Raw genomic sequence first — 52,500 nt, 5'->3', positions numbered from 1 at the left:
AGGACTTCCCTGCCGTAATTCTTTCTCCCGCTACCCATCGAAAAAAAAAATTGCCCGCCTACTGAAAAATTCTCTGATTGTACCATCCTGTTAGTCTAGAATTCTAAACGTAAATTACTGTACCAGTTTAGAATTCTAGACTATGTACAGTCCTGTGTACATGTAGAATGGAACAATAATCTTAAAAGCAACTTAAGTTACAATCTCTTGCGAATTTCGGAATATGCTGAGGCTAATGAAAGATAAATTCTGATAAGAAATACCACCCATGTGCTTGGTTTCCCATACGGTAGAAGAAATAGGCTGGAGTGGGAAAAGTCACGTCGTAAACCATTCCAACCGCTTTAAATTAATACGGCAACAGAGAAGACGCCCCGATATTTAGTGGTCAAATGTTATTATGACGCATAATGTGAGACTTCAATTATTTCAATCAATCATTCTTCATTAGAAATATTGCATTCCCCTGTCTGAAAGTTCTAACATGAAAGTGCCAAATTCGAAATGGGGCTAGTTATAACCAATTCCATGGATCATGCATTGAGTTGTTACCAATTGTCCGCTAAACTTATCTATTTTGAACATCTTGTAGAGTTTTTTGTGAGATTATTGTTGTTTCTAAGTTACAGATCATTAATCATTTGCCTCTATAAATAGATGTTTCGAGCTGTTATTATAGCAACCTAATTGTTTCACAAAGTATATCCTATAATTTTTTTCCATGGACTGCTTATAATACATGATCGCAAATTGGGTCATCAAAATTACCATAATCGTTTACAATGTGTAATTTATGATTCTGTGTTTTCATAGACATGCTGAACGTTTTACTAGTACATGTAATGTGTTGTTTTTGTGTAGTATAAAGAAGTGCTTGCAAGTATAACCGCCTCGGGCAGGGTCGAGGAAATTAAACTCGGGATGTATACGCGACGGGATTTCGATACGCCTTAGGGAAAGCGTATTGAACCTCTTTGCGTATGTACATCAAGAGTGAGGGGGAAATTGTACAAAATCACACATATTCAAAAAGCTCGTTTTAACTGTGGACTAGCTTACAAACTAAAACTGATATTTGTAGTACTTCCATGCTGTGTCTATGTTATGGTTTACAGGTCATTTTACATTGTAAGACTATGATTGTATTGCATGCATTGTCTGTGGCATGGACTCTAATGTGAGATGAAGACATAATGATTGTCCAAGAGGTATTATAATGAACATGTCATACTTCCTCTGTTCCTAGTACACGTATTCTATTTGATGTATACATGGATATGTTATGGTGTGACTATTACTATTCGAACATAATATGGGATGTCAACTGACCTTTAATAGGAAATGACGTGAAATGAATGATGCGTATAATTAAATCCAAACAATAACACTGTTAGTAGCTGTAGCTTACCAGATTCATGGCTACCCGGATTGTCCGTCATCTCCAAAACCCATAACTTTCTCCCCTCCACGCTCTTCCCGATATCGTAGAGTCTGGTGATGTTTGGACATTCTGAAGTCACGTTTTGTAGCACATTCACCAAATCCTGATATCGATGGTGTACAAAGTCAATCGATGAAATTTGGTGACAGAGTAAAAGTAAAGTTAAGACTAAGAAACGGAGTTGATACTTCGACTTCATAGTATGTTGGACGAACAAAAGCTCAGCCCTGTACGCTGTGCGACGGTTAACTTGACACTGCTATCGCCGTCGCACTCTGCGGAAACACAGGCTCGAAGAATCAGATTACAATCTTACGTTGGTGTGTGTATACAGACTGTTACCTTGAAATGAAACCACAGGAAATCCAGTTACATGTAAAGGATGAGCATAAAGGTATTGATGATGATGATGTGTGTGGGACGTCTGCTTCCTATGCTATGAAAGTCCGTCTACAAAATACTCAGCTGGTATGCAAAATACCAAAGTTCTACAGCTATATTCTCGCTACACTGTTACAGCTTTGTGATGACTCGGCTCATATAATTAGCCGATAACTTTATCTTAGAATTTCAAATACTTGTAAACTGCGATTACAACGTGTTCTCCAATGGAAGAGCGTTTTGCCAAATAAACTTTTCAAAACTTACAATACTAGTTCGAAAACTGTTATTGTCAAATGTTACTAGTAATACTCATCGAATTAAATACGAAATATCGCTCTCTTTAAAGTGACCTAATGGATGATTGACCTTATGGATGATGAAACAACGTCACTTTGTTTTTCTTCCTAAGGTTTTAATAACCAATAGGAAACGACCTACACCAAGTCATAATTACAACAACAACAAAAATAAGATTTGTGACAAAAGGTCTGTTTTGAAATCACTTCCTGTACGTATAACAACAAACTTGTTTTCAATATGGCCACTTTAAAATTATAAATCAATAGTGTTAGAGCCTGCTGTCCATGGTAGCTCTGTATACGCGCGCACGCACGCACGTAGATGGATGGGGGAGGATTACATAAAAGTTGTACTGGTTGATCGAGAAAAGTTGTATACGTACGTACATTTTAGTGAACTTGATGAAAAACAGACTATAAACAAAGATAGGTATTGTTCATTACGAATTGCTTTCCGTGTAGACAACCACTTAACTTGAAAGTGCCTCTGACACATTTAACCACTTCCACATGTCATCAGTTTTGCCTCTAAGCAGCTAGTTCTTATCCGACTACGAATTACTGTCGGCCTTGAAAAGCCTGGCAGATTTTAATCAAGCAGTTCATATCAATCGTACAACTCGCAATACCCAAAAGCGCTTTCCCTTCTTACCACAATATTTATCGTATAAAGAATAACTTTTGCAACATTTTACAAAACTGTTATACAGTGTATTCTGTTTTTTCATTAAATTATGTAATTGTCATTTTTGGCCTGTGGCCTAATGACGAATGAACATAAACGTCTGGTATAAAGAATCAACCGTGCTGGATTGCAGGCAATAAAATAACTACTGACCTAAATCTGCGTGCTCACTAAAAGACCATTTTTTCAGCTGGCAAATGCCAAATTTGAGATGCAGTTCACTGACGTGAAACATGTGAGAAATTCTGCCCGTGAAACAAATGTGTTATCCGTGTGCGAGAGAGGTTTGTCGTAACCAAACCGTGGAAGGATGTCTGTTTTTGTTTCGAGCATTGCTTATTTCCACGGACTGAATACATGTTTAATGAAGGAACTTATTAAGGCATACCAAGTTAAATGGACCACAGTTAAAGTCCGATATGGCGAGATAACACATGAGTTATGTTTGTGCCTGTTTTAAGTTTCTTCAAGTTCGAGGACATACGTCAGATTTTTGACATTTTTGTCGCATACAGGCTCAGTACGAGGCCGAGCAAAAAGTTCATTATATCTCACATAATTGGTAACTCAACGGAGGTCAAACATATAGAACAAGATAGTAAATTCATGTAACTTCACTCCCGGGACGTCACCGTGACCGCGTAAATGATATGACCCTGGGAGAATGATATAGAACTATCAAAACTAACGCTATATAGTCGATAATCAAATATGCGCAACTTACTTGTTACATCGGTAGTTTTAGAACATACATGTATGTGAGTAACGTGTTGACAGTCACGAAGTCTGGATATTGTGCAATAAAATATCCATGTTACACAACATATTGAGGATTATTAATTATCGAGCCGCGGTCAAAATTTAATTAAATTAATTAAGATAATTGGTTGTCGCTTAGAACATTTAATAATATTCTAATTACTATTCATTATATTAGATTTATAAATTATGATGCGCTTCAACAATATCTGGTATGGAGTCTGGATACAGTTAACAGGTCTAAACTAGGTCGCCTTTTTGCACATACTGTATTACAAGTTATACTAGTATGCACTGGGTATTGTCAGTGTGCATACAGAGTTCGTATTTCAGACAAATTCATTTCGAGTTACCACACTGCCTGAACGCTAAACAAGTCTACAGACGTAATCTTTTATTAGAGTTTGTAGCGTAACGTTTTCAGGTGCCTACTCTCTGAACATGGAAAGAACGCAAGACTGCGATTACAACTTAATGATGCGTAACGTTGAGAGCCGATATGTGATAGAACAACCGTACTAGTCCTTTACAACAATAAGCTTATACTCGTATTAAATTCCCACAAGAAAAACTATGCTTCTTAAATCCTAATAAGTGTAAATGAAGAGCATGTCTGGCCATTATTAAACCCTTTTGTGTGTGATGGTGACCCCCTAGTCTTGTTCCTATACAGTTTCGTTATGATTTATACCTTCACTCACAACTGTCCGTGGGTAGAAACCACAGTTGGCATCCAGACTAGTGAACCCCCCCCCCCCCCCCTATCGTCATCATTGTGTCCACAGCCGTTGAATTGATATATTTCATATTTCATGTTGAAATGATTTGATGATGAGACATGGTAAAGCATGGTGAAAATCACAGGAAAAAAAGTTTAGGGAAGGTTCGATTTACGATTTGCAAAACTCGGTGTTGACATCATTGATAAAAGCACTGACGAAAGAGTGTAACATATATGTGTACTTTCAAATTTGATCCCCCACTACAACTGCCATTAGCAAGAAGTACAAATAGTGCAAGAATGGTTACGTGATAAAGTTTATTTGACAACATGGGCGAATAATTTAGATTGAGATGCCTGCTACATATTTGTGTTGTTACGGATACGATCTCTGATATCGTCTGACCAAAGACCGGCCATGACTCGATCTTTTAGATGAGCTATGTCTGGATATTTCCGAGGAAAAATCGGGCATGGCAAATTTTTTAATCTTTGGTCCATTTATTTCAATTTAGATTTCGCCTCGAATTTCCACTGAGTTTTGCACTCTGCAATGCCACGGTGTCTGACCAGGCCAGGATTGTGATTTGTAGCGCACACGCGATCGTCGTGTCGTACACGTTACTAGGTTTGTGATGTCACGTCGACAATACATACATTTTTGTATAACCGTACAGAAAGGGTCTCTCGATCTCATAAACATTTACACCCATAATTTTGCGATCTCAACAAAATTGTTCTATAAAAAAGTATATGTTACAAATTTTGTGTTGAAATTATGAGAGAAAAAATACTGAAAAGAAGGGATTTATAAATAAACCCAGCAGACGCAAGTAACCACTCTGTTAATAAATTTGTGAATGTCAGTTTGATTTTAAGGAGAATGCCACTTTGGGAAATAAAACGGCTATACCTTGTCACCTACCTGGATTTGTCGACGATGGCAGCGTACCTGTGTTTATCCTTCGTAGATAAAATATATCGTAAGATTTTAGTATCATATACTAGTATTGTTGTCAAATCCTATCTTCGAGAACGGCTGGCTGATTTTTGGTCACACTTGAAAACATTTCTCCAAGTTGTATAAATTTTGGTCAAGGACTACATGAACAACGTCATCCGTTGCTAGGGTGAACTGATAGTCCAATTTGACCTTTGACATGGACTGCTATCAGGACGGTCTGTGCATGTGAATGAATCACATCTGTATCATCGTAATTCGATTTTATGACTAGAGAACTATGAGATATTGGTTAAAATTAATGATAGACAACTTTGTTCTCTTTTTCCATATAATTGACGAGTGGCCATTTTTTACGTTAAATCTGTGCATGTCAGTTTGTTTTTACTTATGAAGGGGAACACCACTCTGCGGAATAAAGTTATTTTCATAAACTTTGGTTTCTGGAGAGTCATTTCACGAAGTCACATCACATACACATTTCGCTCGACACACTGTTTCCTCATCATCATGGATGTTAACATACATGAATATGTATTAGATGAGCAAAGAATATTCATGAGACCAAAGTGCTTAAGACGGCCACTGTTCATCTAATACAGATACATGTAAGACATATCAGGCAACAGTGTACTACTACCTGTTAGAACATATATAGAGATGAAACAGTTTCAATTTGGTGTTTCTTGGCAATCGAGTGAAATTATGTGAAATCATGCAATGATTATATACAACGTTTATTTCTGGAGTGGCATTCCCCTTTAAATCATATATCGTACACAAAAATTGGATCTAAGCTGTTTAAATTGTTTACTAATCATTAAAAATGATTACTTGACTGTGTTTACCAAATTTGTTTACAAAATTTACATTTATAAGTGGTCCGTCTGGAACTAGACTAATTACTTCCTGTACTCTGACTCTGTCCTCTACCAATACCGTAGCCTGTGGGGGGGGGGGGGGCAAGGGGGCAGCTCCTCCTCGCTAATATGTATATCTTATATCTCTATTGTACGCTGGCTTAACTTTAAATACAAATGTGTCCAGTTCAAAATTGTAACTTTTTGCAGCAAATTAAAGATTCTTTGTACGGGAAGGTACAAAAGAAATGCGCACATTTACTGTGGATTTCCCTGAAAAACTATTAAACTAGGTACGCAGTTTAAGATCCACTCTTTGAAGATCCACTTTCAATAATTGTGTTCAACGTTGTCTTAAATTATGTCTATGGTTTGGTATTTTATGCCTCTAAATGGCCTCCTACACTGTCTTATTTTCAATTTGTTTTCACCTTTGGAGTTGTCTCCTTCCAATCAGTAGCAATCAAGGTGATAATTTTTTCTCTCTCCCAAAACAAGATGGACGGTGTCTGGCTAAGTACCTCCCTGTACAGGTTAGAGCTAATTATAGAGACATCTCCTTATGCATGTGAAATCCACATCCTCTGTAAAGTACGTACGTGTAATCTCGTTCGGAGTACTATTGTAGTTGGCTATCACCGATATTTTTATGCATCATTGTTGTACCATATGATTTTATATCTCCACTGTAGTATAGGTGACAGAAGGGGTGGCTAAAATAATGCTTGAGTTTCATTTGGCGGGACTTAACATTTTTTTAGAAGAGAGGGTGAGAGGAACTACACTATTTGTTTAACCGTAAATTGTGTACATTTCCTAATTGTAGCTATGAAGACAAATTGCAAGAGATAGTATCAAGATGACTGAATAAGTTCTATCTAAACTCGACCTGAGATATTTTGCTATCATTATACTAGTATATAGTTTGTATTATCCTTGTCAAGCATTGTGAAAAAATGTAATCGACCTACCTACCGGTTAGGTTACCCGTTGACCAGTATTTTTTATTTTTTCTGGCCTTACATATGGTATTTAATTATAGCGTATTTTAAAATAGATATTATGTAAATTGCATGTAAATTTATGTAAATTAGCACATTTCTAAATTTTAAATGCCTGATTGCACCATGACAAAGTTCTGCCCCCCCCCCCCCCCGGCAATTTGGTCAGGCTACGGCCCTGTGTACAGTACATGCAGTGAACAAAAATTTCACACAGTCAGTGAGTTATCTTTGCCTAGCTAGCTGGTGCACATCGCTGACGTGTCTATGGTAGCTCGTGCTTTCACTCAAGGGATGCACGTGCGTGATCTATCGTAAATCCCGTTCGGCGATGGAAGCCGGGGATGCAAAAATGTTCAAAAATAAAAATAAAATGGAACTACAAGCTACCCCCCCCCCCCCCGCCTGTAAAACAATCTTCTAGAGTCTTAGCATTTTGCCGGCATGGACTAGAAGTAGAAGCTTGTAGACATTCATGCGTTTCGCTTGACCAGTGTCGCTTTGTAAATATTTATATTACATATATTATGAAAGAAGAGGAAAAGAAACTAGCATGACTAGAGTAACATATAACATTCCCTTCTGATCAGAACATCACACGTAAAATATCAAACGTTTTGGTAAATCTACTTTTTTTGAAAGGGAAAACACAACTGAAAATACTGTAGTGAGTATTTACCAGTTTCTTCTATGATCGATATCAGTCTAGCATTTTAACAGTCTAGGATTTTTGATACGTAAGTGTTTACATTTAGTCTTTCTGATGTATACAGCAATAACAAATACCTTTTCATTTACACTTTTCAAGTGAAATTTGGACAGTTTAATCTTTGCTAATGATATGTGGAAGGGATTACTGTGTCACATGCTAAAACAGGTTCCATCTATATGAATTGGGTAATTTTCCAAGAAAGCAGGCTAACATTTGCCTTGTCACGTAATTTAAGTACGCATGCTCATTATTGTGTAGAACAAAATAAAATTACGTCATGTATTCTACGCTAATGTACGCATGCTCGTTAATTTTCTAGCCAGAAGAAATCGTTGAACGAACGGCTGGGCGTTGTGGCGTGCGCCTGTAATCTAGTTACTCGGAGGCCTGGATGTTGGACTGTTTGAGATTGGGAGTTCTGCCAGACGTTGTTCTATGGAGATCGGACGTCCGTGCTAAGCTCGGCATCGATATGGTCGCCTTGGCGGAGGCCGGGACGACCAGGTCGTATAATGAGAGACGCACTGGCCCAGGGCGGAAACGCAGCAGGCAAAAGTCTCCGTGTGGAGCAGTAGTGGGATCGCGTCCGTGAATAGGCGACGGCTGGTAGCCCAATCAACATAGTGGGACTTCATCTTTTTTTCTTTTCTTTTTATAAAATTTCAATTTTCCTCTTGGACTGGAATTTTTAAAGTGTTTTTTTTTTAGTGTCATATATTTTTTATAAAATGTAAACAAAGTTTTAATTTAATTAATTTTGCAGTCAATTTAGTAGATCTAAATTCTGGGGTTCCTACTATGTGAGTGGACTAATTTTTCTCTTTTTAATTTTCTCTGTTTTGGTAATTTATGCTCATCAAGATATTTGTCTAACTCTTTCACATTCAGTTTTTCAAGAGTTCCACTCAAGAACAACTTCAACAGTCATAGTCATTATATTTCTTGTTTTCTCTTTTTTTTCTGTTGTTCTTCCTGATGTTTGGATCTAATGATTTTTACTCTCTCCAAATTTTTCAGATATTCATTGTAGTTGTTGACAACACTTATACTGACAATATATTTCTCTGCAAAACGGGATATAGAAATTTCATCATGTAATTGTTTGATGCATACAGCCTTTTATGTTGGCATGGGGTTGGAAGTCATCTACAGTTTGGTTTGTGTTTGCGAAATCACCTTATACTGGAAATAGAAGTTAAACTTATATATCAGTCAAAGCATACCGAACAAAAATGTTGATAGTTAAATTATTTCTGGAACGTTTTTGACTATTCCTTCCAACAATAAAAATGTTCACATTTATACTTGCACTGTTGACAAGCTGAGCAACACAAACCAGCATTGGAACTAAATTATTTACCCTGTAAAAGTTTATACACAGAAACTTATTATTTATGAGTATTTATGAGTATTTCTTTAGTACAAAGGCTATACGCATGGCGCTGAAGCTGTGTGTGTGCGTGTTAATGTAATTGTATGCATGTATACATACATACATACATACATACATACATACATACATACATACATACATACATACATACATACATACATGCGAAAGCAATTAAATACTCCAAAATCAAATGCCAAACATACATGCTGTAAAATCATTCAGTGACTAACAAGAAACGAAAGTTTAGAAAAATGCCTTTATTTCAAGCACTTCAACAGAGAAATGTGAAATATATTGTTCTATCATTTGACTCAATGTCACATGATCGTCAGGTGATACAGCCTGTTTAAGCTGAGATCACTTGTTGATGAAAACATCTCTTTCCAGACCATATATGAACATGACAAAAGAAAAGGAAATCTACAGAAATGTACCAATAAGATATTAGAACTGATATCGTTGGGCATGGTTCAATCATTCAAAGTACCATAATCTATCCTATCCTATCCTATTGTATTGTATTGTCAATGTCATATCGTACTATATCATATCATATCATATCATATATAACATATATCATCTCACTGTGCCATGTTGAATTGAATTACATAATAAATTATCATACTCTATGTTATCACACTTTTGTATTGTAGAGTTCACAAGTTCTCAATTTTTATTACATGGTAATCATCATTTCTCAAGATATTGACATCGTAATTATCCCCATCATCATTATCACACTGTCATCATCACCATCATAATTTTCGTCAATGTCATCATCACCACCATCACCATCATTGTCGTTATCATAATCACCACCACCACCATCACCACCACCAACAACAACAACAATAACAACAACAGATCATCATCATCATCATCATCATCATCATCATCATTACCACCACCACCACCACCACCACCAACAACAACAACAACAACAACAACAACAACAACAACAACAGATCATCATCATCATCATTATCATCACCCCAAACACAATTACACATACATATTTATCGATGGTACAGTACAAAGAGATAAAAAACAACAACAGAAACATAAACTAAGAGCATAGTCAGCATACAATATAGAAATATATACTCTGAATTATACATTAAATGGAAAATAAACTTGATTGGAAGCTTCTGTCAGCTAACATGGTCTTGTGTTTCATGTTCAGTTCGTGCTTCTTCTTCAAGATTACTGAAGATGGAAGTCAGGCCTGTGACAACAAAAATTATGGCTGCTGCAATCATAGCTGTGGACCAGTAGCCTGTGTATCTCTGAAGTGAAAATCCAATATAGCTACAGGCAGAAAAGTAATAATAAGATATTATATAGTGTCAAACAAACATCTGTGCAAATATTCAATGCTTCCTGCCCCCTGTGGTTTCATCCAATGTTTTGGCTACGCAAATGAAGGCATTGCAGTCTGGCTGTCATGAGATGTATTGTTCTAACAGTGTCATAATTAATTGCATGCTAATGACATTATTTGCATATAAATGACATACATAACAGTATAACAGGATTTGGTGTCATGGGATGCAATCTAGCAAAAAAAGTGTCATTAACATACCAATGACATTCACAGCAGTAATATTTATTGTAATTGTTATTGTTACCTTGCTGGGCAGTGTAGGATGATGTCATTCCATCCATTGTTATCAAAGTCACCAATCACAACAGGGGCTGTTGGTTGGCATGGCAATGAGTGTTCAGCCAAGATACGGCCATCTTTTAATGAAACAAGAACTATTGAATCCAAGCCAGTCAGCACAACAGTATTCTATGATACATGGAGAGAGATATAAATACTATAATTATAAGGAGTAAGATTTTGGACTTTGATATGGCTCCCTGTGGTGTAGTTATTAAATATTATAGCTCAAATCTAGCAGTCATGAGGTCATTGGTCATGGCAGGGGATTTCCATGGCTGACACAGGGTGTTCTCTAGATTTGATGGGTAGGCTGTATCACTCAGCCATGTTTCACTCACAAAAAAGTGCAAACCTAGGGGGTCCTCCTGGAGTCATATGAGCAGTCAGGGATGATACCCATAGGTGCTATGCATTGGCCTGGGTGATTCAAGTATAGACAGTGGAATGACAGAAGAGTGCATAATATATCATGTAACCCACCCACCTAGACCCTAATTGTAAATCTTTAGAAATGTGTATAGTATGTCTGTATGAGATGTCTTTTGGGAGCAATGTACTCATTACCATAAGACAGGTAGTTCAACCATTAGAAAGATATAGAAGGCGTGGCCATATATATTAAAATTGATACTACCACATTCACAGGCTGGAGTGAACACATGCCTGCTGATTCACCACCAAGCCTACCACGGAAGCTATCCTGAAACAGACGTAAAACGATAAACTGAATTTTTACCTCTTTTCCAAAGATTTGTAATGACAAATGCTGCATACTGGGTACAAACGCATCTTTGACTTGCTGTACAAACTCAGAGTGCTGATTCCCACCCCAATAAAGATTATCTACTTGAGACCATTGCGCAGATGTTTCAACCTGTGTAAAGAATATAGCAAAACCAAAATATTATTTGAATCATGAGACATACTAGATAAATTTATCATTGGTTTATAAGTTGTTCAAGATCAAACGTTTCCGTAAATTTTCCAGTCTTTATACCCCCACCCAAAAGGACCGGAATTGGTGTCGATAAATTTAGGTGTGTGGCAGGCAAATGAGTAAACCAATCCATTTGTTCTTTGTGAAATATTCAATAGGTACCTGTAGTATTCAGAACTTATTGCAGAACTGAAATCTGGTATTCAGAATAATACATACACGATTATTGTGAATACTATATTTGAAGACATCATTTAGTGCATGTATACTACAATGTGGAGGAAAAGCTCAGACATGTCATCAACAACATGTTAACACTGGAAGACAATCTTTAAGGTTAATACAGACATAAATCAACATTATTATTCTAGAAAAGTTTTTTGGAGGTTTAAAGAAAGCACTTTTACACACAAAAAAGAAAAGACTTCTAAACTAAGATTGTGCCACTTAAAATTGTTAGTTTGCCGCAATTGCCGTTACCTGCCATTTGGTCTAAAACTGGTTAGTTTATCCTTACCTGCCAATGTGTTTGCCCATTTGGTCCAAAACTGGTTACTTTACCATTACTTAGTAGAAATATACTATCATATCCTTTACTTGATGTGGGTGTATGTGACTCTCCACTTAAATGATTCCATATACCTCTCCGCTCGGCCACACTGTTGTGTTAAAATAAAGTGAAATTTAAAATATAAAACAAGTAAGTTTTAAGTAAAAGAAATACACCTAGTAGGTCTGTTAGTGCTGAGTTGCATTTCCTACTAATACCATGCCTCCCTTTGTGATGATGACGTTCATAATGCAACTACATCCTCATCTCTTATTTTCACATATACACTTGTATTTACATTCAAACCAGGTCATAGCAGTCGGTTGTCAGGGTGATCACATCACATTTACCCCAATCATTTGTCTTGACACTCATCATATATCTAGATTGAGAGATTGGGGTAGATGTGACATCATCACAAGAGGTTTTCCTGTAAACCCATGCAGGAAATCCAAAAAAATGGCTGAACACTTGTCAAGTGAAGAAGAGCTTCATTACAAGATTTCTAAGTTGAGTAATTTACCAAGGTACTTTTTTATCACACATAATCATATGTACATCGACAGCATAACAATACATGTGTACTAAAGGCTGAAATAATTCTGGCTGTATTTTTTCTTTAATACTATCATTTACAATTCATATTTATTCTATTTTTTTTGTAATGTTTGTTAAGACTTCTCTTTCAAAAAAAAGTATCAGCGCCAAAATTGGATCTTTAGTTTATTTCTAATATCACACTTGATGTGATAAGTCACAACACTTAATCAGATTCAAATCTGTACTCAAAAGGAGCATTGACAAAGTGCTGTGCGATTAAATTTGTGTGACTCTTAACCAAATTCAAACTTACATGTGAAATCCCCATAATGGTTCCATGGGTTGGAAAATGTACACAACACAGACAACACTTGTCGTTTTCTCTATTGCTTTCTACTGTGTAGCCAAAGAGTGTGTGTACCTTTTGAAAGGCTTCACATTATAAACCAATTTAACTGACAAGATTATACAGCAATTCTTACAGTATTTGAAAACAAAAGAGGAATGTAAAAAAATCTGACCTTCTGACAACAACTGGTGGTACAGTGTGGGGTCCAGCTTCATAATGTTCATTACTATCATGACCAAGGAGAGAACCTGAAAGTGATGGGAGACAAAAATAACAGTGGTGATAATTATGTGATGGATTGTTCACCTGTTGGGGTGGTGCTTGTTGGGATGGGGAGAACAAAAAATATGGTGCTGGTCCCGGCAGAAATACTTCTCAGGTTTTCTCTTCTATCACAGGCACAGTAGAGGGATTTACTGCACATGAATACACACATTTCAAGAGATGTTGTTGCCATTTTGCTTAAATTTCACACTGATGTGCTGCCACCATAATGTAGTTCTTCATTTTCTTTGAAGAATTTGATGATGACAACGTTTTTTATTTATTAAATCACAGTTGTTTCTTGGAAACAATCGATGATTCTTGACAAAGATGGTTCATCAAAATTAAAACCTAGGCTTTGCGGTGAATAAACTGTAGCAGAGATGAAGTGTATGATGGTAAAGAGTGCCACCAGCGTTTGGAGTGTGTGTTAATGAACTACGGTTGTTTCTGTCTGGCAAAGCAGAGCTAATTGGGAGGAAAACTGTCATAAACGTACTTAATTAACTATTTTCTTCAAAATCATGTTCTTTCTCTTTCTTGAGCTAACAATTCTGACAGGAAATTGTGACAGTTGTTCCAAAACTTATCTATCAATAAACTTACCTGTGAAGGAGAACATTGTATGTAATCCAGGTGGGTCACAGATTGATGTGTTGAAGAGTAATACATGGGGAGGGTGTCCAGATTTCACAACAGCCAAACAGTTGTCTATATTGTTGGGGTTTTCAGTGAAATGGCCTGAAATTTAAAGACATTATAAGGAAAAAATCAAAGATAAATTCTAGTTTTTTCTATAGTAAAGAGTCACAGTCTGTAATGCTTTAAAAGCATCATGTTTGAATTCACATTCTCACACTAGTGCTATCTTATCAGTGGAGCCAAATATTAATCCTAAGCCAATGGAAACCGTTAAAGGCCAATGTTTCAATCCCAGGGTATAATACTATCTTATCAGTGGACCAGAGCGATTAGATAGACTCACTCTTTTGTTCTGTATCACCTATTTTCTTTAGCCCTGGTAGACAACCATTATTAATCTTAATCGAACAGGGGCCTTCAATAGTAAAATTTTACTACATTTCTACCAAAAACAGTATTTTTCTCTCCCAAATGTTAATATTAACATGACATGGGCCTTTAGCTCATTAGTTATTTAGTTCCTTTTTAATAGTCCATTCAAATTGTATTTCCAACCTACCTTTGACATGGTCTATAATAGTATCCTGGTTGATATCAGCATAAACACCTTTATCTTGCTGCAGCTTCAGTCTACACAATGGTTGACCAGTAGAAAGACCCAAGACTTCAATTCCCTGAAAGAATGACAAAAGAGTTAGTGTACTAATATTACTGGTTGCCATCGCAACAACCAATACTGTTACAAGTTTTATTACATATGCACCACTGATTACTAGCATTGATTATGTGTGCAAACTATTTAATATTTGCACTGCACTGCAATACTGAAAGTTTATTTCATACCTGTATGCAAATGAATATGTAAATTAGTCCAGGTGCCTGAAATCATGTGAAGGGCCAATAGTATTTTGTGCATAATTTGCTGTTTTGAATAAACATGTGTAACAATAACATAACCTCATGTCAAATGAATGCAACTTTGGCTGCATATTCGTATTCTCTAATGTACGTGCAATCTCTTTGTTTTTGAAAGTATGACTGCAGCAAACATCACAAGCAATCATGCAAACATCAGAAGTGCATCACATTGGTGGCATGTGTGTCATCGTGTTCTGTTATACTGTGGTTGTATATATTTTGGAGCTGGAATCATTTCAGTTGAATACGCACAAAAGCTTTTCCCATGGAAATATACACCCTGCTAACATACATTGTACTTTATGAGTTGTCATATTCCTATAGTCAACTAATGTATATTAAAGGTATCACCAACAGTTGTGCTACATACAGCAGGCCAACTGGACAAGTTATTTACAAGTAGTGTCTACTTTGCCCTTGCACTGTCCATCAAATTCAAATAAACCTGATATGTCCTACATTGCCATTCTGCCAAATTTTTCATATGCCAAAATAAACAGTAGTACTCTGGTATAGCCTACCTCTTGCATATGTAAAACTACAGCATTTGGATTCTTGATGTGTTCAGATGCACTGTGTGGTCTAAGACCACCAAATGCATAGCCTACTAGATGCTCCTCATCAAGTCCAATGACTGTAAGTATTAGAAAATCAAAATTGTTAGGCGAGTAATATATTATATATTCTGGATACCCATAACGATAAAAGATTGTGTACTTTGGCCACTAGGGGTGCTATTCGACCGCACAGTATTTGGCCAAAACTTTAGGCCAGACTTGTTCAGCACTGAGTGTACTTTGAAAATCAACCTTTTTTTCAATGTTTCATGGTAAAGCTTGATAGCAGTTCTGGTTAATTGAAGTAGTTCTGTTTCTTCAATTTTCAATTCTTATTACATCATGATTCAGAAATTGAAATATAGGTTGGTTTGATTGACAGATTGGTACTTCCTGAACATGTCTATTGTAGAAAGGCATCACTGTGTTTCCTTTACATAAACATACATAAAAGCTACTTACAATCTAAAACACCTTCCTCCCCACTGTCTTCATAATCCTTGGACTTGCTGCCTCGGCTTTTCACAAATCGATTTATTTCCATCCTGGTATCACTGCGTCTCTGCCATGAATGTGGCTACAGACCAAAATGATTAAAAGACAGCATTTAAACATAACAACCACACAGACAGACAGACAGACAGACAGACATACAGACAGACAGACAGACAGACAGACAGACAGACAGACAGACAGACAGACAGGAAGAAAAAACAGACAGACATTCTGCCATGCCTATAGAACTACGAATCTTGAGTTTGGAAGTAGTGCAACTAGACACCAATGTTAAAGTGAAATTTAAAGGCTATGCTAATTTTCTGACAGCTATTAACACCAAATTTAGTTGATGGCTTTCCTTTTGCATTTACTATCTGATGCAGTTCAACAGAACAGTGTTTATGGAGTTTACATAGTTTGGTTAGTTGGATGGTGTGATAAGATGAATGCATAGATGGATCATGGACAGATAGGTGGATGAGTAGGTAGTTGGATAAAATAGATGGAAAAATGGATATATTGAATAATGATTGATTGATTGACTGTGCTTATCTAATGTATGGATGAATGAATTGATTGATGGATAGATTGACTGATTGATTGTTTGATTGATGGATGGATTGACTGATTGATTGATTGATTGATTGATTGATTGATTGACTGATTCATTGATTGATGGATTGATTGATTTATTGGATTGATTGTCCTTACCAGAGATCTCAACATAGGAATATTGTACTGAGACCAATGAGATTCTCCTTTGTGAGTCAGTCCTTTTCTCAAACCTAGTTTGAAATGATGGGCAGCAAATAGAAGCTGAAAAATAACATTATGTACAGTGAGTAATCAGTTTTAAAATCCTAACTCTGAGTTTTGAGACAACACAAATAAAACACATAGATGATATACAATCAATGAGCTACATATGCAGAATGTGCTTCAGGAACCAATTTTAAATTGTTTGAAAATATCTTGAATCATCCCAAATTTGCTGATTCTCTTGAAACCACCTTGCAGAAATTTGGATGTTCATCTTCATGTTTCCTCAGGGAACCACTGCAAATCATCAGACTATTTTTCCCAATAGTGCTCATTGTGAAGTATAGTAAAGATAAATTTTGAAGTCATTTCATTCTCTATACAAATATACACTCTTGGTCCCTATTATGTATAAAGCTTTTCTCAATTTTGTTTAGTTCATGGAGTGAACGCCTCTCCTCATGCTCACTCCCAAAACTAAAAAAAATTGAAAACAAACAACATACATTTAAGGAAATAGAGGTAAATAAAGCAATCAAGTCATATTCCTAGATCAGATTTCAATCAGATTAATCTCAGCACCCTCATCCCCCCTCCCCCACCCATCTAGAAAACAATCTAATAAAGCCAACCTCCTCTGTGTTAACACCTTCATCAAAATCCCCCGGTAGGTGATGCCATCGTAAACTGCCATCTTTACCACTTAGAGCATAAGTTGAGAAATGATTGATTTCAGCATCACCTTCCTGTACATCAGAATATATATATCACACATACATATACATATACATATACATGTACACACAAAAATCATAAATGAATACATGCATTTAATAAAATGATTAATATTTCTTGTATAAAATGGACAGGCGTACTTCAACAAGTTGTTAATCAAGTTGTTAATCTTGTAGAAAAACAAGGATTAAATCTGGCTGCCTATGTCTTGTTGATGCTTTGATGCCCATTCCTGCAATTTTACGTCTTAACAATGACAAAAAACCTACAATACAGGATTGAAAAGGTTTCTTAGTTATTATGTCTACAATCCAAACTAGAAACAAGTGCCATGGGTAAAAACTACAAGACAGAATCATGACCTTCACTCCTATTCACAACTTCTATGTCTACATCTCCCAACATGGGTTGCACAGTGCTGAATGATGGCATGGTTACCTGTTTCATTCTTTCAGAATATTCTTCTTCATCTTCATCATTGTTCACATCACTTGGATTGATATCCTCTACTCTTTTATGATGATCATGTCTGTCAAAGAATAACACAAACTGTTATCGTATCATTATGGAAAATGTGCTATCGGCAAAGTATGATAGCCACACATTATAACTAAACTGTTGTTACTGGTATGTGGTAACATAAGTGAATGATAGGGTAGCCTTAGTTGTAATCAAGATACTAGGCAGCATAATCACTGAATGAGTTTGACTGTGCAAGTAATCTAGAAAAAAACATTTCTATCAGAGACTCCACCCTACTGTGAGTGTAATTACATCAAATGTGCAGTTAGCCGATCACCAGGAACAAAACACATGACACAAAGTGAGGTAAATAAAGACATCCCACTACTCTCACCAAATCTGATTTTAATCAGATTGGTGTTTGGGTAACTGTGACAAACATCTGTCAAAGTTTGTCCTGAAATGTGTCATGATAGTAATGACATTTCTATATTGATCACTTTTGTCCTTTGTCACAACTTTCTTTCTTTGGTACATAATTATACTTACACTAATTTTCTTTCATGGTGGTGTTTATCCGTCATACTAGCACCAACAATCACTGTGCCACCATCTTTTTTTTTTAGATTGTGTGATGTCACCAAAATGGCTGCCTCCCTGCGCAGAATTCAACATGAAAAATTGGTTTTCAATTTGAGTTTTGATTACAAGACAAATTTCACTTTGTTTGATAAAGTCTTCAGTGTTCACAACACGGTCTCAATAGTATAGTCTCAGATCACGATCTTAGTATAGTATAGTCTCAGATCACGACTGGTCTCAGATGGCTATTTTTTGCAAACTGAGACTCAGTTCATGGTCTCAATTTAATGTTTTAGGTACCCTTACATACCTCGATAGTGATATTTCTTCTTGAGTTTAATTGAGAATCAGTTGGAGTTTCTTGAACAAAGCAATATTAGGAAAAAGTTCAAATATTTTATTTCTGAGACTCATTTCACTTTAAGCCTGATTACATTCATTAAACTGTGACAGATACACACTACTTACTTGATGTAATACTTAGGATCAATGTCTTTCATCAGTTGATTTTCCCAGATCAGATTTAATTCGTTATCATAACACATCACTGTCCAATCAGCTGTTAGAACGACTATCACCTGTTGATAAAGTAATCACAGTTTGCTCATATTATCATTTTAACTCCAATAAATTATGTTTTAAATTAGCCAGTTCCCATTTCAAAATAGATCGGGGTGATCAACTCAAAAATGGGTGTGAAAATCCTTGTGTCTTCGTCTCTACCTGTAAAGTAGTGCCAGTTCACTTTAGGGAGAATACAGAACTTACAATCCATACTGACTCGCATACTCAATCACAATGGACTATGGCCAAGGATTATCTGTATTATCATAATACCTAATCTGGAGCTAGCAATGATTGACTATTGTCAGATACAGACATCGATGTCACTCCTATATGCTCCATGCACTTAAAGGGCCTTGTTTCAAACCTGGGTCATGACACTAGTATGTTATCTCAATAAAGATTACATGGAATCATTGTGTTTTTGCAGACTAACTTTTTCTATAGCTCTACAAAACAAATGATTTTTCGCACCAAGATTTTAATCCTAATCTGAAGTGGGCCATTAACTTTAAGACTGTTTCATTCAGTCGGAGTCTACAACAGCACAAGCTGTTTTAATGAGATTATTGGATTAATTGGTATTTTCTCTCTCACTGTCTCAATATCATGTGTTAAGTTAACAGCATTCTCATTAGCCTAAAAGACACCAACCAAATTGTGTTTATTCTTTTTGCCTTGAAATATTGTCTATTATCTACAGTATGTCTTACTACAGTTATTCAAAGATGGTCTCTCCTTTGTTTTCTGTAAATTTATTTGGATTCTAATGAAATCTAGTATAACTAGAATCTCTAACATACCTGTTTCCTTATTTGGAGCATTGACTGATACTCCACCAGAAACCCTGTTGTCATAGCAACAGGGTGTTTGTTTACATTGCCTTTCTCCCCAAGTGGAACTTCATGTAGTACATTGAGATATGCCAGCACTGCTTTGTTGGACTTGACTTCCGGTGCAACGGCTAAGATGAGCTTTGGTTCATTTGTGGTGATGACAATTTCTGAAAGTAAGGAACTTTATTTGTGAGAAAAATTGTTGATTACAGTTGAATTACATCAAGTACGTATGTACGTACGTATGACATGCAGCATTCTGTGACAATCAGACACTGGTTTATGAAAGTCACAGGCAAAGATGAATCTAAACATTTACATGTCTGGATTTAGTAACAAAGTATCAAATGGGTATATATAAATAATGGTTAACAGTTACAAACCTAGCAACTAACAAATGTAATTTACAAATATGTATCTCAATATGTTGCATTAAACTGTTCCAAGGAATAAGAGTTAAATTCATCTTCAAGCATGGATTCCACTTGTATGATTGTGCTAAATATATTGCTGAAGCAATTTCAGCATGTCAGCACGTCAGCACGTTGTGACAAAAAAAGGTCATATCTGCTATAATTGTGTTGTAGATATGACCTTATTGCACTGACATGACATTTATGGTTACTGGATAGTATGTATGTACAGTGTAGGTGCGCATGCATAGGTTATTGTATACAGGTACATTTGTATGTTATTAATTTATCTTGAAGAGTGCTAAACATAGGTGAAGAAATAAAGTACACTGACTTTGTTCTTACCATTTATGCCATCACTTTCTATGTCAGTAATTACTGGTGGAGTACTGTAAAAAAAAAATGAAAAAAAATAACAGTTCATTAAATCCTGATTTCAAGGTAGCTTGACTCATTTGATAATGAAGATGGCGATGATCATGATGATGGTAATGATCACCCCATGTGACAATTGAGTGCAAACAGAATATGATTGTGAAAATTAGAATACATTATCTATGATTCTTATAAATTGTATACATATGCAGATGCCAGAAAAGTCTGTACTTTCCTACATTTTTTAAAATGTATTTATTCAATCACTGCACAATTTACTTACATTTTTTCCCATATCTTTGCATAATGTTTGTTTTCGTAAAGTGAAGTCTCAATATCCCATCTCCATACTGGTTGCAGACTGTAGCTATCACGAACTCTTAGCAAGTACACTGCAATGCCACATACCACAACCAGCCACAAATCGCGTACTGTTAGTGCACTCAATCTTTTTCCAATTTGCTCCATCATATCTCCTTGCATAATGTGTTGCACCATTAACAATTTGCACTTGACTTGTCACTCGCGCCCCACATAAAATAGTCGAATTTATAAATATCACATCGCGTACATTCATTCAGCTCACTTCACCTATCCGCCATGATTGAATAATTGCCGTAAAAAAGTATAAATTGTTCAAGGTCTACTGTCTTAAAAAGCCTATTGAATTGTTTTCCACTTTTTTTTACTTTTACCAAAAATTAGATTAAGATAAGTATTTTTTCTGTCCATTGACAATTTTCTTAACGAATAGATATGAACAACCTTCATTCCCGCTGCTGTCTTTTATGTTACCGTTTTACGTTAAGTGGTCAAAGTTCACAAAGACTAGCAGTCGACAACACGCAGGTGGAATGTCTACGTACGTGTTATGATTGATTACTTTACAGGTGCAAGAGCATTATAGCTAACTGTGTCGAGGGAGGGCAGCCATTTCTTCCACATTGGCCTAATGTAACCATTTTACGGATAGCAAACCTGGAGAAGATCGCTGTTTTCGTGTAAAATGTAGACAACCAGAAATGTGATGCGAAGGCAATATTAATGTAAACAACGTTCTAGTTCTGTGCATGGTAAACAAAGTACAGCCATGACAGTCAGTTACTCGTTGAGAGTTAGTGAGGCGAGGTTTTTTAGTTTTACCCGTTTACTTGCGGTGTGGCGAGGCAGCATTTACAAACTATTGTGGCAAGAGGTTGTCCTGTTCATCGTCTCGTACTACTCACTTAGCTTGTTGTACAGACTTGCTCTTGATGAGGAAGGTAGGAAAACGTTTGAAAATGTAAGTATCCTTCCCTGTCGTACATTATCTTAGTCTGGATGCCAACGTGCATGGTATCGAATCATTCATCAGATGAAATTATACCACGTTGGCATCCAGACTGCTTTTTTTCGATAGTTCTGCCAGACTTATTTTCCACACCTGGATATTATTTCTAATCCGAAGACTTCAAGTGCACCTTTAACACCACCCCCCCCCCCCACATAGTTGTATTGTTTACATTTAAGCAACATTCTTTCGACATAAGTCATGTCTGAATGAATCATTCATAAAATGTGTAACAGTTTCCACTCATCCACAACAACACAATTTGATTTGTAATCCCATTTATATGATCATTATATTAGCATTTACTTGGTTTAATTTGCATAAACAAATAAGAGGCAATATTTCACGAACTGTTTGTTTCAATAAGAGGCAATATTTCACAAACTGTTTGTTTCATCTCTTTCAACAATGAGTGTTATGCAAGGTAATGTTCTGCTAAACACATAACTTTATAGCATTATGTCAACATAAAAACAAAACATGTAATATACCATATACATTTAGTACATGTACAGGTAGATCTAGACTGTCGACAGTCGCTCGCGCCTTTTTCCCTACGTTTTATCTAAACTCCGGTCCGGCGCAACACTAGTAATAGTATAATCGCAAACTGATATCGAGGGCCGTATTGCGAAGGTACACAGGTACACATCCCTATTTTAAAAGATTCACAAAAAAAGTTTTAGATACTTTTAATATTGATAGACCTTTCAGCTAAGTTTGTGCCTTGTATTTTGTCAATTGAAGAAATGATGTTAGTTAAGTAACATTTTCCATGTACAAATCAAACTGTGTGGTGATAATTTTTCTCAGTATTATTTTGTATTGATTACCATGACGATTCATCCATTTCATCACAAACTACATGTATTGACAAACGCTTTGTTATCAAATTCATGCTTTCTACCCCAGATCTGTCTTTATGCCAAGGAAGGTCTCAGTGTCATACCTCTCAGTTTCATCCTTGGTTTTTATGTCTCTCTTGTAATTGGACGATGGTGGACCATGTACACAGCAATACCTTGGATTGATGAATTTGCTCAATTAGTTGCCAGCAATGTACATGGTGAGGATGATAGAGGGCGCCTTGCACGACGCACCCTTGTGCGATGGCTAAATGTTACTTTTGTCATTGTATCAAGGGCAGTGTCCATACCAGTACTGACACGGTTCCCCACATTAAAGCATTTACAAGATGCAGGTGAGGCAATCATTTGGCAATTTTTTTTTAGAGGTATAGCTCTTGGATTTTTTCTTGAAAAGTAGTAGAGTTTTTATATAATTATTTTGAGGCTCTTTTGTGCCACAATTTGAATTTAGCAGTGGTCTTGACCACTGACATGTTTGACTCAATCATTTGCTCATTTCAAATCATATAAAATCATAAACCGTGTGTGGGAGTGTGTGCGCAGTGCAGTAAAATTGTTTTTTATGATGAACAGACATTTTGTGTTCCTGAACACATAGCTTCCATCATTGTAACATTCCATAGCATCTTTGTGGCCCCTGAAGAGTTCTCCAAGAGAAACAAAAATAAAATACCCTTGTCCAGGACTAAGAATGAGTGCAACCTAAATGCAAAATGAAAATAACATTCCAAAGGTATTTGAAAATAAAATTCTCAACATATCCCTGTATCCAAGAACTGTAGAAATCATTCAAAGTTAGGAAATTTATTGTTTTCTTTTCTAGGACTTTTAACAGATGAGGAATATAGTAAATTTGAACAGCTTCCGACCGCACACACTAAGTTTTGGTTACCTTGTCTGTGGGCATGTAACCTAGTGTCTCAATTACGTGAAGAGGGCAGAATTAGGATGGATCTGAGCCATAGATATTTACTGGAGGTATGTAAAATTTATGTTTTTGCCGTTATTGTGTTATTTTCAAGCTAACAAATGTAAACCTTCACTGTTACAAGCCGTCAAGCACAAGAGAAACACCCCGGATATCCACATCACTGACATGCACACATCATGAGGTGTTCATGTTTTCATGGAATGATCACACGCTCGTTTGCATACAGATAATGCAATAACGTTTCTGGCATTGCACTGCAATGCAAGTACTAGCAGTAATGCACATGTACTGATGCAAGTAATTACTCAGTACTTTTTTCTTCTTCTTTCAGCGAATACAAGCTCATAGGCAGTCATGTCAAGACCTCATATCTTTTGATTGGATCAGTATTCCTATTGTTTATACTCAGGTCAGTCTGTTTACATCGGAAAACTCATGAATATATACAAACAGTAAGTTCTTGATATGGCTTGGGAAATCCAGTAACAAACAAGGGCAATTGGGTAAATTATCATAGATTTTCATACCATACATGTATACCATAATGATTACTTTTTTGGAGGGGGGGGGGGACCTTGGTAAAAACCCTGGGGAATGCAGGTACGATGTCAAATACCTCCTTACAGTTACATGTACTAATAACACAGACACTGAAGTCAGCTATAGTACCTTTACTTATTTAACATGTACAGGTTTTCAAACCCTAATAATGGGGGGGGGGGGGGGGTGGGGTGATTCTGGCATAACTTGATTTCCATATATTTTAATGTACCATATTTCAGGTGGGTACCCAAAGACATTTGAGGGGGAGGTCATTTTGGTTATGAATTCTGTGTCTGTCTGTCTATCTGTCTCTCTATCTGCCTGTCTGTCCATCTGTGTCATCATTTTCTCAAAAACAGCCAGCTCATTTGAAAATATTACAATGGTACATACATGTACCTTACAGGAGGCATTCAGATCAAATCTGGTACGTATCATCTCTGTCAACAGGTAGTGACTATTGCATGTTTGTCCTACTTTGTGGCTAGTATATTTGGAAGACAGTTTCTAGACCCATCCAAGGGATATGATGGTTACAAAGTTGATTTATATTTCCCAGTAATTGCAACTTTAGAATTCTTCTTTTACTTTGGATGGCTTAAGGTAAGGATGAACACATATTTCTGATTATTTATAAGTATCATTAAGACCTGTTTTTATATGTTATATATATTTTGGCAAAGTTGAAGTTGCCTTCACCCCCACAAACTGATGACATCACAACTCTCATTAGCAATACACTGAAATGCCATGTATTCTACTTGCATATTATTCATGATATTTTTCTTTGTTCTGCCAAGGAATCTATGATGATGTATGGGCCTTGCAAATTGCCACTACTTGTGTAGCAAGTCATAGTGACAAATCCTTCATGTCACAAGTACTTTCTGGCTGAATGAAAAAATATTGCGAAATACTAAATATTTATACCCTCTTACGCATAATTTATTTAAACAATGGGAAAAATAATGGCGACTTTGGAACATTTTGACTAATTTTTGGAGTATCACAGAACCAGTGACATAGTCTCTTTTTTTTTTTAAATGTTCAAACCTACTTAATTGTAAAACATTGAAATTAATACCAAACTCAGCTTGTTTACATTATAATCCATATAGGTAGCCCAAGCGATACTAAACCCTTATGGTGGCGATGACGATGATTTTGAACTCAACTATATTATAGACAGAAATGTCCAGGTAAGTACCTCAAAAGAAGGTAGCATGAACTTCAGTCAGAAACAGTTTAGAAGTAAATATTTATGTTGAAAAATCAATGATTTGGATATCAAAATAAAGTGATGATTTTTCTGTCATCAGAGGTAAGTTCATCAGAAAATAAGTGCTACAGAATACCAGGCAGAAACAGTTTAGAAGTGAATGTTATTTTGGAAAGCTATAGTGTGAATATCAAAATAAAACTTTCATATAACTAGTTATTTTCATATCATAGTTTCTTAAAGAGGTAAATGCTGAGTTTATACATATTTTGGCATAGTTTTTAATGCACAGATATGCACAATATTGTACATACTAAGCATACTTAAACACCACTTAAATTGACTGAACTCAAACATGGTATTAAGGTATAACCCATGATGATGTGATGATGTAATTTATCATACGTACCAAAAAATGTACAGGAAATCCCTATGCAATCAACTGTTCTAACAATGTCAGAAGACAATTGTAATACTAAACAACACTTATTACTTGCATTAACATTAACATTATACTAGAATGTAGTTTTATTGAAGCATATTCACTTGAGTTAAAAAGAGCATAAACTCAGCTTGTGCAACTTTAAGATTGGCTACTGTTGCACTTCACTAAACTAAAAGTCACTCAATTTCCAATGTTCCTAGACTGTAGACAGTATGTCCTCTTTAGTTTTGCAGTAGTCCTGTTATAATGAATTTGCTCCATAATTTTCTTATTCTAGGTAGGTTTCTCAATTGTAGATGCACTACATAGGCAAATACCAAATCTAGAGAAAGATAAAAACTGGGATCAATTGATTGTGGAACTGCCTTACACCAAGTCATCAATGAAATACAGGAAAAGACGTGCTTGGTATGGATCTACTAACAGAGTCTCAGTGTAAGTATTACACTTGGTAACAGTAATAGAAAATCACAGTTTCATGAAAAATAGAGAAATAGTCCATGGATGTAAACCAGTGTACTCAGTGCCATCAATAGCCTAGTAGATATCCATCCACTTTAGATGTTGTAATTCGCAACTTTCCCATGAAAAAGTGCCGTACACCAAAATGTAGTCAAGTACCTTTGTGACAGTCCCAAGAGGTAAAATAATGTTTTAGTTATTAAAGGGGATCACCACTCCAGGAAATAAACATATTTTCATAATCTTTTGGGTTCTAGAGAGTCATTCCAGGAAATTTTTGGAATTTCTTGCGAGGGTCATATACACTGCAATCTCTTTGTCTTGATAAATACCAACAAATCGTAATTATGATAGTACTAAACAGTACAAGCTTACTAAAGGCAGAAATAGGTCTGACTACATGTAGACTTTTCCTTGGGTGCATGAATATACATGTTTTGGCATAATTTTGCTGTTTTTTTCAAGGTTCCTGTAGTATTCTACTAATTTCTGAAGCCTACATAACCATCTGTTGCTCTTGACAGAACCCAAAACTAGTATACAGACAGGACACCTAAATCATCTGATGACCTCCATGTATATGTGTACGTAACTATTGAGGAAATACTTATGCCATCATCTTTGCTAACAATGCCAGAAGATGACAATTAAATGTCTCCTAAGGCATATGCCTCGATGTAAGACTAGTGTAACTGATGTAATTTCATTCACACAATGATGCTTTTAAACAGATCACATTTCTCTGTTCCATAGGCGGAGGTCAGAAAATTTTGTAACTGAAAAGCAGCTGGAAACAACAGCTGAAGATGGTGTCATCATTGAAGATATCTCTGAATGCATAAATTCAGGAAATAGTGGAAATATACAACAGGAGGATGGAATAGACACTTCATTACTAAGTCATCGAGGAGAACTTCACAATAGAAACACAAACAGGGAAACAAACATAGCAGTCATTGACAGTAGAGAAGAGTCTGAACAGGAAGCGTCTTTACTGGCTGTATCTCCACTTGGAAAAATTACACAGTTTATTGACGAGGGTGGAGACAACTATACAGAGTAAATATGTGTGAGACTTAGACACTTTTCAAAGAGTTAATCCAAACTTCAGCTGTTTTCAACTTTTTTTTTAGACCAAGGACATTTTAACATAACAAGTTTTTAAAGTATCACTGCTGTGTAATATTGTAAATGAGCAGTCTTTTGTACTACTGCAAGTGTACTTGAACTACTAGTATTTGGGAAACAGATTTCTCAAGATGTACTGTGTCTTAAAGTGCTATTTGCACATTAACATTGATGATTCAGCTTGTCTGTGAATAGTACTACTGGTTGCAAGCATCTAGTACACTATCGACTTGATGAAGCTATGTATTAAATACACATCATGTATTTTAATTAATAACATTATACATCTATACAGATAGTAAGGCATACAGATGATGTTCTAATGAATGTATTACATTATACAGTAAATACATGTACATTGATTCCCCCAAATCAGAAAGATATACTTTACTAGAAAATCCACATGGATGAACACGCTGGCTATCATGCTGGTCCATTATAGCAGGCGTACCATTGATAATAGCAATAAAATGACTCATAATAAATCTTTTCCCTGCAGGCAAAGTTGCAGGTGTAGTAGAGGGTGGGAGAGAGGGAGAGACAAAGAGCAAGAGAGGGAGGTACGGAGGGAGAGAGAGAGGAAGGGAGGGAGGGAGGGAGAGAGAGAGATAGAGAGAGAGGTAGGGAGAGAATTATTCTGTGTATTTTCCAGCTGACAGAAGAACAAAACATTGGAGAATAATATAATTGTTCCTGCACAAGAATAATTTAAGAAAAAATGTGGTAAAATAATGATGATTCTGAGTGCTTTGATTCTTTGAGCACCACAGAGCCAATGGCGTAAATGCACTTTCCTGTATCATAGAACAACCAGGGTATAAATTCTGTATTTTCTGTTCAAACATGTACAACCTGGCAAGCGCATGGCAAAGTATTTATGTCTCCTCAATTTTAGCAATGTTAGCATCATATAATTCTCTAAGATGTTCTTTTAGTTGATTAATATTAGTTCCATGTAGAGCTGAAATAGGAAGCACTGGTAATTGTACATGATCTTGAAGTCTTTCCAAATTATCAACAGCCCCGGGCATATCAATTTTATTGCCTAGTACAGCATGTGGTCTTTCTGACAGTCCTGCAGCATATTGTTCAAGTTCAAACTTCAAGTTAGCCAGCTGATGCCAAGGTTCATCAGCTGATAGATCTAGGACGTACAATAAACACTGACAACGTTCTATGTGTTTCAGGAAAGAATGCCCAAGTCCTCGATTTAGATGAGCACCAGCTATAAGCCCTGGGATATCTGCAACTGAAATGATGATAAAGAAAAAAACTAAATATTACAAATTTATTTATTATTGTATCAACATTTGGGTCAACTAGGAACACATGACTTCTCTTTTTCAGTATTTTCAAATCATCAATAAACATCATCAACAAACACTACCCACTGCCCCAAAACTTGTATAAACTCAGCTTGTGATTCTTTAAATTGTTTAAAATGATTACACTCTTTCCAATTTGATGATTCGGATGTATGTTAAGGGTGGGATTAATATATCAATGTAGGATAAAAAAGAGTAAATCCTTTTAATTAGGCCTTGCCCCTTACCTGCTACCTGTTCCAAGTCTTCATATTCTACAATGCCTACATGTGGATTCAATGTTGTAAATGGATATGCTGCCACAGCAGGTTTGGCACGAGATAACGCTCTCAGTAATGATGACTTGCCAGCATTTGGAAATCCTATCTATAATAGTTCATCATGAAAATAAGTAAAATTATCAGATATAAAAAAGTTCTCTATACATAATATTGTATGTCTGTCTGTCTGTCTGTCTGTCTGTCTGTCTGTCTGTCTGTCTGTCTGTCTGTCCGTTTGTTTGTCTGTAACCATTTTTTTCAGTAATGTTCACACAAGACTGTAGACTCCACTCCAAGTCCAAGGTAAATGTATGCATTATCAACATGACTAGAATAGTGATGGTATGTAAATTGAATGGTTTGTGATATTGTTGAATGACAAATGCAATTCTGGAGAAGTTTTGGCAAAAAATTGTAGAAGCTGTGCTTTCTTCAAAATATTCATATTCCAGAAAGATGCATCACAATGCAAAAACACTAAGTACTACCTTTTTGCAGGAAGTGATTTGTCTTTATTTCTAAGAGTGCTTCCCAATCAAAGTATGAACGATAAAGTACTGCAACATATTGATACACTACCAAAATGGGTCCGTGTCTTTGTACAGAATTTAGTATGGTCAGATCATAGATGTGCCGCAATTGTGCTTGTGATTACTGATAACTTCAATCATAACAAATTTCAAATTTGGTGACTATTCTGCTTACAGTTACCAAAGTATGTTGTCTAATATGTCACTCTGTACATCTAGCCATGATGATATCTACCAATAGATGAGGTTGATTTCCAACTATGAATATTGCATGCCCGTTCGGTGGTATTATCAAAGTAAACTGTTATTCACAACTTTGCCACTGAGTAAGCAATATTGTGACTACTATCGCTAAATCTGTCAATACATCAAGACAAGTTCAGTAAAGTATCAACATGTTGGCAGTACTTCATCATTCATACTTTCGATTGAGAACACTGTAATAATATCAAAGCATAGCAGATGTAGTGTGATGTCTGCTTTAGGTATATCGTGATTCTCAGTGGTCATTTATATTTTTAAAATTATTTTGCAACTGGTCTAATGACTCTCCTGTCTTGTTTGGAGCTCCATGTGTATAAGTCAACAACTGACATCAGATATGGAAAGTATTTATAGTCGTCATCCTTGACGTTGTTGTTGTCGTCATCATAGTTGTAGGAAATTATTTTATTCTTGAGATATGAGGTAATCCTTCCCAGCCCATTGGGCTTATATGTCACCTTCAGCAAAAAACTTATACATTAGCAGTACAGAGAGGTTAGAATGAACAACAAAACCAAATATACATTCAGTGAGAAAGAAAATACAATTTATAAATCAACTAACCAAGCCAGCATGTGCAATTATTCGTAGTTCCACTTCTAAAATCCTCTCTTCGCCCGGTGATCCTTTCGTTGCTAACATGGGTGACTTGTTGTCATTGGATACAAAGAATGAGTTACCTTTTCCACCGATGCCTCCACGGGCTGCTATAAACTAGTGAAAATGAAACATAGAATAGCAAAATAACGAGGTCTATCAGAATATTATATATGAATGATACACGATCACACTTTAGGCTTTACTTACAATGTTCAATGAGCATTGTCACTTATGCCTACCATAGTAATCAGGAAGGAGCAGCCAGTTTTTGTACTTCTGAAATTTGTCCTTTGCGGAACAGTTCATTGTCTGCAGTTTCTGTATGATGTCTACATATGTAGTTTGATATCGCAAACCTCAATAGATATGATAATATGATGATGGGTACATTCAAAGTAAACTGGCAAGGGATCATGGGATATGCATTTCTATGTTTTTTTCCCATGATCCCCTACCAGTTCACCTGGAATGCATCCATCATTATATTGTGTTTACTTAGGTTTACTCATAAAATTCTACTTTCATTTCGTGTGCGTCACACACTTGAAAAGTCCTCAATTTTGAACACTGTATGATATTACCTTACAAACTTTAGTAGAAGGGAGGTGGGATGTTGGGGTGAGTACCTAACTTGCATGTATTATGCTAGTATACATTCTTTGCACACAGTGCAATGTTTTTCTTTGTTGTGGAGTTTCACTGCTTCAACAGTAACACAAACACACCAAGAACACACAAAATTACTGCACTGTAACAACAACAAACTTCAGGAAAATGTTACAAGAACATTTTGTTGATAATCTAAATTCTAGGCTGAAATAAATTTAAAGCGTGTAAACAAAGGAAAATATTACACTGCGCAAAGAAAGTATTACTGCCATACCTCGACAAGTACTCTTCAATGACTTACTTGATCTCCTTCTTTCTTTAAATCTACCACTAAAACTTCATTTTCTTTGACAATAGTACCAAGAGGAACCTGTAAATGACATATGACAGATAACACAGATAATGGCAAGTTTAGATGATACTATTCCATCTGATAAAGTAAAGCTGTTGGAGAAGGGCTTTGTATGAAACATCAAGTAGATCAAGATCTTTATATTTTGAGAAAAATAGTCCATTCAATTCTTAAGAAAAATTGAAATTATGTATTAAGTACTTTATGCACTGACAAGAAGTTATAAAACTTATATGAAGAGAAAACCTTGATTTTCTCTCTTACTATATTTCTGGAGTATTTTTGGCAATGTTAAACTGTAACAGTGTAAGATACGTCATGTCGCTCCACCTTCACTGGTCTGCTGTATTCAATGTCAAAGAGGTTGATCAATGTGTGAGGGCGCCCTGTCATGGCGTACCTTACAGACAATGGTACTATCACATTTTGAAGGCTACTCGTCAAACAGCTGGTTTAATGATGAATCAATAACTGTTCATGGTGTGATTTCGTAAGAAGTCATTTCCTTACTTTTGACACATTGAGCTTATTTATAACTGCATATAAAAGTACTTAACATACATGAGAATACTAACAAGAAGTTGACCATTGACACTAGGTGTTTTCCATACATAATATTGTGGTTATATGGAAAACAAAAGATTGCAGAGTTCAAACACTAGGAGTGCTGTTCAAAAGCAGCAATGGTCATACCATTGAGGAGTACTATACTATTTGCATCTCTGAAAATTCTCATTCCTAGTGTCATCATTATTGTAGTCAGTTACATTCTCAGTCATTCTAAATATTTCTATTTTAAAAAATGCTGTAATTTTTAGGAGTTGTGCTAGACAAGAGAGATCATTGTGTTGACTGCATCACGTACTGCTACGTAATTGCTATTCAAGACCAAATATTAACCAACATTCTCCCTTACCTGGGACACCCTTACACACTGCTTGTTTAGGAAAAGGGTTGCTTAGTGCATACCAGTGTATAGTTCACAAACACTCTTATGATTTTCAGTTCTGACTCCTGAAACATAAAGTTTATCTAAGCACTTTACGTCAATGTATGTCAACTAATAACTTTCATTACCTTAACAATAGTATGTTTTGCATTTTTACCATCACAGTTTTGCTTTCCACCTCTAGTTCCTTCTTCTCCTATAAACTGATGACGTAATGATTCTAGGGAAACAAGTATTTTCTGTGCTGTGGAAGAAATTAACAAACTTACAAAAGATACACGGAAAAACTTCAAATTTGAAATTCTAAATTTTTCATTTTATTAAAAGATTTGAATTTTTAATTGAACTGTTTAGCATCTACAAGAGTTTAATATATGACAAGGTTCTTATTATCTTGACAAGTTGGGTGATAAATAAATAGCCATGAAAAAAAGTTACTGTGCATTGTTGGAATGGTTATTTGCCATTCTAATGAGTCTGAACTTCTAAATAAAAAATTTGGATGCAATAAAGATACCCTTGTACACACTAGTGTTTCATCTTACCAAAATACCAGCACATCTGTACATAAATATGTAAGGAAATATGTGTTGTTGTTTTTTTGTTTGTTTTTAAAGGGATTTTTGCACCAATGGTTTGTGCTTAATATAGTATGCTTAATACAGAGCCAGTGCATCCTGATGAAAATAGGTAGTTGATGGGGAATTTGGTTTTATTCTGCCCAATAATCTTCATATTTTGCTAATTACTGTACTGTTATTTGATACACCGTACCATCAGTAATAATAAGTGAACAGTCATCATCATCAGTTTGTCCTGAAGAAGGCAAAAGTCACATTGGTTGTGTATCAAAGAACACTATTATTGAAGTTCCAACCTTAGGAATCTGTTTACCATGCCGCTGAGTTCATATATATTGCTATTTGAACAACCATTCTTCCTTACCTCTGAAAATGACGTGACCACCATTGCCTCCACTACCACCATCAGGAGAACCAAACTCACTACGGTTGGTATGTGACATTGCAATACATCCATCTCCACCTTTACCACCAACCACACGCACACGACGCCAATCTATGAAATGTCTACTCTAGTTGTAGAGAAAGGAAAAATAACTATTAACATCAGAATAGTGCAGTAAATGTTATGTCACACACTTCCATTATTATTGTTGTTGACAGCACTGCTTATATACTTGGATTATGTGAAGAATTTTTCTGACTGATGTCGTTTCCTTACACACAAATGCAAACATACATGTCTATGTTGATGAATTAGATTGGAGGGTTCGATCTAATGAATCGTTGCATTCCATGTTCTATGTAAGGTGATTTAAGTGACAAGATTTAAAAAAAACACCTGGTGGTGTGTTGGCATGACAACTAACAAATATTGGTATAGCACCAAGATTGATTGTATATGTCTAAATTAATACTCAGTTCTTATTTATTTAATTAATTAATTAATTAATTAATAAACTGCTCGTGTAAAATGTCAAAGGCACTAAAATAATTTGTTACACAGGACAAGGTACAAGTTTAAAGGTATGGTTGGCTAAAAATGTGTCTAGTCAAACTTTTAGATTTCAATATTTTCACAAAATGTTATGATCCTGCTATCCAAATCTAGCTATTCAAGTCAATCTCTAATTATTTCAACGATTCTTAAAAGAATTCATGGTTTACACGGTGATATTATGATAATGTTAACTTATCTAGTAGTACTGACTGTATAATTTTTGTCACAACTATAAATAGCTTATTTTTCTAAAATAATATCATTTATAATAAAGTTGTCTTTTACGTCTGCACCGTAATAAATAAATAATAATAATAATAATAATAATATTTGCTATAAATAGTTAAAATCAGACGATTTATACTATAAACGTACCAATTGTTTCTCAGTCAATTTCCTTTTCGTCTTTCTCGCCTTGGTTGAGAACTTGCATACTTGCAAATCGACAGCGCTGTGTGACGGAGATCTGAAATTAATGGTCTCTATGATTTCTGGCGGTCGTAATATGCGAAAGAAATTGCTGAATTTCAAAAATCTCATTTTGGGATTGAAATTTGAGTTTCGACTTCATAAAGCACATGTCGAGGTGTATAGTGCCGACGAGAATATAAACAATTTGCAAGGAAAGGTGAAAGGTGATAATCGGTCGTCAATGAACTATGTGAAGCGCAGTCATTGGATCAATTTAACCGTCTACCATGCGAATAGAAGGATTTGACCAATTAGAAGAAGCCATATAAATGGTCATTGTGATTTCTGAGTGAGCAAATTCACTATAACATATTATCATTTCGATGATACTAAAATAATTATTTTACATAGCATGAAATTTCTGATGAAGTGGAGTGAATAAAATCACAATTTATGCATTAAAGTGACATAGCAAGTGAGATAATACGGGGTCACACTGAGGTTGATGAACTAGGTCATGTTAATCAATTGCGCAAGCGCATAGTGCGTTCGTTACATGACCAGAGAGTGTCATACTATACCATACCATATATACCGAGTGTTACTGTACCGCAGACCGGGTGAACGATCACGCAAGATCAGGCGATCCTCGACAATGGCGAAGCCGGGCACTAAGGAAGAAATTGACTGCATGGCAGAGGACGATCCAAACGCTAATGTTGACAGTGGGAAAGCAAGGTGGGGTCCAAGTCATGCCGGAGCAAAAGAACTAGCAGGATTATATTCTAACGGTAAGAAAACAAAAAAAATATGTTTTCGTTGTCACGTTCAATGGGTGTGATCGGTTTAATATTGAATAAAAGGTACGTGTCCGACATATACCCGTTATGCCACCACCAGGAGAAAGAATTTTTCGCTTCGTTATTGTTGTTCAACTAATCAACGACAACGTTCTGAACCTCATTACAATATTAGTCGTTACTTTGTTGCGAATATCATTTGTCAAATTGTAGCCATCGATAATTGTGATCCCTGAACCGTGACCTTGCCCGAACCTTGCATGACAATACATGAATAGCAACGTCCATGGTACCTTTCTAGCCTTTGACAATACAAAGCCTTGTATTGTCTTCGGAAACAGTTGGAAGAAAAGAGATCTTTCTTTCTGTGAGTAATTTCTAGCTTTGAATTTATTTGTTCATGTAAACTATTTTAGGATAACAACTTTGTTTTTTCATTTACACGGGCAGGTAAACGTACACAAGAAATTCTCTGTGTAGCCGTATATTTAGTCCTAATGGCGTTCTGCTTTTACCAGCTTGGTGCACATTTCAAGTTTGAAAACTCAGGATATGTATTGCCTTCCATAAGTGAGTACATATACTATCATATACCAATAAATGAATAGTAAAATATTTAATGTAACAAGAACAATAGCTGTGTGCATACAGATGGGTGATGGCTGTGGATGGAATATTAATGGTGTAAATAATGTTTCAATATTACTAATACAGATATATGAATATTACAGAATGATAAAAATGTGTTATTGGCCCAGAAATTTGAATAGGATAAGATAAAAAAGTGACCGCATGTATCTCACACTTGACATATTGATTTGCTGTGGTGTTACAGTTATTCTTAGAATTATGCATTTATTGCTATAGATCTGAACTGTTAAACTCTTCACCTGTATAAATGCAGGTAGGGATGTTTACCATTCATTTACATTGACTACTAGGCAATTACCACTAATGGATGATTTAGTTCAATTTGTATCACATTGTAATGGAGTGCTATTTCATATGTACATGTCATCTACAACATGTTTATCCCTGTAGTTTTTGTCACCAATTCCTAAAAATATTCTTTTTTTTCTGTGAGTTGTAACCGCACTTTGGTTTCAATCAATCTATTCCTGAAAACATGATAGGTTTGAAACATACAAGCTGTTTTTATATACTTCAATAATTATTCCGGATATCCCAAATCTTGTTTACTCTGATCTATTTGCTGTGTACTTAATCTATGTGGTTGTTTTTATGTAACCATCTTATGAAACATCAGATCACAACATACCAACAGAGAAACTTATTCCTTTCCAGCTTTGTGTTCAAAAGTAACAAATTGGTTGTAGTAAATGATTGAATTAATCCTTTAGTGGTTTCATGGTGAAAGTTTTGATCATGATCATTTTACATAACTATATATGCATTTTTATAACATCAATATACTATTAGACTGTCGACAGTCATTCATGCCTTTTTGCTATGTTTTATTTAAAACTAAAGTCGTTGCCTCGCTCCGATCTGGAGCAATACCATAACCACATACTGATCAGCGAGTGCCAGTTTGCGTACCTTCGGCAATCGCAGTTTCTATCAGTATGCATTATCTAGTGCTACGGAGCGAGGCGACGACTTTGATTTAGATGAAACGTGGCAAAAAAGGCACAAACGACTGTCGACAGTCTAATATACTATTTGTATCTCAAAATATACAAGCAACGTTCGCAAAATCCTAATCCCCCCCACCCCACATGGGAATCTAGCCACCTCTGCAAAGAATGTTTTTATTTACAAATGAAATGAAAATAAGAATTTACAGTACATGTAGTCAGAATATGCTGGCAAGAAAGGAGAACAATGGACTACCTGTAAAATATGTACATATCTATACTCAACTAGGGAGTTAAGTAAACTATGAAATGGATTTCTACATAGCCACAAGCTCATGGGATTAGTGTTAGACTCCCTAGCATAAACCTGATTTGCATCATTGTCGAAGGAGTGGACACTGATCTATGTGCATGGGAAAAGAACTTGTTACTGTTGTCAAGATCCTATGTATGTGTTGTGATATTGTACAATAACTGATGCTGGATAGAATAAAATATGTGGCATAAAATGTTGTGTGTTTAGGTAACATCATTGATCTTTGCTGACATTTATTGACTTTTTTTTACAGTTTTGGGTATTATAGCTGCAGATTTTGCTTCTGGTATTGTCCACTGGGGTGCAGACACATGGGGTTCAGTAGATATGCCTATAGTTGGTGCTGTAAGTATTAACATTGTGTATATCGATCATACCAATAAAAGTGCAAACTGTAATATAATATAAATATGAATTGAAATTATTGATGGAAATTGATGCAGTCAATTGATTCATAACTTACCCACTTCAGAAGCATAACTGAGAAATGAAAATGGCAGAACACTTTGTGAACATTGGCCACAAGATAGCTATTGCTACATACTTTGTACACAATTTAGCAAAGCAGGTGTCCCACTGAAAGAAAAACAAATGGTTATCTGTAAACTTTGATCAATTAATTTTAATTTCAGTGTTGTTCTGATTATCTGAAAAGGATTTGACTGAGCTTTCTGTCAATAATGCTTTTTTACCATGGTGTTTTACTGATTTTAGAAAAGTTGTCTAGTGTAAAGTGACCAATTTGTAACACTGTAAAATAGAAATTGCTGGGAGCAATTCCCAGCATAAAAATGAAAAAAAAAATGAAAAAAAAAATGAAATAGTGAATATACTTTTTCTTATACATGCTTACTACTTTTGTAATTCACAGGGATTCATTCGGCCATTTAGAGAACATCACATTGACCCAACCTCTATCACAAGACACGATTTCATTGAAGTGAATGGTGACAACTGTGCAGTAACTCTTCCAGGTCTTGTATGGCTAACATACAAGTACATGACACAAACACCAGAACAGATACAAGAAAATTATAACTTTGATTGTTTCTTAATCGCTATGGCCATATTTGTCACCTTGACCAATCAGTTTCATAAGTGGTCCCATACTTACTTTGGTCTACCAAAGTGGGTTACTTTTCTTCAAGATTGGCATATTATTCTTCCACGACAGCATCACCGAATCCACCATGTCTCCCCCCATGAAACCTATTACTGTATTACCACTGGTTGGCTTAATTATCCACTGGAGGTGATTAAATTCTGGAGGGCGTGCGAGTGGATGATCGAGCAAGCATCTGGCAGCAAACCAAGATCTGATGACATGAAATGGGCCGGTAAATCAAAATAGAAGTCCCCTTATTCCCTCTCAATGCATAAAAAATAAGGCATTTTCCCCACTGCTCATCAATGCAAAAAACAATACATTGAAAATGAGATTTTGTGTCTGTTTATTCAATCATGATATTTGACCTTAATTCAGTGCTCATTTCAACTTTATGTTGAACACCACCCTTGTCCAATTATTAATGATATAATTTTGATCGAAGAATATGGACAGTAAGATTGTTGAATATATAGTTATCATGAGACCAAGTAATATCCCTGGAAAGGTATGTTTTATCTAAGAGAAACCTACACAAGTTTTGATACATAAAACTAAAACTAAAACTAATAGTGAAACATTGTTAGAGTGAAATGTTTTCTGGATTTTTTTTTTAATAATATAGTAATAGTAATGTTAGTAATAGGGAACTTGCAAACCCGCCATGTTGAATGTTGCATCATGGGAAATGTGATAATAAATACTAATCAAACAATGTTGATACATTGTTTGTAACCACAAATAATCAATTCATAGTGACCCTAACAATTGTGGGCTGTTAATTTTATCAGTAGCTCCAGATTAGGTATTATGATAACCACAGATAATCCCATAGTCCTTTGCATCTGAGCATATTTAGTCTGGATTGCAAGTTCCCTAATTAAAGCAGACATCTATACTTCAGTGTAACTGAATTTAAATTGCATAAACTCCAAAATTAAGATTTGCATAATGCTTGAATGTAGTATTAGTAAGTTATTGTGTAGATTGCGCATGATGCGGGGGGGGGGGGGGGGGGGGGGGGGGGACAAGTTAAAACAGAGGTTTACTTTTGACCTCATATTTACAGAGAAATAATATCTCCAGCTTTTGGAATTTGTTGATTTAAGCTTTGGAAAGTATGCAATTCATCCCATAATAATATAAGTGGGCTTTTTGATAATGTTACAATTTGTGAAATTTTGGAGAAAAAATTCAAATTTTTTTGTCCTGTGGTATACATTGAATTATTGTCTTGTACTGGTCATCCGCGAGTAGTGGTTTTGATTTAAGACATGAAAGGTCGAATTGAAAATTGATATTTAAACCTTGGAAAACTCTAAATGCAAGGAATTCAAAACCTGTGATTATTAAATTCCCATCATGACTTTTTTTTTTTTAAACACGAATGTTTTTGAGATGTAAATATTGATATTGCACTATTTTATAAAAATTCATGCTAAACTTCTAGTGGTAGTGATTCCATAAATGCTTCTGAATTTTTATTTGTATTTGTTTTCATAATATTACTATGGAAAACAAGCTATCGACACAAGATATACAAGAACTAAAACTGTTGTTGTATGTGGTAGATTACACAAGTGGGTGATGGAGATCCAGATGCATTATGATTGTGTGGATATCATCACCCTGTAATCAAGATAGTGTAAAACACTGGATGAGGTTAAATATGTCATCAGTCAAGAAAAATTTGCTAACAGAGACACAACCCTACTGTAAGTGAAATGAACATTAATGTCTCGCAACAACAGTTTAGTTTGAGTCTGTGTTAGCTTGCCAATAGTTGATTTGCTGTTGTCATATATTCCACTTTCTGAAAATGCACACTTAGCAGATTACAAACATGCAGAAATTGACAGAAACTTGTGTGACTTTTTGTGAGTACTGTTGCAATCCTACATGATGTGATAGAATTCAGGTTTATCTGCACAGCACATTTTTGGACCACTTTCGCACACTAGGAAACTTTGCACTAAAACATATACAGCTGTATATAGTTATCAACTCAGTGTGTATGTCAGTCATCAACATCTTATAATTATAATTACATGTATATGTCTTGGCAATATTTTCTCAAAAAAGGAGCAAAAATATCTTTTTGTGAAATTTTATTTGGAAACAAAATTGATTTCAAATTTGTTTTAAAACTATCAGGTATCTTTTTCACAGTACTGGAATGCAAGTCTTGACAAGAAACTTTAGTTGTATACTGTGTGGTAGCTAGAGATCATGTGGTTTCCATTCTGTGTACAACCAGTGTTACAGAAATGATCTGTGAATGTCCTTGTAAAGATATTTAAGTTTCAACCTTACTGAATGCAAGTGATGGATTTTCTGAAAAAAATTAGGCATTTTGAGTGAGTGAGTGAGTGAGTGATGGATGAAATGAAGTTTCAACAAACCAAATTTGCATAGTTATGTAATGTAACATGATATATATGTTGTGGTTATATACGAGATATGAACAAATGGAAAAAATATTGCCATATTTGTCATTTCAATCTATGTGATGTGATGGTTTCAAAACCCACTACAGTCACCTACCTTTAACATTAACATTTGCCAAACATGCTGATTCAGTGCACTTTTACATAAATAAAAAAAAAAGAGTCGAAGTTTTCCATTTTCCAGCCAGCTAGCAAAGTATAATCAATGTACTTTGAACTCATTGATGATGTCTTTGTGTCTATTGATACATTGTTAGTCAAATCATCATGAAAATTTCAGAAAAAAATTGTTTTACCAGAGTGGTGCTTTGATAACGGATCAGGCAGTAAGATACACAGACCTACTTCAGTAGTTTCTGTAAAATTTTAATGTGATATTATCATTTTCAATTTTTTGATTATCATGGTCTGTAATTCTGTATACATGTCTATTTAAATGAATGTAAGTGTAAACACTGCACTCTGGGTATGGTGTAGTTTTAAGTAGAAGTATACAGTCTTCTGATTTTGCCAGCATATCATCACTACTAGGTAAATAAATGTGAGAAGTGATTACAATTGAAGTTTTTGTGTTTTCAATATTTTTTGTTCACATTGAATCAGTGTGAGGTGTCGTACAGGATTCATGTTGTCCTAACCTATTGTATATGAAATGATATACACTGTATAAATGGGCTCCCTGCAAGTGTATTTGTGCTGTTCATTTATGTCTTGAAATAGTGTCAGTCATCAATATCTATTTGTGAAATCATAGTAATTAGTATAGTGTAGTGTAGTGTAGTGTAGTATAGTGTAGTATAGTATAGTATAGTGTATAGTATAGTATAGTATAGTATAGTATAGTATAGTATAGTATAGTATAGTATAGTATAGTATAGTATAGTATAGTATAGTATAGTATAGTATAGTGTAGTGTAGTGTAGTGTAGTGCAGTATAGTGTAGTATAGTGTAGTATAGTATATAGTATAATATAGTATAGTGTAGTGTAGTGTAGTGTAGTGTAGTATAGTATAGATAGTATAGTATAGTATAGTGTAGTGTAGTGTAGTGTAGTGCAGTGCAGTGCAGTGTAGCATACATGTAGTATAGCATAATGTAGTGTAGTATAGTATACATGTCGTGTAGTGTAGTGTAGTGTTGTATAGTGTAGTGGAATGTAGTATAGTATAGTATAGTATAGTATAGTATACATGTAGTGTAGTGGAGTGTAGTGTAGTGCAGTGTGGTGTGGGGTAGTGTGGTATGGTACAGTACAGTACAGTACAGCATAGTAGTGTATATTTTAATTGTCTTGAAAGGACATTTTGCGCAATATAATCTGTGGTCAAATCATATGTGGGGTGAGATTATGTGTGTACTGGCGTGTTCTGTATTTGTGTTTGAATGATGTATATTATATACATCATTCAATTTGAGAGGAGAGCTTTGTACAATGTGTTGTATCTGGGAGAGGTTGGCCATCCAAGTTGAGAATTTCATCTACAGTATATCTTGCATCATTGTATGAAATCAGATTTGAATATAATGCAAGTTTTGGCTTTATATATGCATGTGTACGTGTATGATCACATGTACATGTGGTATTATCGTCCAAGAGGACTTTGGTCACAAGTCAATGATACCAAACAGTAACTGATAAATTACTAACAAATATTTTGTAGACCAGAAGTGGGTCACAAGAACTGTTGCAACTGGGCCGTGACTGTTTCCATAGCAATGGTTTAGAATTAGGTCCACCAAGCAAAATATGGATCAAAGTGTAGTTGTCATATCTAAACAAGTAAACAAACAAACAGACACCACCACCTCCACCCCCCAACAAAAAGGAGCCTTAGTGATATTACATACTGCTGTGTAAAACCCTCAAAGCAAAAATGGAAATATGAAAGAAACCCGTTTTGTGTTGTTGTTTGTTGATTCTGTCACTGATTTAGATATCTTTTTCTAATGTCAATGATAAGATAAGTTACAAATTAATTGAGTCTTTGACCAGTGTTTTTGTATGTATTGCAATATAAACTAAAAAATCTAATAAAACATGGAATGCAACAATGAACACAAATTTTGAGTAAAGATTTTAAATATCAAAGATCTCACAAAAATGTTTTGCTTCAATATATGGGAAGGATTGTTTTTTGTCTTTATATTTTAAAATCTAAATAAAATGATCAAAAAGAAAGTGCTATTCAAAGTAAGGTAGTTAAAAATTGAAAAAGTTTCAGTGAAACTACAAACAAATGATTATTGATGAATATTTCTATGACATTCAAAATAAAATTAAAACAAAAAGCCAATAAAAATAAAAAATAAAAATATCAAAATATTGAAAATTTAGATGAAGCAGAATTTAAAAAAATGACAATACAAATTAATTGAGAAATTTGTGAGCTCAGCATACCATGGCATCTCAGTTGATATAGTGGAGAAATGTGAATAAACATTGATGAATTTCTGAAAATATCACATTTGGGATCACATATATATCACCTATTTGGAATATAGATTTTTGCATAGCTAGTAACAACTAGTCTGGTGTCACATACATTTATCCAAATGTAAGTGACAAAAAGTGCCAGTAAATAGCTGGTGTTTGAATGATCGACTCAATGTATATCATTTTTGCTATATGAAGTTATTTTTAAATATTACTAATAATGAAAATAACAATGTCAGTTTTATCTATTGCTTTATTTCCCATACTGTGCTCATATCGCTTGACAATTATTACCCATGGCGCGGACCTATAGTAACAAAATGGCTTTTACCAACATCCTCGTAGACATTGGAAAATATGGTTTTCAAGTAATATTGTGAAAATTAGACGAATCTGAACTATTTTGTGGACCAGTTTTGTCACCAAGTTAACCGAGAAAAAGTTTTTAAACACAGGGAGCCCAGAAACGGGTAAGTAAATAAATAAATAAATAAATAAATAAACAGACAGACAGACAGACAAACAAACTATGCGGGGGGGGGGGGTTAAATGATGTGTCATTTTAAACTCATGGATAACTATATACATGTATATATGCATATACAACCCTGTATATATGTAATATACAGTTATACTGTGTTTGTATAGTATATATACACCGTAGTACTACTCAGTACAGTTTGTTTTCGAAAAAAAGATCAAAAACAGAAGAAAATTGCTGAATCAAAAACTAACGCTAAAACCATTGCAGCTAACACTCCGCGTACTGAAAGGCCGGGGTCGAAAGTTACTAAAGACACGGTACAGTATGTTTCCGATAGTATGATTTGTGACATAATGTACTATTTACATGGTACTGAGCCTTGTTGTATGGCTTCTTCTATGTAAACGCCAAAGGTTAAAGGTCAAAAGTGTCTACCCTGGCTAGCAAGTACTGCAGTGCTGAGGCGCGGAACCGAAGTTTTGATCATGTTAGCTGCCAATGTCATGCAACGAATTCGGGGTGTTCGAATTCCGTTCACTGCCACCGTAAGTCCTCTACACCTGATTCTAACCAGAGTTCTAACTTCTCTTGAAATGTTGACGAGTTCACGTGTCAAACTTTGTTTCTGTGTCAAGATCATGAACTCATTTTTGTATCCAAAGCGAGCGATGTGTAAATGTCACAGTGACACATTTTAACCAGTGGTAAATTTTGATATGTTTTTCATGTTTATAGATCGAAGTATCACCAGTAATTTAATAGTAGCATTGAGTCCATATTGTCCCGATAGCCATGTTATAATTCATTAGATATGAAAATGTCTGCTAGTGAGTCCCCGATTACTCCGTATGCAAGCAGGACTAGTGATAGGTACGCGTCCAACTCAAGCTGAGCCAACAGTCACCTCGAGATTACCTATATAATTCACTAAATGTTGCGTGTTGTGTAAATATTACAACTAGGAAGTGACATTATAGTCGTAATACAGACAAAACCACCAAGTCAAACGACCACAGTTAATCAATATATCAATAAATAGTTGTTCATTCATTCATAAATTTAATAATTGACGGAGGCTATGCAACACTGTAACACTTACTAACAGATAGTACAGGATTAAACTAAAGACTTCAGCAGTCAGTCAGTTATATCCAAAATAAGTAACCCGGTAGTACCGCTGAGAAACGATTAATTACAATTGGTCAAGTGACTGTCTGTTGAGTCTCTAAAGTCCTCGTTTTGCTGACCATATGTATAAGCAAACCAAAAGGAAACACTCAACACAAATACTAGTATATCAGAATATTGAGCAAAGTAACTGCTACTTCAGTATTATTGCATTCCTACTGATTTGTCAATTATTTTCACTATCATCCTTTTACCATTAATAGCTTACATTGTAAACAACTACTCAATCCCATTTCTTATAAGTTATAATATCACATGACCATCATTTGCATAATTATCCAAGACCTCTTTAATAGACCCTCTCACTTTTTTTAATTGTTGGGCAAACGTTGAATCATCATAGAAATAAAATGTAAATAATTTAGTTAGTGTGTTGTTTAACTTTAGTAAATATAAATGTATTTTTTGAGTTATCACAAAGAGCAACAGGTAATGAGGCTGCAAGCAAGTATTTCCTATATTCATTGTATAGACAGCTGACAATCACTGCAGTATTAAAGTACAGGTCCCTGGAATCATAGGATTTTTTTTATTCTTCACAGTATCACTTGGAAAATATACCCAGAACTCAATAGTTAAGTTAAAGTCACCTTTGCTTTAAATGATAGGTCTTGGTATTATTTCATTTTTTTGAATATGACTTAGACAAGCCTGGTTTGAATTATTGATGCACGAGTCTTTTCAGAGTAACCTGTAGATGAAATTGGTAAAAAAATCCATTGATTTGAACTCTGAACTTCCATTCCTTTAGTACCTTCAAGGTAGACAATCCCTGCCATGTGTACATGTTGCCAGGAAGTTCTCCAACAGTCAACCAAATCAACAATCTGACAAAGTGTATGAATTGAGGACCTATTCTGTACAAACATCCAGAATTGGGGAGTTTTTAGCACTGACCAAGGACAATTTTCACCTTCGAACCAATCATTCCAAGCTGCTTGGCTATTGGACTGCAGAGTTAGGAGGGCTGGGTGAAATGGTACACTTGTGGGAATATGGTAATTAAGCCTTCTGTTTTCGGTATTTACACGTATGTATAAGACTTCCTTATTGAGTTATTGTGAGGATTGAGTTATGTGTGGATCCAACTTATCAAGGCTTGAAATAACGAGGAACATTTCGATATAAGTGTGAAATGGGATATGTTGATAATTTGACAATGACACATACCATTTATGTGTTCTTGTCTCACTCTGTCAAAAGGTGCAATATAACCTACCAACAAAGTGTGCACAATTTGTGGATGAAAATATGCAGGGCATCATGATATGTATATAGGAATGAATAAAATGAGTAAACAGCATTTTATTTGTAGGAGCGATATGAAAAAGAAAGAAGCTGAAAGTAGCACAGTACTGAGTAGGGAGTACTTTAGCAATGAAGGTATTAAAAGTCTCTGGATCCAGTGAGCCTCCACAAAACTCCATCACCCATTCTTCTATTGTAAAGCAGTAAATGTGAATTGATTTTTGCTCTTTCAGATAATTTTGCACATCGTACTGGTGTCAGGAAGGCCTTATCAGAAGATCCAGAATGGATCAGTCGTTATTTGTCAAAAATGACTCCAATGTTGACCAAACAGGACAATGTGGTGTTGAGAAGTGTACCATGGTATCCAGTGTATGAAAACCCACTAGCTGAGGGTGGTAAGTCTCTTGTAAAAGACCCCTTATCTGAGGGTGGTAAGGCCATTGTAATAAACCTCCTAGCTGAGGATGGTGTCTATTGTAATAAACTACCTTGCAGAGGGTGGCAAATCTATTGTATTAAACCCCCTAACTTAGGGTGGTATAAGTCCATCCTAAACCCCCTAACTGAGGGTCACCTGGGTGATAAATATATTCTAATAAACCCCCTAGGCAAGGGTGGTACCAGAGAGGGGTGGGGGTGGGGGTAAGTGTATAATAATAATATTAACAAACACCCTCTATCTGAGGGTGGTAATACCATTCTGATTTATCTTACAGGTGTTTATGAACTGAGATGGTATAAAATGAAGCCAGCTGCTGACATGGCTTGGTTAGATTCTGTGAAGAAAGCATTAGATGCCAGAGTTGCAGCATACAACAAGACTGATTATTGTAAAATTCTTGGAGTCTTTGTGACAGACATTGGTCCATTAAACCATGGTATGATCTGACAATTAATATCATCACATTAGTTCTTTGACAATTATTTGCTTATTCAGACCAGTATCTATCTCCCATTTACATGTAGTAATTTTCCAGTGACACATTTCAGTTGGTATTGCTAACATCAGAATAAAATACATTGGTTTTAGTATCTTTTACTTATCAGTATGGAGCTGACATTGGGCATAACTTGGAAGTGACAATGAGACTTTGCTAGGGAACTCCCATTTAAATGTATTGCCAAGCAAGGCCTATATGTCACTTCCACCTGTTAGTACTGATCGATGCAAATGAAGTGACAGCAACTATAAACACATCTTATGTTGTAAATCCAAGATTGTATTAAAACATGGTGAATTCACAAGGTATTCCTTTTTCGTTAACTTTCAACTTTGTGACCAGTCTCACTGAACTTGATATCTCATCTTATCTAAATGGCATGCTCATCTTCTAACGGCTGTATTATGAGCTTAAAGTAAAAAAGTTAACACAAAACTTTGTGGACAGTACGTCTCACTGAATTTGACATCTTGTTCAAGCCAGACTACATGCTCAACCTGTAAAGGCTGTGTTAAGAGATATATAACAGTCTGTTTGTAAAGGCTTACAGAATGTTTGATATTGGTTGATTCTAGTGTATCACATCTGGAATTGGAAGAGTTTAGATCATAGACATGAAGGCAGAGCTATCTGTAACTCAACACAGCAAGTCAGAGATGCAAGTAAGTATCTAGTGTAGGAGTTTTTGGTTGGTTGATTTCGACTGCCCTCTCAGCTTATCGTATTTAGAAAAGAATGGGAGACTTATCATTTCATTGCATTTTCCAAACAAATCACCGTCATGGAATGAAAAAAAATATATATTTCAGTACCTTTGTGAATAAAGCTGATAGTCATACACTTTGGAGTAGAACTTCAAACTTGTCTCCTTTTAAAATTTAGATAAAAATTTATAGTTACCATGGAAATCTTCACTGATCGGAACAAGTACATTGACTGTATATTTGTCTAGTTTGGAGCCTATATCTACTAAGTTATTAATGAGAATTGATTTAGAATTCTCTGATAACAAGTGGTTCTCAGTACCAACTACTCAGTTTTACAAAGTACTGTGTAAACTATATGAGAGAGATTATGTTAGGGATGTCTCACATTTTGTCTTCCTTTTTAAAAAAGTCAGTTGTGTAAGAGTTGCTTTATAATCCACAGTGTATTTATGTACTAAATTTATGTACTAAAGAAGCAATGTGTTCTTGAGATGTTTAGATGTAAAAAACCAACCCCGTTTTAATTTTCATGCTTATCTTTGTGGTGACTTTTCTCAATGATTTCCACAATCAATACATTTTTGTGCCCAATGTAATGAATTTTTTTGTTTAACTTTTCATTTTACTCAACCCTTGTATCTGTATCCTACAGGTGTTGACTTCTGGCAGAATGTAGCTGAAATGAACAGCAAGATACTTCTACCAACATCTTTCTCACCTATGAAGTAGTATGGTAATGACAGACTGTATAAAGTCTATCACCAGTCGTTAGGAAAAGATACGGATTTTGACTTGCATCAAATTAAAATGTATTCCCTGCAATGAGGACAGCGCTTCTGATTTTCTTTTTGATTTTTTTTTTTGATTTTTTTTTTTTTGGGGGGGGGGGGGTGGTGGTTATCATATCATATCATTAATGACTTGAAGTCATATATATTTTGGAAGAAGTGAATTTTAAAATTTTTACCACTAGTTTAAAGGAAGAGCATTATTGTCACCACAACAAGTGTGCTTATACAGGGTATAATCAGGTGAAATACTGATGTGTATAAAGATAACAATGTTTTTTTGTACCAAAGGAAACATGTAAATTGTGTCATGACAAATGGTCAAGTACATCTTATGTACAATACTTGTTATTAAGTGTTAGGTTTCTGTTGACAACCTTGTGTGGGATAAATAATGCAGCATGTGGATGATACAAAGAAAAACTATGTTGTTGTGGAAGGATTTTAGTGCAGTGAATTCTGTTTCTACGTCTGTGAGGAAAGTTTTCTTTGTCACATAACCTAACTTTCTTAACATTGTCAGCCATTGTTGGCAGAGGTCAACCCTTTTCCAACCAAGATGTACTAATTAACAGCTGACTCGGGTGGCAGTCAATCCTGAACATAAAGTATTTAGTAGACTTTGTTAAATAAAACAAACAGTTGTTCACTATCTCATGACCAAATCATCGTTAGAGAAAACATTTGAGTCATGTCTTGTCAAGTTACAGGTATTTTTCAAATTTGCAAAAAAAAGCACAGAAATGTATTTCATTTATATGTACTGCCATATTACTGATTTGCCATTTAATATGAATTTAATAGTAGTCTGAATTTCTCATAAATGAATAAATGTAGTCACTTCTAAAAGATGAGATGTAGTGTGGCGATTGTATTCATACCATGACTGCAGTGGTTTGAAATGTGGGTTTCATTTCATCAAAATGGTATTCTGAATTATCAGTTAACTCATACACACTGTAAGATACTTGTTGTTCAGCCCCTATCAGGCTTCTCAATCACAGCTGATAGAGTGACACAACACATTTTTACAGACTAGGGAACTCACTGTCCCTTTACTCATCGTAAGGGAATACACAGAATTGCATTAGCCCTGGAACCCATGTGGATTGTGATTTTAAAGTTTGTTAGCTCTCCAATTGCAAATTTTAAAGCAAAAAAGCATGGATTCCAGGCTATTTGGAAAGCAAAATTTAAAATCCCAATCTGCATGGATTCCAAGCTAGACTTGCATGGATCATACATACACCATCAACTTCTTGCATTATTGTAACAATTTACCGGTAGTATTGTTCCATATATATAGTATATTATAGTATTTATAAAGCTCATGCATGAAGAAATTTAGTTGGAAATTCCCATATTTTGTGCTGACATTTGTATATCAACTTAGTCCCCAATATTTTTTCTCTGTTCAGTCAAAGAAAGTGTGAGTCACATAGGGGAATACAACTACATGTAAAAGATGAGTCGACAAGTAATAACAAAATTCTTGTTGCAAGGAATTTTCTGCCGAGTGAAAAAACTATTGGGGATTAATTGGATATCATTTACCAATATTTTTCTTGGTTCAGCGAAGGAAAATACAAGTGACCTAGGCAGCCTTGTCACTACGAGTATTTGAAAGATGAGTAGTGACAAAACCCTTAGGTCATGAGTATTGTAAACCTGGAAATCTTCACTTAGGAGTTATTTTTGCTTATTTTACTGGACAACAAAAACATGAAAAATATGTAAATGCCTTCTTGTACATGAACGCAATATACCAGTCTGTAATTAGCGAAAAGTTGTCTTTGAAATCTAGCTGAAGACAAAAATGAAATGTGATCAAATTCTCCAGGTTTACAGTATTTTCCAGCTTAGAGAGAAATATTGGTGAATAATTATACTTCTGCAAGCCTAATTTATGGACAATTGAGAAAAGTAATACCGATTTTGAATGTTGTGACCCATTTTTTGAGCAAACTGAACCAATGAGGAGTAGAAGATATATCCCATGTTTTCTGTTTGAATGTGTAGAACTTAGTTTGCATGTGGTGTTACCAATTCAGCACTGCAAATATACTTATAAGTTTATGAAGTAAATGTAATATTTGTTACAAGATTCATGGCAAATACAAACATGTAATACATGTACATGGCAGAGTTTATTTGTATGTCACATCAACAAAATATGATTGAAATACAACAATACAAGCAACAAAAAGCAACCTAACACAACTTTTTAGATTTAGTGCTGCTTTTCCTGTCACTCAGGATTATTAATTACAAATTACTTAATAACTAAAAATAACATAAAAACATAATCATATACACATGATTATACAAAAGTATACTACTGACTTAGTGACCATGGTGACCATCTACAACGGCAGTGGTTTAGTTTTAAACCATAAAGGTGCAGACTAAGTCCCTCACTGGGACTGTAAATCCATATCCCTTCTAGGGATCTACTGGTTTGTGAACTAAAAAAAAAGAATAATGATCAATCTCATGAACTGTATCATTTTGTAAAGAGTTGAAAAAAATTCACAGATCATTTACTTGAAGTTGAATCTTTGGATTTGAAAGAAAGAAAAAAGTAAAACTGGACAATGACTGATGATGCCATAAAGAAACAAATTACTAATATTAATACCAGTATTTACCATATGAAATTCCTACAATTCCAAATAATCAGAATAAATATCCTAGCATTTATATGATAAAAATACCTATCAAATATTCCAATATTTGATGTGTAATAGAATATATTGTCTGGTCATACTTGTACTTTCAGAAATTGACTCTGGTGGCTGGTGGTTGTTGTCTCATATTATATCAGGGAAAGTGAAATAAAAGAATATAGTCAAAGCCATGAGATATCTATATTTGTTACTTTTCATGTAAAATAGATTTCCATACTTGGCCACAATGGCCTGTATTTTTCCCAGAACTGAACAACTCTGGAACTGAATCCATCGCAGTATCTTGAAGACTTTTACGTGAATACCTATGATAAATATCACCACGTTGTACTTGTGTCCCCGACTGAATCTCTGTACTTCGCTTTCTCTCTAACCGTCCCTTCTTACTAGGTTTTGTTGCTGGACTGAGCAGTATAACAGGCTCCTCACATTCTTCATCATGAAGTTTCCGTTTTCGTGGCTTACAAACACCAATATTTCTCTTCTTCACTGCAATGTCTGAAATGTGACCATGTTCTTTTTGGTTGATGTCATTTTTCTGTACAGCAGTTTTCATCTGTTTTTGATGTGCTTTATCTTTACTGATTTTATTCTGTTGCAGCGTCGTTGAATGTTTTGAGGACGTGATTACCTTTGGAGGTGCCATGGTTTGTTTCTCAGCTTTTTTCAAAGATAATCTGGATTTCCTACGTGTGGATTGATCTTGTCTTTCCTCAGCAGGCAATGTAGTATGTTTGTTTTCATGGTTGATATCTTCTGTCCTCTCCATTGCATTGTGGGATTGATATAGCTGACATTTTCGTAAGTTTCTGATAAAGAAAATTGGCAAAATAATTGTTCTCTTGTGTTTGAACACTTATTGACAGTTGTACATGTATGTATGCATGCACAGACACATGCACGTCTACATGTGTCTGTGTGTGCATGTGTGAAAGCAAGTACAGATGGACAGTCTAAACTGAAACCTTCTTTCTAGTAAGATGGGAGCTATCACAACATATGCTAAAACTTGTTTCCAGCAAATCCAAGTAAATCCCTCATGACATACATGGAGGTAGTGAAGTTGATGCAGACTTGCTGAATAATTTCGATTTTTGTCAGTGAACCATTTTCATGTTCTGTCCAGGTTCCTGATGGGAGGA

General features: G+C 35.3%; 6 protein-coding genes across 8 annotated transcripts in view; 3 read left to right on the top strand and 3 right to left on the bottom strand.

Annotated features, from left to right (window-relative positions):
• The window catches only part of LOC144437281 (carboxypeptidase E-like), a 6,980-nt gene extending 5,211 nt beyond the window's left edge, over window positions 1–1,769 (bottom strand). The window contains exon 1 of one of the 3 annotated variants that reach the window (XM_078126201.1): window positions 1,409–1,769. In XM_078126201.1, the coding sequence (XP_077982327.1) occupies window positions 1,409–1,640 (232 nt within the window). In that variant the 5' untranslated portion in view covers window positions 1,641–1,769. Of the gene's footprint in view, window positions 1–263; window positions 344–1,408 lie in introns of those variants that run through there. The other 2 variants (XM_078126204.1, XM_078126203.1) reach the window with 2 other exon arrangements.
• Window positions 1,770–10,200: 8,431 nt separating this feature from the next.
• LOC144438213 (uncharacterized) lies at window positions 10,201–19,235 on the bottom strand. Its single transcript, XM_078127255.1, has 14 exons — window positions 19,144–19,235; window positions 18,643–18,750; window positions 18,070–18,160; window positions 17,529–17,642; window positions 16,849–16,953; window positions 16,102–16,216; window positions 15,604–15,716; window positions 14,724–14,838; window positions 14,129–14,263; window positions 13,431–13,506; window positions 12,337–12,478; window positions 11,619–11,756; window positions 10,845–11,008; window positions 10,201–10,524 (listed from the first exon to the last, which is right to left on the bottom strand). Exons 1-14 carry the CDS (start codon window positions 19,218–19,220, stop codon window positions 10,368–10,370), a joined length of 1,650 nt encoding a protein of 549 aa, XP_077983381.1. The 5' UTR covers window positions 19,221–19,235; the 3' UTR covers window positions 10,201–10,367.
• A 2,718-nt stretch (window positions 19,236–21,953) lies between these two features.
• Window positions 21,954–28,315, top strand: LOC144437873 (bestrophin-2a-like). Its single transcript, XM_078126905.1, has 8 exons — window positions 21,954–22,145; window positions 23,106–23,394; window positions 23,886–24,040; window positions 24,325–24,402; window positions 24,987–25,139; window positions 25,655–25,735; window positions 26,478–26,635; window positions 27,416–28,315. Exons 1-8 carry the CDS (start codon window positions 21,954–21,956, stop codon window positions 27,723–27,725), a joined length of 1,416 nt encoding a protein of 471 aa, XP_077983031.1. The 3' UTR covers window positions 27,726–28,315.
• A 91-nt stretch (window positions 28,316–28,406) lies between these two features.
• LOC144437447 (mitochondrial ribosome-associated GTPase 2-like) lies at window positions 28,407–34,740 on the bottom strand. The gene is made up of 7 exons (XM_078126389.1): window positions 34,576–34,740; window positions 33,625–33,772; window positions 32,808–32,923; window positions 31,680–31,748; window positions 30,734–30,883; window positions 29,343–29,481; window positions 28,407–29,039 (listed from the first exon to the last, which is right to left on the bottom strand). The coding sequence occupies exons 1-7, from the start codon at window positions 34,738–34,740 to the stop codon at window positions 28,666–28,668; spliced, it is 1,161 nt and encodes a 386-aa protein (XP_077982515.1). The 3' UTR covers window positions 28,407–28,665.
• Window positions 34,741–35,235: 495 nt separating this feature from the next.
• Window positions 35,236–39,358, top strand: LOC144437864 (plasmanylethanolamine desaturase 1-like). The gene is made up of 4 exons (XM_078126895.1): window positions 35,236–35,402; window positions 35,862–35,981; window positions 37,579–37,670; window positions 38,197–39,358. Exons 1-4 carry the CDS (start codon window positions 35,267–35,269, stop codon window positions 38,674–38,676), a joined length of 828 nt encoding a protein of 275 aa, XP_077983021.1. The 5' UTR covers window positions 35,236–35,266; the 3' UTR covers window positions 38,677–39,358.
• Window positions 39,359–44,237: 4,879 nt separating this feature from the next.
• LOC144438268 (protein NipSnap homolog 3A-like) lies at window positions 44,238–48,707 on the top strand. The gene is made up of 6 exons (XM_078127320.1): window positions 44,238–44,341; window positions 45,736–45,982; window positions 46,466–46,630; window positions 46,952–47,113; window positions 47,752–47,838; window positions 48,536–48,707. Exons 1-6 carry the CDS (start codon window positions 44,282–44,284, stop codon window positions 48,610–48,612), a joined length of 798 nt encoding a protein of 265 aa, XP_077983446.1. The 5' UTR covers window positions 44,238–44,281; the 3' UTR covers window positions 48,613–48,707.
• The last annotated feature ends 3,793 nt before the right edge of the window (window positions 48,708–52,500 follow it).

This window comes from Glandiceps talaboti, chromosome 7, assembly GCF_964340395.1.
Source record: "Glandiceps talaboti chromosome 7, keGlaTala1.1, whole genome shotgun sequence".
In the NCBI taxonomy this organism is placed as follows: Eukaryota; Metazoa; Hemichordata; class Enteropneusta; family Spengelidae; genus Glandiceps; species Glandiceps talaboti.
This window is presented reverse-complemented; position numbering and strand designations above follow the sequence as displayed.

Bases quoted from the DNA above. Each gene is read 5' to 3' on its own strand.
- LOC144438268 (XM_078127320.1), top strand. From the start codon at position 44,282: ATGTTAGCTGCCAATGTCATGCAACGAATTCGGGGTGTTCGAATTCCG. The intron at 45,983-46,465 runs GTAATTAAGCCT...TTGCTCTTTCAG, and splicing joins GGTACACTTGTGGGAATATG to ATAATTTTGCACATCGTACT. The intron at 46,631-46,951 runs GTAAGTCTCTTG...TTTATCTTACAG, and splicing joins AAACCCACTAGCTGAGGGTG to GTGTTTATGAACTGAGATGG.
- LOC144437873 (XM_078126905.1), top strand. From the start codon at position 21,954: ATGACAGTCAGTTACTCGTTGAGAGTTAGTGAGGCGAGGTTTTTTAGT. The intron at 22,146-23,105 runs GTAAGTATCCTT...TTTCTACCCCAG, and splicing joins GTAGGAAAACGTTTGAAAAT to ATCTGTCTTTATGCCAAGGA. The intron at 23,395-23,885 runs GTGAGGCAATCA...TTTCTTTTCTAG, and splicing joins AAAGCATTTACAAGATGCAG to GACTTTTAACAGATGAGGAA.
- LOC144437447 (XM_078126389.1), bottom strand. From the start codon at position 34,740: ATGAGATTTTTGAAATTCAGCAATTTCTTTCGCATATTACGACCGCCA. The intron at 31,749-32,807 runs GTAATGAAAGTT...TGTCATTTACAG, and splicing joins CAAAACATACTATTGTTAAG to GTTCCTCTTGGTACTATTGT. The intron at 29,482-30,733 runs GTTAGTTGATTT...GAACTATTATAG, and splicing joins TAATTGCACATGCTGGCTTG to ATAGGATTTCCAAATGCTGG.
- LOC144437864 (XM_078126895.1), top strand. From the start codon at position 35,267: ATGGCGAAGCCGGGCACTAAGGAAGAAATTGACTGCATGGCAGAGGAC. The intron at 35,403-35,861 runs GTAAGAAAACAA...TTACACGGGCAG, and splicing joins AGCAGGATTATATTCTAACG to GTAAACGTACACAAGAAATT. The intron at 37,671-38,196 runs GTAAGTATTAAC...TGTAATTCACAG, and splicing joins ATATGCCTATAGTTGGTGCT to GGATTCATTCGGCCATTTAG.
- LOC144438213 (XM_078127255.1), bottom strand. From the start codon at position 19,220: ATGTGTTATGATAACGAATTAAATCTGATCTGGGAAAATCAACTGATG. The intron at 18,751-19,143 runs GTAAGTAGTGTG...AATTCTGCGCAG, and splicing joins GATCCTAAGTATTACATCAA to GGAGGCAGCCATTTTGGTGA. The intron at 12,479-13,430 runs GTCAGATTTTTT...TTAACACAACAG, and splicing joins CCACCAGTTGTTGTCAGAAG to TGTGGCCGAGCGGAGAGGTA.